Source organism: Muscardinus avellanarius, assembly GCF_963383645.1.
Source record: "Muscardinus avellanarius genome assembly, chromosome: 11".
In the NCBI taxonomy this organism is placed as follows: Eukaryota; Metazoa; Chordata; class Mammalia; order Rodentia; family Gliridae; genus Muscardinus; species Muscardinus avellanarius.
The window spans coordinates 31,193,415-31,265,503 of NC_137797.1; the positions used below are offsets into that span (position 1 = coordinate 31,193,415).

A 72,089-nucleotide genomic window follows, 5' to 3' on the forward strand; every position below is an offset into this window, starting at 1 on the left:
AGGAACAGTAAAAGGGTTCCCTTTTAATATTGTCACAGGGCTTTAGTAAGAGAGTTTTTTTTTTTTTTTGAAAATCAAAAGGTGTTCCTTCTTTAAGGAGGTGAATTAGAAGGATTGTTTTGGCAAAGGACAGATAAAAGGATGTACTGCTCTCCTGGAAATCTCTAGAGTATGGAGTCTGTGATGGGCCTGATGTATCCTTTTCTTATATTTTTTGTGAATGTTACATGCTTTAAGTTTGAACCATATTTATTAATTCACTATATATATTGTGTTCAGGACTCTGTTGATGAATTACAATGTTTGCGGTTTTGTGGCAAGTGCACAGCATGTATTTTATGAAAGAGAAAGGTCCACAAAACCTCTTAGAGCTAGGGTGGTGACTTTCTTTATTTTAAACATGTTTTCACAAGTCCTCATGGAGGAACACTCACTCATGCTAAGTCAAAAAGTAATGAAGTTGTGATTTATATATGGATCTAATTAATACAAAAGCATTTTTTCTTGTAGTAATTTATTATATTCTGCTAAAAGCAACTAGCTGCTGCTTCAAATTTTTGGCTGGAAGCCAATCATGCTTGAATTGACATGTTCCTTGGGTTCATTTACTATCTTTTAAGTTATAACCATAAAATATTACTATGAATGGGTAATGTAGGTTTCCATTTCTCCAGCTTTCTGTACTATTTTTTATTTCATTTGTTGAGCCTTTTATTTTATTTTATTTATTTTTTCTTTTTTTTATTGGTGCACTGTATTCATACATCATAGTGGGATACAAACTTTTGTAGACATACATGCACACATCGCCCAGTCAGCTCCCACCCGATCCCCACCCCATTCTTTCCCCATCCCTCCCTCCCATGCTAAGCTTAGTGGTTGACATCTAGTATTATAGCAATTAAAAATGATAGAGCCTTTTAAAAACATACATATCTTTTTATTGATAGATATTGAGGACTATTACATAATAATCACAGGAAGCCAGGGGCCCTAATAGACCAGGATGAAAATAAAAATGGAGTTGCCATTTTTGAACCTTTAAGACAGATTTCTTGTCTTTCACTTTTCAGTCTAAAATCCAAAACCCAATATTTTCATTTTTGTTATAGTAGCAGCTAAGTTCTTGGTACTAATTCAATAAAGAATTTACCTGAATAATTTCTGCCTTATCTTAAAAAACTTTTACCTATTAGCTATGTGAAACCAATGAACATAAATTTGTAATTATGAAAGTAAAAAAACAGACATAAAATCATATATAATAATCTTGAATGATTAAGAAATATTATCCTCATTAGTAATGTTAATCATGTCACACAGACTATGTAGCTGTCAACATAGCCTGCTACAGATGCAATAATGTGAGAATAATTAGGCCTTAAAAAATTGATTTCCAAAATAGTAAACTTAATTTAGTGTCTTGCAGAGCTGTTTTATGGCTACTGCAATTTCTTATGTTCATAGGCGGAGGTGCTAATAAAAGAAATGACTTCTTTCTGCATGCTTCTGTTTTTTTTTTTTTTCTTAAAAATAAAAAAAATTTAATTCTAATTTTCATCCACAGGATAAGTCAAGAAATTCTGTTTTTGTGTGTCAACCAAACGGGAGAAAAGCATCTGAGTGATATTTACGGTTATTTTCAGGGTATAATTTAATACAAATGGAAACACACAGTACTGTATCACAACACAGGCATAAATTGTGTATCTTCATTGTTCATATCTCTATTCTCCACACAAACATGAAGAATGAGTTCCTTTTAGAGAACAAATAGGTTTGGTCCATAATCATTTGCATACAATTAATAAGACTTCAAAAGCTAATCAACTAAAAAGATTTTGGCAATCTTAATTATAATTGTTAAAAAAACCATAAAATATCTCTGTTTTGAGCTATTAGAGATTGAGCTTGGGGGAATTCTACCTCTGAGAGAGATTGAACCCAGGGGAGTTCTATCTCTAAGGTACACCTCCATCCCTTTTTTATTTTTTTGTTTTGAAACGGTTTCTATCACTAAATTGCTGTGCCTTGAACCTGTAACCCTTCTGTCTCAGCCTCCCAAGTACTGAGGTTAAAGGCACATACCACCATGCCTAGCTTCATAAGATCTCTTAATCAATAAATTCGCATGTTCTTTTACTGAAAATGTAATGAATTTATAAAAATAGAAATTGTGTATGTACATGAACAAACATATTCCTTCACCTCTTTGTTTTCATATATAATAATCAAGGTAAACCATGAGGGCAAAGTGTAGTAGAAATAACTGGACTAAGATTCGACAATCCCAGTTTTTTCAAGATTTAACTTTTAACACTATTTACTAATAATCTTGTAGAAATAGTTGCCAAGATACAGTAATCAAATTTAAAAAAAAAAAACTATTGCCACACTGCTAAAGAAGTATTTCAAACCCTATTTTCTATTTTCAAACTTTTAAAATGTTAGCCTATGACATAAAATATTTATTAGTCTGTATCAGACTTTTATAGTTGATAATAATATCAACTATATTAATACGTAGTGGATTTTTTTAAAGAATAGATATTTATAAGAACATAGCCAGTTTTAAACTGCTAGTATCAGACCCAAATATCCATTTATGTATTCTTTCACTCAGTATATATTTTACTTAACATCTCCAGAGTATCTACTGTGCTAGCTCAAAAGGCAATAGTATAGTATTTTTTTTTCCTCTTGAGAAATGTACTAAATGAACTATCTTGTGAAAGAAGAGAAAACCGACAAACAAACAAGTACATGTAAATGTTATAGGTGATTTGAGAATAGTGTTTTCTAAGTACATGACAGTATGAAGACAAAAAGAAGTATTATCCACTTACAAGGGTCAGGAGAATGGAAAATATCCAGTTAGACTTTATAGAAAAGTTCTGTTTTAGATAAATAATGAAAGTTAAGAGAATTTCACTGGTTGATGGAAGAGAAAGCATAAACTTTAGCCAGAAGGTAGGAAAGAGAGTGTGAAGCATCTGGGACCATTTAGGTTGTTCACTGTGACTGCTCTTTACTTACAGCATAAAAACATAACAGATGAGGCTGGAGACATAAGCAAAAATCTATCATTAATCTCATGTCCCAGGTAGTATTATTTGTCATAATATTAACCATATATGGCTACTCTAGTTAAATTCTAATTAATTAAAATAAAATAAAATAAAATAAAATGAAACACTAAATTCATAGTCGCCCCAGGCATCTTTTTCAGGTGCTTAATCATGGTAGGAGTGGCTAGTAACTACCATTTACAACTATGGATACCTACTATGTCTATCTCTGACTTCCCCTGGGGTTGGCAGGGGCTTCTTCTGTGACAGAAACACAGGTAAGCTTCTACTGATTTCTAGTCCTGTTTTCCTTTCTTCCTTATCAGTGTTGTTTCTGAAAATTTTCTCCCATCAAATTTCTGCAAGACGAATTTTGTCTCAAGGTCTATTTTATTTTTTTTTAATTGGTGCAACGTTGTCATACATCTTAATGGGGTACAAGATGGTAGAGGCATACATGCATGCAGCACTTATTTAGCCTTTCCCCAATTCCCACTCCCTTCCTCCTTCGCATGTTTGGCTTACTGGTTGACTTTGATATGATTGTGAATGTACATCATGTACATTAGGGAATTTCCCTCTTCCCCTCCCATCCCCCTCAGTTCACTTTACTTGCTCATGGTTTTTCCTTCTTTGTCTAGAGTTCCTCCTATGACCTTTTTTTTCTCCCTCACTTCCACATATTAGGGAGAGCATCCTATCTTTTACTTTTTGTGACAGATTAATCTCACTTAGCATATTGTTTTTTTCAGTTCCATTCATTTCCCTGCAAATTTTCTAATGAACTTCTTTCTGGTGCACATTTTCAATTGTGTATACAAATAATCATCCAAATTGCCAAAAATATTAAGATGGGCAGGCAAGAAAGTAAATAAGGTCCTATATATAAAGAACTCTATCAGGAAATGTAAAATGTGGAAATTATAGACCAAGTGGATGAGACATAATATCATTATCTGGACACTAACTACCGTTTAACTTCACCTACTAAGATCATTGTGGGTAATCAAATTGGGATTCAGATAGATATAAGGAATGAAAGACTACCAAGCATTTTCTGAAGAGTAAAGTCAATACAATTGATAGCAGGCAAAGAAATCATATGTGGATTATTAGTTTATTAAAATTATGCATTTATTTTGCATATGACTACTACATGGTGATGTGATTTTTGCAAGCCTTGTTTTTATTTAGAACAATAATTGTTAAGTTAGTCCCTGAAAGTGATAAAACTTACGGCCCTGGTGATCAGTTCACTCATTGTTGAGGATCACTGAGTCTAACAGGCCTATGCCAATCTGATAGCCTGACAGACCTTTGCCAGGTAATGCAGAATCTTCTAAGTGTTTAAGGGAATATAACATGAAAACATTATGTGAGCGTTGGGCTTTGTAGAATTTCATGTCCCTAAGAGCTAATAATACTCAACAACCATTTACCTATGTTCACTATGTTCTGTGACTGTCTTAATCACAAAAGATATAGCAATGAACACAAGGGAAAATATCCTTGTTTTTCTGGAGCATCCCTTCTGGCAGCCACATCTAATACCACTAAGCATGAGTTAAATTTGAGGTGCACTGAATTATGATTTTTAAGCTGAAAATCAAAGTACCTTCACATTTTTCAAGGCAACTTTTCTCTAGTACTCTTTTTCTAAAAATCTTTACACATAATATTTAAATAATTTCTGTTGCTTAGAAATAAATATTTAAATGATTTGGGTCATTGCAATGCATTCAATTTTTCAAAATTAAAGAAAAAAACTTTATTTATTCTTTCAGAAAGGTATTAATGAGTCTTTATCATTTTGTAAAATAGTTTGTATGGAAACATTTATGACTGAGATTAAAGCTTTTGTTTGGCTATGCCAAATAGTTTAGCTGTATTTTCTAGTCACAAAATACCTCCTTGTGTGTTGCAGAACTGCTACAAGAAGACAGGTATATTATTAAGCTCTATTATCAGCACTGTGTAAAATAATTTAAAATATGTGTCTGCTAATAGTAACTCAATACTATAACTTCAAATGCATCTAGTCTTCAAATTGTATTTATAATAGATACTGTGTAAATAAACATTTGATGACATTAAAGATTCCTGGATGAATTATTTTTCACATAATTATATATTTGGTAATCACTACATTTCTTTTTGGTATTTATTTTAACAAGTAAGAATTCTAGGCATTTCAATGACTATTTTGACATGATCACAACAAGCTCCCATGCTCACCTGTCATGATTCTGACCAGGGTCAGGACTGTCTTTGTGAAAGTCCCTCCCTTAGAATCATCACAGTGTTGGCTTCTTTGCCTCTGAAAATTTATTCCTATTCCATTCTCTTGTCATTTTCAAAAAGAAAATCTAGCAAAAAAAATGCTTGTTTCCCCCGTAAATTAAAACTTTGTCTTGATTCAATTTTGCATCCTAGAATGGGCAAAAATGTGGACGCAGATAGTCACTTAAAGGTCACAAGGGTGTGAAATGGAAAGAAATGTGGAATTTTTTAACTGTGACAGTTTCTGTTTGGAATGATGAAAAAGTTCTATAAATGGACTGTGGTGATAGTTGTCTGACATTGTAAATGTACTTAATTCAACTAATGGGAACACTTAAAATGTAAAATGGTAAAATTTGTGTTATGTGTATTTTTACTGCAATAAAAATACAAAGTGAAACAAAAAACAAAGAAAAGCTTTTAGATCACAAGATTTGCAACGGTATCATTAAATACTTATTAATATATTGCGATATATTACTTGTAATGTTGGTGTGATCCTGTTTTAATTGCCAGTTAGCAACAGTTAAGATTTGCAACTACAGGGAATTAAAAACAAAGCAAAAAAGCCTTCCACAGTATTTCCTCTAATCTCTGAGCAGCTTTTTCAATGTGATTTTACTCTCCTCACACAAGCAATGATGCTCTTGTTGTTCAGAGGATAAACAAATCAACTATTTAGAGAATGCTTTGATAGCAGGAGTTTCTATGATTCTTGTCATATGGGGAGAATTAAGCACTTTGCTTCTAGTTGAACTGTGCATTGTCTTAGACCATGAGTAATGCTCAGGCAAGTTACTGAAACTGGCCTCCAGGAATGAAGATGTTTCATGAGAAGCCAATCTTTTGAAGAAGAAAGCTCCAACGAGATTTAAAACTGAAACACCAAATGTGATCATACCTCATTTTTCTTTTGTTTTCCCCATGGGCTCATAATTATAAAGTCAACTTGTCTGTTGGTGATTTTATGTCTTTATAAATTATAAACCCAGACATCATTTTATGAAAAATGGGCGCATATATTATTTCCAAGTTGTAATATATCCTCAACTATTTGAAGTGGATTTATTCAAGATATATAACTGTTTCCAAAATATTAAAGCACTCAAGATTCAAATGGAAAACAAGTTTCACTTTATTGCCCAATTAATATATACCTGCATAAAAAATAATCTCATGAATTACTAAAGAAATAGCCTGAACAAGGGATTATAGGGATGAATTATTATCATTGAAAAAAAAAAACTTGCATCGAATCAAATAACTCTCAAGGGGCTGAAAACATCTCAGAAATTCACTAAAATAAGTCATTATTTTACCGTACTGACATGAGAATTAAACTTTCATTTGTTAGTCTGCTTAATCTCTGGAAAGCTACAGTCTGTGGTGGAACATTTATTTTTCCTAGGATACAGGGAAAATTGAAAGAGAATATTTACAGATCAAATAGGTGCCCTGCAGTAAATACACACTGTGCAGACATGACCTGAATCTTAACGCTCCAAGCTAAACAGGACATAACTTTCTGGCTAGAGTATGAGTAAAAAGGAAGGAGGAGGAGGAGGAGGAGGAGGAGGAGGAGGAGGAGGAGGAGGAGGAGGAGGAGGAGGAAGAGGAGGAGGAGGAGGAGGAGGAAGAGAAGGAGGAGAGGGAGAGGAGAGGGAGAGGAAGAAGAGGGAGAAAAAGAGTATAATATCTTAAAATCCTTGATTCATTCTAAGATTTTAATTACATTTCATACACTAGAGAGTTTGTTCTTTATTATAGATTCTATTCTAGATCCTTTTTACACAGACCCATTTTATCCACATGTGAAGTAGCTACTGCCATTATAAATTACTGAAGACAATTACACAGACAATGGCAAAGTGAATATCCAGCCCCAGCAATCTTATCCCAGAGCCTGTGTGCTCAACTAGTGATGGGGAAAAGAAGAAATCTTCACTGAAGGAAATGACAAATACTCATTTTTCATAATTCAGGTGTTGCATATTATTCTGTCTTTTTTTCTGCTTAGACCCATCTTTTGTCTTCTCCCACTACACTTTCTTGTTGATTTGAAAAGGACATATAAAGTTGCAACACAGGCCTTTGTTGGCAGATTTATGGTACCAGGCCTTGTTTCCAGCAGCATATGTTCACTAAGATGCAAACAGACAGGATCAGGGCCCCGGTGGTCTTTCAGGTAATGTCTGGCCTTGTTCTTTCTCTTTTGTAGATTTCCCTCCTGATGCGCACAATTCCAGAACTGGTCCCATCCCTGAAATGTCAACATTTCTGCCAACACACAATGAGAGAAGTCTTTATTCAAGACAAAGTCCTTTCCCTTGTGAGAATCAGCCAATCAAAGAGTCCATCTTAATCCTTCCTTTTTTGTTTTCTATTATTGAGGTTCCATGATTTCTCCACTATCATTCACTTCATGGATGACCATACTGTTACAGTTTGGTCAGAGTTGAACTCATACTGAGTGGTTCATGTTTTTTATCTTTTCTGATTTTTACGTGAATCAGAGCTTTAGTCAGCTCAATCCATTTGTCTGTTGCTTTTATTCATAGTAATGTTCTCCTCGAAGATGAAAGTAAAGGCACAGCAGTCAGCTCTTTGCTGGCCATCATTTATTTGACAAGAGCAGTTGGTAGGAGTGGTATAGTGAAAAGTGTCTAGAATATATGACTTTCTCACTCTTTAACTCTGTGCTTTAAAAATTAATTATGATAGAATCTAACTAGTAGGTTTATTATGAGCCTTAACTGAGATTATACCATAGTTCCTGGTACAAGACAAGCATTCCAAACACTTCTCTCTTATCTACCTCATCAGCTTCCTGAACATAGTACTGTTTCTGCCCTGCTCATCTCCTTGTTACTAAGATACTAATGTACTGAGACTAAAATAGTAACCTCCTAACTAGTTTCCTTGACTGTGAGTTTACCACTTTGAAGATATTCCCTGGATTTGTTTTACTAAAATATAATACCTAGAATGTTATTACCTAATTTTAGTACTTTTAATAGCCAAGGTGGTGGCACACGCCTCTAATCCCAGTACTTGGAAGGCCAAGACAGAAGGCTCACAGGTTCAAAGCCAGCCTAGCAATTTGGCAAGACTCCATTTAATAAAGAAAAATAAAATTAAATAGGACGGGGGGATGGCTCAGAAGTAGAATGCCTCTGGGTTTCCTCTCTAGTATCATAGAAACAAATACCTTTGAAAACATCCAACATCTAGCACAATAACTGCCACATTTTAATCACCAAATGATTATTTGCTTAACAAATGGATAAGCTCCCCTGGGAGACTTTCAAACCCTTCACAATTGGACGGTGCACTCATGTTATTCCTTGTTTTCACAAACAGAAATTATTCATTTATTGTGTGACTTTGACACTCCACACTATACCAGTTATTAAATATTTGGGGGTTTAATAAAGAAGCTCATATTTTTTGAAAAGTTTAAAAGAAGCATCTACTTGAGTCACATTGATCTGTCTTTTGCCATTTCCTTCCCAAATTTTAATTAGTGCAGTTGTGAGTCTAAAAAGCCACTTCTCTCCTTTCATTTGATACACATTCCTCTTATCCCTCAGGATTTCACTGAAGTTGTACTTTGTTCTCCAAAAACACTTAACCTAAACAGTCGTATGTAAGGTGATCTCTCCCTTCTCTCACTAGCGAAGACAATTATTGTTAATTACATCATACTTCACTCTGCCCAAGAATTTTGTATTATAAGTTTTCTGGTATGATAATACTAAAGTTATTGTGTAAATACATAGTTTATGCTCTATCTTCTTTTGAAGTGTAAATACTTTGAATTAGGGCTCTTCATATTGTGTTTTATGTTGACTCTTCAGATCTTCCCCAAAAGCTTCATATTAGTGCTTTTTTCTATGGTAATACCTCAATCTATGTTTTTGGTTGCTTCAGGGAGAGATTACTGGACATCTTCTTATTGTTGACAGAGAGGTATGTGCCTTGAACAAGCTACTAAATGTTCAAAATATTTCCTTGCAAAGAAAGACGAGTTCAAATCTCTCTTTTTTCTTATCTTAATTCATTTTTTATATTTTCCAGTGTTTACATCATTGCTTAGAGTAGAGATTCTAAAACTGGAATCTGGGTTCTTATAAGGACTATAAATGGATTTCAGTAGGACTTGGAACCCAATAAAACATTAGGCATAAAGAAATCCAGGTCACGATTGAACAATAAAAAGTGGGAGATGAAACATAGACTTAACTTACTGTAAAATCCTCTTTCTTGCAACTCAAACTATGACTTCTGATTTGGTAGACAGAATAACTACTGGGCTATAAAAGAGATGCGGTCTGAATTTTTGTCTTCTAGTGTTCAAGGGAAGGTTTGTGACAACACCCTCAGTAATAACCTCAGCAGAAGGAAGGACAAATGCTACCAGAGATGTCTTAAGAAGTGCTCTAGTGCTTTGTGTACTACCTTCCTTAAACCACAGCACAAATTCATAGAGAAGATAGCACTATAACTATTCACATTTATGGGTCAAAAACCCTTAGAGTGAAGAAATTACTTGTGTAAAGTACAAGGACAGAACACATGAATGGTGGTGGTCAGAGACATAAAGCCTAGAGGAGAAAGCCAAGATAAAAGTTTCCTACATTTAATTTTGTTTCCAGCCATCTGGTTTACATGGGTGCCCTAAATTCCAGCCTAGGCTTCTTTATTGGCTGAAAGAGAACTATCTATGGAGACAAAATATATAGCCACACAGTGTACTCCAACCCCTGACTTAGCTTTGAAGAATCAGTCTAAGAATAGACCCATCACATCAGGTTTGTGAGGATAATCACTTGCTTCCAGACCTCCTAGAAAATAAAAGGTTGTTACAAAGAGGTCTTTCTAGGCTCTGGAATATTTCACATTCTTAATGTGTAGGTACAATGGAAATTGCTTGTATGCAATGTTTGTGAGAAAAAGTGACCAGCTTTGAAATGAACTTTGACAACATGCAGAGGACAGTTGCCCTGTTAGCGAGCGGGTTCACGGTATAAATCAGAGTTCTATCGGTTTAGCAGCAGATGTGGTATGTGTTCTCCATTGGAATATTTCATCTATCTATACGATAGCCATGTTTCAGGAATCCCAGCCCACTAACATTTCTAGTGAGGAGGAGGCTAAGCAGTTCCTGTTCAGGCACTGCTTCTAGCCTTAAAGTTGTTATAGGTTAGACTGCAAAAAACAAAACAAAACAAAACAAAACAAAACAAAAAACCCAAACCTAGATTCTGATGATAGTTTATGAACTCTTTTTTATGTAAATGCATATGACTTTGCTACAAGTTAATTTTTTGTGCCAAAGAATAGATACAGAAATATATGTAACAATATCTGATTAAAGATTCAAATTTAATTTTATATATGTATTTTTGTGGTACTAAGGATTGAACCCAGGGGCATTCTACCTCTGAGATACACTCCCAGCCCTATTTTTTTGTTCTTTATTTTAAAACAAGGCCTAAGTTATCAAGGGACTCACTAAGTAGCTGAGACAGGCGGTGAACCAGGGATCCTCCTGTCTTAGCCTCCTAAGTACTGGATTTCCAAGTGTGCACCCACACCTGGTTTATAAGATTCAAATTTTAAATGATACAATGTAAGGTAAAATGTTTGAGATGTTGCAGATGAGAGCCTAAGATAAAAATTAAAATAATTAATAATAAATGGAAATATCTGCGTATTCCTATATAACTATAAGTAAGGTTTATAAAGCATTGTAACTTAATCACAGTTTTGAAAATAGCCTGCTAAGACAATTTTGATAATGAAGTCACATCATATTATAAACTGAATTAGGTTAAGAAGACCTGGATATTATTAGTTTCTGCTTTGTTTCTGATCAGCTCTGTGAACTTGGGCAGGTCACTGGACTTGAACTTTTCATCTGTAAAATGGAAATAATAAACATCCTTTCCCTTTCTTAGTTCAAAGGATTGCTGTGGAATACACGATGAAATAATAAAAGCTAATCTTTGTGAGGAACTTACTTTATAAAGGCCATGTTTGAAGTTAAGTGCTTTTTGTATATTGCCTCCTTTCATTTTTCTTCCAACAATATGAATTAAGTAATGATTTCTACCCATTTTACAGGTATGGAAACTTAAGTTCAGAGAGAGTAAGTTTCTGAGTTTATGGTCACAGGAAAAAGCCAAGATGTGCACCATAATCAAAAAGGTCTCGCTTTTATAAAAGTAAAATGAAGTCAAGGGGATGTCATTTTTTTGTCTCCTCCTCTAGTCTTTCCTATCTCTATGTTTTCTTTACTTTCCTTCTATCATATTTTTGTATCTCTCTTTTTATTAGTTACAGACATTGCCACAAGCTCCAATATATACTTTAGTCTGGCTGGGTTTTAAAAAGCAGAAAACCAGTGATTGAGGGGGCAATAACCATCATATGGTCTATAGTCAGTAGTCTATAGTCAGTATTTGCCTGTCCTAAGTAATTCAAGTATTTCTTGATAATTTACTACATACTATGACAAGGTTGAGTTCAGGGACTCTAAGAAAATATGAGCATGACCTGCTTCTTCCCTTGGAGGAAGACATGCACATAAATAACACTCATAAGAGGAAGAGGCAATCCCATCCCATCAGAAAGAGATAAATGCCAGGCAGGGAGCGATGAGAGAAGGAAATTAATTAAACCTAGGTAAGGGAATTATGGCACTCACACAAATGTCAAAGAAAAAAGCTGTGCTTGCCTTTGTCTAAACCATCAGAATAACTGGGATATAGTTATGAAATGTCAAAGAAAGGGGGATGGAGGAAAAGTTATCAAACCTGGGATGTGGGATTGGGAGAAAGCCAAAATATAATAGAGTAACACTTCTCCCCTTCTTGTGGATACTCCCTTAAGAATTTAATTCCTCGGAGTTTCATCAAGGCAAAAGAATATTTAGTGTATAAAGGTAAACTTAAATGACTAGAGGAGGGAGGGCAGGCAAGAGGGGGAGGCAGGAGGGGAGTCTTTTAGGTGTTTCACAGATGTTGATTTCAAGTTTCCACCTGGTAACAGCCTGGGGCAACAGCATAAAGATACAAGTCAAAACATAGAGACTTACACAGAAAAAAAACTAACAGCATCCAGCGATGGAATTATAAAATCCAAAAAAAATAAAAAGTTTCCAGTGGCTAAATAAACATCTTTTCTTATATTTGAACCCCCCCTCCACACACACACAATTTACTGAAATTTGGAAAGAGCCACAGAATCTATTGCTTTTTCAAAGTTCTTGATTACATAAAAGCATTTTGTGAAAATCAAAATATTTCCTATGCAAACTAAATTATATTGTAACCAGCTTCTAGCTTTTAGGTGTTTTATTTAAAAAGCAGCATCCACGGCAATTGGTAGAAAACAAGGAAGATTCTGAGCTCTGAGTAATAAAACTAATAGATGACATACTCTTCATATAAAACCCTGGCTTTCTTCCAAGACACTGTAGAAACACATTCGAAATACACAGAAAACTCCACAGCAAAGTGCTTGGATGTGCACAAACATCCCAAGGCAAAAATCTGAACGAGGAGCTTCATATTAAGCTACTAAATTATTTTTTGCACACCACATATAAAACAACTACAAGATTCATTTCATTTCATTTTCCAGACTTACGCATCTTAAAAGCAAGAAAACGTTTCATTTCAGAAGCCTAAATGTTCTCCATAAACAAGACTAGAGAGGACAGCTAGTGAGCTGATGTTGGGGGTGGGGAAAGGAACCCTTTAGTTACAATATTTTGGGGAAAGAATCGACAATATGACAAATTTCAAAACAAGTTGCTCCACTCTCCTACAAAAGTTTAGAATCTTAAACAGATGTAAAAGAAATAGAGTGAGTGTGGGGGGAAAAAAAGGCCGATAAAGTTTCTGGCTACAATACAAAAGACATATCATTACCATATGATCTAATGTGGGTGTCAGCCGGATTGTGTTCATTGAAGGAAACCTTATTTTTTAACTGTGCTATGGAGTAGAAGCAGGAGGTTTGCAACCTAGTGACCGTCACAGAGCAGCACCTACCCCTCCTCCTTTCCACACCTGCAAACTCTTTTGCTTGGGCTGAATATTTCGTGTAATTACATCTCAGCTTTGAGGGCTTCTGTGGCAAATACCCGGATTAAAAGGTATGGTTTTCGATAATTGTCCTGAACTCTGCTACAGACTAATAAAACTTTGGTCAAATAGACAGTAAAAGGAAATCTTTTGGTGGGAAAAAAAGAAAGAAAAAATTGTTTTGAACTTTTAATAATCTTTATGTAACCTTTTAAACGAGCATTGCTTGGAAACAGAAGTGTTTGAGAAAATGATTGAAAGCCTTCTTTTATTTTGCTGCTTTCTCTTCCGTACTTTCAAAGATGCTTATTAAAAACAACAACAACAACAACAACAACTGTAACTGAACAATGGGGCTATTTATATTGATGTTTTTGTATTTGTAATGATGAAATGTTTAGCTCTTTATGAAATGTTAACAGAAGAGTATTCTAAACCAGCATGCTACTTGTGGTTAGATTATATATTTAAGGATTTATTCCCTTCCTGAATTCTTGTATACTTTACAAACTTTTAAAGCTTCAGGAAAGTGAACTTTGGTGATCAACAGTAGAAATCTAATGTATTTTTTCTACAATCCCCAAAATGGATAGAAATTATTACCAGAAGTGAAAATATTGAAAATATTCATTATTAAAGACCTAAGATATTTTTGCAGTTCATAATTCCTTAACTGTAAAAAAGGGTCTCTGTCAGTATTTTAGTGCAAATGAATTATTTTTATAAGCTGCATGCACTGCAAAATGAGGCTGTGGGTAAATTTTTTTTCTAACTTTTAAATAGGGTAACCTGATGACCACTGGTTAAGTGGGCTTTCAGTCATGTAAATGCCTGTGGTTTTTTCTTCCTCTTACTGTTTTTACCAGAAAAAAAAAATACAAATGCTTTTTATAGTAGTCTTGTTATGCTGTTATGCATAAATATTACCTTATTTTTATCTTTTAATTATGTGTATTATTGTTGAACTTTTGAATTCACCTAGGGCTGGTGGATTTTAATTTGGTTCTTTATTTACTGCTTCAGTTATCTCTCAAAAGTTAAATAATGATTTTGAAAGTCATTACAAAGATATAAATAACATTATATAAATTTTGACCCTAATCAAAAATAGTTAACTTAATGTGCTAAGGTAGTTTAATAAGCCAGAAAACATTGATTTTTGGTAAAACATTTATAATCATGTCAACTAGCGTTAGTGGAACAGTGACTTTACATACATTCTTTTTTTTTTTTTAAGCATACATTCGGACTTGGTAATGTTTCCTTGTTTTCTAAGGGCAATTACTGTTTACTAAATATTTTGGTGATTTATTAAGGAAGGAAGGAAATGGTTGAAAAAGTCATGACAATCACATTAATTGCTTTATGATGCTGGGCATTTTAGTATTAAGACACTAACTTTAAAAAAGCTATTTAATGGAAGAATTTGCATAACGTTTCTGTATGCATTACTCTTCCCTAGGACATTCTGAGACAAAATGCACTCACACAAGTATGCAAAATCAAATGAAAGTCATATAAAAATATATATTTGAAGCTATAAGCTGTCTGTCTCTATTCAGCTTCTATCATAAAGAATACTATGCAAAAAATTTACCATTTTGACAAGAGTAAACAAATATAAATAATGATATTGTTCCTTTGAGCTAATGTTCAACATTGCCTTTTTTGGGTAGTTAATGAAAGAACCAGGCATTTCTACTCTAAAAAAAGATTACATAGAGACAGCTGCATTAACTCCTGATGCTATTTGTTAAATCTGCAAGTACTTTACTTCATTTTTCTTCTAAAATTGTAAGACATTAAATATGCAAAGCTGGCAAACTTGTGGTAAACCGTAAACATTGCATTTTAATATGAAACAGATAGAGAAACTCTCCTTCAGATCAATCCAAGCAAATGTCCTGCCAAAACAATAGTCCCCTCAACAGCTGAGTTAGCATGGGCTTCCTGAGAAAACTTGATATTGAACTTGCAGTAATGGTGGGAATAGTAACTTTTAGGAACATTTTAAATGAAAATCCACAAGCTTATATTGTGTGGGGCTCCTTAGATGGATTTCACTACTAAATATAAACTAAGAACAAAGGTGTAAGAAATTGAAAGACATTTATTTTCTTATTAGTGGATCTGGAAAAACTTCCAAAAGATAATCCAGATAACACAAAGATTTTTCTTTTATTCTTTCTTTTGTGCATATGCACATTGGATAATGTGACTAAAAACAATTATTTAATTCTAATTATGAATGTGCAGCCTTAAAGCGAGTTAATATTAGTGTCCAGTTCAAAGCAAAAATGATGAAACTAAAGGTAATATCTGCAACATATTTGGGGCATACTTGGAAAAATTATAATGGGATTTTTAAAAAATATCATATCAATAATAGATTTGTTTGTTCTATATATAATCAGATCCTTTTGATTATTCATATTTATTATTGAGTTAATTCACATCAGCCAATTTAACAACATATATATAATATATAACATATATAATACATATTTATAGGTGTTTGTTAAATGAATAGAGAAATATTAGATGGATTTGTCAAAATTGTATTCATTTATAAAAATACCTTACTATTAAAAAGCAGATAATCTATAAATCATATAAACACCAGTTAGAAATTTCCCATTTGTATTTATTGGCTTATTCAAAATAATTCATTTGGAATATTAGCAAATAGATTCATTTTTAAATATGAATTTGGCTTATATAAATTGAGGTTTTTTAATTTGATAATTTTCTTACACTGAAATTTTAGAATTGAAAAAAACTATTATGTTTTATAAAGTAAAACTGATAGATGACTTGGAACAAATTGAATAAATTGTGTTGTTGATAAACCAATGGTCTATTGGAATCATTTGTGTACAAAATATTATGCAAGGCCTGGGTACAGAACAAGGAATAATAAGACACACCCTGAAGGAGCACATCGTCTAGTGGAGGGGGGCAGACCACGCACGCAAAACAAATGACAATATAATGTGATAAATTATTTAAAAGAAGTAAGTGCAATGTGTCTCCGGAGCCCAGAAGAGGCAGAGAGGGGCACCCTTCCTAGATGAGCCAGGGAATAAGGAAGGAAAGCTCTTATTTCATTTAACCTTTCCAACTTTCTGACAAGGTAGGTATTCTAAATGGCAGGTAACTGCGAGTTGTCAGGGTTGAGGTGGGGTTTGGAAGTAAAGAGAGAAAAGAGAGATAAGTGTGGCTAGAAATATCAGTTGGCACCAGATTACAAGTGGCATTCCATATAGCACAGGGAATCCGGCCATCATTGGCAAGCCATGCGAAGTAACAAAGGGTTGTCAGAAGAAATTGCTAAGATGAAGCTAAATTTTTAGAACACATCTCCAGGAGCAGAGTGGGAGATGGCCTTGGAGTAGAGGAGATGTTCAAAGCAGAAAGGAGGATATTTTTGTAGTAGTTTAGGGAGTGTTGAGAAGGCCTAGACCAAGGGAAGTACGGTAGACTGGAGAGTTGAGACTGGCTTCCAGAGAAGTTTCTGAGACAGGAATTGGAGACCTCTCATGTGTACAGACAGAAGTTTATTGGGATGTAGCATGGCTTGTGTTGGATAAAGTCCAGCACAATTGAGTATCATGAAAACTTTGAGGATGATGTGAACACAGAGTATATCATAGTAATCTAGACGCCAAATTTAAGGAAGGAAGGAAAGATTTAAATGATACTCACATTCCTCTTCACAAGTCAGTAGTGGTGCAAGTGAGACTCTCATTGTCTAATCCACCTTCACCTATACTTTTGTGTGCCTCGCTACACAGTCAACCCAGAGGCGTTTTACCTCTGAGCTACAACATCAGCCATATTTTATTTTATTTTTATTTGAAAACAGGGTCTTGTTAAGTTCTCGATTCTCCCAGGTACTGGAATTACAGGTGTGTGCTACCATGCCCACCCTCGTCTACGTTTATAATGCTCTGCTTCTTCATAATTGATACTACTTTTCATACTTTGCTCTGAGTACTTTTCATACCTTGCTTTCGGCTCTGAAACATTATATAACAAGGCCTGGCCAAGGCAAGGCTACTCTTCCTAAATCTTTCATCTGTTTCATGGGTCCACAGGTTGTGAAAATACATGCGGTAAATCATGAAGGCAACTCTCATCTTCCTTCTGCTGGCCCACGTCTCCTGGGCTGGACCCTTTCAACAGAGAGGTTTATTTGATTTTATGCTAGAAGATGAGGCTTCTGGGGTCGGCCCCGAAGAGCGTCTTCCTGACCTTCCAGAAGTGGAACCTCTGGGACCAGTGTGCCCCTTCCGCTGCCAATGCCATCTTCGAGTTGTGCAGTGTTCCGACTTGGGTGAGTGGGGTGTGGATTCTATTCAACTGCCTGGTTGGTCTCATGCCTGGGACTTGTTTTTCTGAAAGTTTAGCATTTTCAGTTTTCAATTTCTGTGATTCTCAAAGGCGAGAGACAGTGCCATCTAATGAGGATTTAAGGAAGCAGAGGATAGAAATAGTGGTAGCTTTCAGATTTAGACTTCCTTCCTTCCTTCCTTCCTTCCTTCCTTCCTTCCTTCCTTCCTTCCTTCCTTCTCTCTGTTTCTCTCTCTCTCTCCCTCCATCTCATTTTAAGTCAGGATGACATCACTTTACAATCTCAGATAAATGTCTTTTTAAAAAGTCTTTCTGAGCATCCTAGCCTCCTTTTGCAGAATAAAGTTTGGCACAAAAACATAGATTCTGAGATTACAGTGGGTGGTTTACTTTACCTCAGTGATTTTTTTTAATGAAATTTTAGGTATTGAGAAAACCTGGACAATCTCTCTACTCTTTACTCAACCCACACAACATCTTGGTCATTACTAAATCTTCAAGTATGAGGTTCTCAGAAGGAAAACAGGATACATTTTCCAAACAAAATCTTATCTCCCAAGTATCAAGATTCTTCCTTAATCTCCAGGCTTCAGTTTTGCCTTTACCTTTGACATTTTGTAATCCATATATTTATATTCCTTAGACATCTTCAAAAGAAATACTTATAACTGAAGTATACATATTCAATATAATCTTGGAACATATATCTTTAGCCTACCCCAGATAGTTTGGTTTATCTTGTTTTAAGAAAAATTTGGCCTGGAAATTCCAAGATCAGTGTTCTTAAGAGATAAGTCTCCAGAAACTTTGAAGACACGGTGGATGGGCCGAAGAGGAATGAGTTTAGTTTACATGGCAGGGGGTTCACATTTTTTCTTTATCTTCCTTTTCTTTTTTGATGATGTGAACAGAGTATAACATAGTAATCCAGACATAAAATTTAAGAAAGGAAGGAAATGATATTCATTTCATAAGACAGTAGTGAAAAAATAGTAATAAGAAAAGTAGTAAAAAGAAAATAACATATTTTCTTATTGAAAAGAAAAAAAAGCATGCAGTGGCACATGCTTGTAATCCCAGCATTCTGGAGGCGGAGACAGGAGGATCACACATTCAGAGAGAGCCTCTGCTACTTATTGAAGCCTTTTGTAACTCAGTGAGACCCTGTTTCAAAAATAAAAAGACTAAGCAATAGGGCTGGGGTTGTAGCTCAGAGGTAGAATGCCCCAGGGTTCAATCCCCAGTACCACAAAAAAAAAAGAAAGAAAAAATTCTCATAGGATGATTATGATTCTGCATTCTGTATTTCTTATGAAAGTACGCTTGTAATCCCAGCATTTAAGAGACTGAAACCAGAGGATCATGGTTCGTGGATAGCCTCAGCTACTTAGTGAGGTCCTCTGCAATTTAGTAAGATCCTGTTTCAAAATAAAGAATAAAAATAGGGCAGGGAGTGTAGCTAGGAGGTCCAATGCCCCTGACTTCCACCCCAACCCCCCCAAAATAACAACAAGAAAAATCAAATGTATATAATAGATTTCAAAAAGTTAAAAGGAAGCCGGGCATAATGGCATATGCTTGCAATTCCAGCATTTGGAAGGGTGAAACAGGAGGATTGTGGTTCATGGTCAGCCTTAGCTACTTGGTGAGGTTCTTTGCAATTCAGTGAGACCCTGTTTCAAAATAAAGAATAAAAAAGAGGGCTGGGGTGCCGCTCGGAGGTAGAATGCCCCCGGGTTCCATCCGCAATACCACACACACAAAAAAAGTTAAGTGAGATTGTCCAGTCTGAGAAAGTGAATAGATGTGTTTTCTCTCATATATGAAAGCTAGAGAGAAATTGAGTAGCAAAATCGACTTAAAAATAAAGAAGATGAGACTCCAATAAAGTGGTAGAGAGAGCCGGGCGTGGTGGCACACGCTTGTAATCCCAGCATTTGGGAGGCTGAGACCTGGAGGATTGTGGTTCACGGACAGCCTTAGCTACTTAGTGAGGCCCTCTGCAACTCAGTGAGACCCTGTTTCAAAATAAAGAATAAAAAATAGGGCAGGGGTTGGAGCTTGGAGGTCAAATGTCCCTGGATTTCATCCCCAGACCTGCAAAAAAAAAAAAAAAAAGTGGTAGAGAGGGTTTAGGGGGAGACTGGACTGGAGATGTTCTAGAAATATAATGGAAGTAATGCTATGTACACATATGAAATAAGCAATAACAATCTCAAATACATGTACTGGGAATGGAAGGAAGTGAGGTGGGATGTGGAGAGAAATGCAACAAGTGATGTCTGCATGAGTATTTCTATCACCCTATGCCTCATTATGATGCATAATTACAATGCACCAATAAAAATAAATAAAAAAGAAATCCTACTACATAGGTGAGGTACCAGGCCCACAGTGGTAGCTTCATAAATTTCTTGATTATATAATATCTATGTCATGTAAAAGATGAAATAAAAGTAAAAAATAAAAAAAGAATGATGAAATGGCTCCAGACATAGTGGTACACAGAATGATTGTAGGTTCAAGAATAGCCTCAGCAAGTAGTGAGACTCTCATCAATCTGATCAGACACTGTTTAAAAACAAAAATAAAAATAAATTGGGATAGGGGAGTAGCTCAGAAGTAGAATAGCCCTGGATTCAGTTCCCAATACAAAAAAATGCTAACCCTTTTATATTAAAGGCAGTATAGTTTGTTTTATGTCTCCTACTAATCTGAACATGAAGCATGAATTATTATTATTATTATTATTACTACTATTATTATATATTTTTTGGTGGTACTGGGGTTCCTGTAAACACGTCTACCTCCGGGCTACACTCCCATACACCTATTTTTATACTTTTTTATTTGGAAACAGGGTCTCTTAAGTCGAACCTGCGCTATCCTCCTGTCTCTGCCTCCCAAGCGAGGATTACAAGCATGTGCCACCATGCCCGGCCGAAGCATGAATTATAATAAAGAAAAAATGCTATCCAATTTGGGATGCAAATGCTGCTTATTATCTTCATCACTAGCTGATGTTGTCTTCAGGATTACTCTTGCCATCATTGCATTTAATGAACAGAGAGGAGCTATTATATTGAATGACAATAATACTTTGTTCTCTTATTTTCGAAACAATGCTACATATAAACATTTTTATTACTTTGTTGTACTTTTTTATTCCACAAAGAAGTGTTTCTGGTAATTTTCAACATCATCAAATTTTAAACAAATCTTCCAAAGCTAAGAAATGAAAACTATGAAACTAAATAGAGGCATTAGTCCATGGGAAAATTTAATATCACCCGGAAGATGCATTGAATGTCTTTGTCCCTAATTCTCACTCATCAGAGTAGTGTTATAATATGCTTTTGTAGACCATGGGAGACTGAAAAAGAAGACATGAATTTTCCACAGGTATTAGCCAGATTTTTTTTTTTGCAGAAAATGTTGAAATTTAGCTTTCAATTTGATCCAGAATTTTATGAGATCCATTTATTTTTTCTTTATTTATCATTTTCAGACATAAAATAATGAACGCTTAAAAAAGTAAACAACATTTGCAAATTTAGAAACCAATGGGTTGTCTTAAAATAATGAAGCTAAAATATAATTCATTCTTTATTTTAATTCACTTTTTATTCACAAAAATGTAAGAATTGTACATACTCATGGGGTGCTTTGTGATAATTTGGTGCACATATATAGTGTGTAATGTTTGAGTCAGGTTAAACATATCTCTTCAAACATGTATTTTTTGGTATAAACTTTCCAAATATTTTCTTCCAGCATTTTGAAATATACAATATATTATGATTATTTATATTCACTCTACTATAGAACATCACACCAAAACTTCTTTTTTTGGTCTGACTTAATACCCATGGATAACTTTTTCCCATTCCCCTTCCCACTCTCTCCAGCTTTTGATTACAGCTATTCTACTCTCAGCTTTAGTGATATTCCACATATGAGTGAAATCATGTATTATTTGTCTTACTTTACCTGGTTTATTTCACTTAGCACAATGATCTCCAGTTCCACACATGTTGCTGCAAAGGACAATATTTTATTCTTTTTATGGCTGAATAGTATTTCATTGTACATGCATAGCACATTTTCTTCTTCCAGGCATAAATTGATAGATAATAGACACATGGAATTACATCAAATTAATAAAGTTGAGGCAAAGTTTTTCACAGCATGAGAAACAAAAGAGCGAAGAAACAACCTATAGAATAGAAGGAAATATTTGCAAGCTATTCATTTAACAGGGGTATGACATCGAGAATATAATAGGAACTCTAAAACTCAAGAGCAAAAATATATGACTCAATTTCAAAAGATGAGAAACGAATATAAATAGATTTTTCTCAAAAGAAGCTATACAAATCACCAAAAGCTACATAAAAATTGCTGAACATAACTACGTAGGAAAGTCCAAACAAAGCCACAGTATCACCTTACCCCAGAAGGAATGGAATAATAATGGCTATATAAAAATGATTAAAAACAAAGAGTGATAGAGAGAATGTGGAGAGATGGGAACATTTGTACACTCCTACTGGCAATGTACATTAGTACAGACATTATGGAAAACAGTATGAAGGGTCCTTACCAAAATAGAAACAGAACTACCACATGATCCAGCAATCCCACTGCTGGGCATATTTACACAGGAAATAAAATTAATGGGCTGGAGTCCAAATGTCCATGTTCATTCATCGCAGCCCTATTCACAAAAGCCAAGAAATGGAAACAACCTAAGTGTGCATTAACTGATCAGTGCACCTCGTTTTTTTTTATAATCTTTCAAGTCTGTCCTAATATTGAAATTGAGTGTTCTGTTGTGGTGCTTATTTCTGTGGAGGAATATAGTTTTTCTTGTGTACTCCTCAGTTTAGCCACTTATCTTTGAATCAAGTGTGACCAGAAAACATAATTTGGTAATGACTTTCATCTTATGAGTGAAATGCAAAATCAGCTCTAAAAAGGAAAAAAATAAGTATAAGTCCTGTCTTTTGTCTATTCTCCAAAATTAAAGTAATACTGTTATATTTTCTCCTCCTCCTCCTCCTCCTCCTCCTCCTCCTCCTCCTCCTCCTCCTCCTCCTCCTCCTTCTCCTCCTCCTCTTTTTTGTGGTAGTGAGGATTTAACCCGGGCATTCTGCCCCTGAACTGTATCCCCAGCCATATTTTATTTTTTATTTTTGAAATAGTCTCATCAAGACTTGGAAAGCCTCAGAATGTTGCTGAGGCTGGCCACAAACCTGAGACACCCCTCCACCACCTCAGCGCCCTAAGTACTAGGATTACATACATGTGCCACCAAACCTGGCTGATATATTTCTTATAATCAAGCACCAGGATAACTATATTACCTTCAAACTTAATTTAATACTGAAATAAGCACTTGGGTCATATAAACAACTAAACTCAAATCCTGCTTACCATTTTAGCTTCAACTTTAAAGCTTCCAAAATCCAGTTTCCTTATTTGAGTCTTACTTCTTACACCTTTTTATTACTTTCCACTTTTTATTCCTTACTTGATTCTGATTTAATTAGGTAAAGATAGAAAATATATGTAAAGAATGTTTATTGTAGTAACTTTTATATTTGAAGTCAGTCAAGAGACAGAGGTTATTTCTGGCTTGTCTTTTTTTTAAAGTTGACAATCTCTCATGATTATATAGCTTGTCAAGTTGGACACAAAATAGTACCTTCTTTCCCCTCTGTCCTAAAGAGTGACATGGTTTATCTATAAATAGATAAGAATAGAAATGCTGCACAATTATCAAGCAGTTCGATCTTTGTCAATCCAATATTCCTTTGAAGAAAACTAGTTTGGTGAACTTGAGACTGATGAAGTATTTGTGTATTTTATAATAATAAATGATTCAACATTTATATTTTAACCATCTACAAATGGCACCCAAAGATGGAACACATTTATTTTTTCATGTAAAGGCATTACAAATAACTTCTGGTGCCTAAAATGTGTCTCTTAATGCATAAGATATTGTTATTAAGAAATAAAAAAAAACCTCAGGAAAAAAAGTACAACTGCTGAAATTGCATGAAATTAGCTTCATTTCTTTTAAATTACTTTGCTTGGACTCGTAAAAGTGGTGTCAGTGTTTAGCACCTGGCACATATGGTGTATGGCTTGTTTCTTGTCTGGAGAACCTGGTTTGCAAAAACAGCCCTTATACAGAAGGCAAGGAACCCTCTGACTTTGTCCATGAAATCAATACAGAAAAACAAATCAGGGCTATTTTGAGGAGGGGTAGATAGAATGCTAGAAACTGAGTTGCCTTCATTACTTATGTCTGGCTCTGCAACAGCTGGGATATAGGATGACCTTACTCAGAGTTCCATATGCACTGAAGGGGTTTATTCAAAGCACGCTGCAGGAAAGAGGCTGTACCCGGAGTAAGCTCCTTAGGTTACCTAAATTAGCCCTGGACAAAGGTAGTATCTGAAAAACTCTCAGATGTAACCTAAATAACCAAGACACCTGACTTCAGGGGTTAAAGATGGGGAGGAGAAAGAGAGGATTTTGAGGAGGCCAAATGAAGTGTTTGCCTTCTTGACCTGACTAATAACTAACATATCCCTGGTTTCTCTCTTGGCCCCAGGGGGGAGGGCTAGGCAGCTGTGTGGGCTCAAGGCATTTCATCACATTGCAGCTGTGATACATTCTCCTTTGGAAGAACATCCTGGTTCCAGGGGACAGGATGGAAATGGATTAGCTGGAATAGCAATATCCTGGGTAGAAGAGAAAAACTCTGAGGCCCTATCGTCTTAACTCTCTTCCTTGACAATAATAGTAAGAAGATTATATATTTTCTTGGAAATTAGGATAAGAAAATTAAACCAGTTTGCAATCCAGTCTTAATAAAAGGAGAAAGTACATTGCATTATAAAACTCAAGATTTAGTTATCCTCAGTTTAGTCTGCAGATTTGTGTCCTTCTGTGCTTTCACTGTAATTTACATTTGCCTTAATTCTTTTAAAACAATTATTTATGCATGTATGTAATTATGTAATAATATATATAGATATAGATATATACCTTCTCGACCAGAAGGGATATGTGTTGATACCCCTTATTTTTGCAGCATCCTCTACTGAACAAAGTGTCTTATACAAAGTGGCCTCTTAAAATTCAATAAATAATTGGTGGATGAATTAATGAACATATGTGTGACTTTGGCTTGGATGAATAATCTACAGTTTCCTCGAGGCCACCAAACTGGAAACTGAGGCAACATAGTGCATGGGAGCTGATGCATGTACCTGCAGTACACCCAGCTTCTTCCTCTTGAGGATGGGGAGAAAACCTGGAAGCTTAAACCTTCCTGGTTTTATGTAACCTAAATAACCAAGATACCTGACTTCAGGGGCTAAAGATGGGGAGGAGAAAGAGAGCTGGTTTGGATTGAGAGAATAGAAATAAAGCAGGAAGTCTATTTCTGAAGTCCTGTTTCACGATATCACAGTCCAATTGCCATTTTTATAAAATTATACTTTTGTTGGTACATTGTAATTATATATCATAAGAAGGGTCAGAGAGGCCATTTTTTTTTAAGAAGGAAAAGGGGAAAAATGTTTGCCTGTGGCAGGAAGGATTCTGTTGAGGCTGGGGAACCTAAATGACATTTTGATGATTTGCCAAAAAATTAAATTAAATGTATCACCACTATCTTGATTACTAATTTGAAGACAGAATTATGAAAATATTTTTTTTAGAAATCAAGAAGAAAATTCCTGGACTTTGGACCCCTGCCACATAGCAGGGTAGAAAAAAAACAATATTTTAGGGTAAACTGGTCTTTGTCCTACATGATGTTTACCAGATTGCTGACATTACTAGCAGAACAATGTTATTCATCACTGTGAAAACCAGAAAGAAAAGGAAAGAGTCCATTTCTTGCCAGTCGTTATTCAGAAAAGATTTTCTGGTAATATCTTAAGAATAGTTTTATTTAATTTGATAACAATATCTTAAATAGATAAAGCTCCTTTACAAGATTTGAGAGAGCAAATAAATACAGGGTACCTTGAAAATGTTGTATTTAATGGAGAATTTAGCAAGATATTAAAGATGTTTGTTGAAAAGTAATCCTACAAAATCACTTTATTCCTGTAACTTTGACTTGGTTATTTTACTCCAAACCTTGGCAATTTAAAAAATAGTTTTGTTTTGCTCGCATATTGAGGTACAGAAAAATTGGGAAGAGAGCAACAGGGCTGTTTTTACATGTAGTCTCTTGTGTTTTTGTAGTCAAATATATTAGCGGGGGCAAGAGCCATAGCAGAGCCAGCTTGGGCTGGTCACCCACACAGTGGCCTTGGCTCTACCATCACCTGAACACTGTACTGTTTTCTCTGAAGGGCCTCAGGTGCTCTTTCCAAGTGGTGGTCTCAGTGTGGAAGTATTTCTTCCATGACTCCTGGCTGTCCCAAGCAAGCATCACAGAAGAAATCAGGTAGCAGCTGTACCACCTTTTCTGACTGAGGCCCAAATGCCATGATATTTCAATTCTACTACCTCCAGCTGGTTCATAGAAGCATCCTAAGCCCATCCTGGTTCTGAAGGAAAGAGAAAGGAGTTAAAGTGCATGTCATGAGAGGATGAGGCATGTTCTTATAAAATGAGGAGAATAAAGGACAGTAAACTTATTTAATGCCATCTTTGACAAACATAATTATCTACACATTTACTTAGATTTTTTTTAATTGTGAAAAGCATGAACGTAAATTTTGTACTTCATAGAGAAGATCCTCTGATATGTTCCTATGAAGGTCATTGTGAACAATTATAAATTGATTAAGAAGTAAATAAATCATTTTCAGATTAAATTCAAGATCCTTCATAGTTGCTTAGGTTTTCTACTTAAGATTGTAAGAAGCCAGATGTGGTACATGCCTGTAATCTCAGTACTTGAGAGGCTGAGGCAGAAGGATCAAAGGTTTGCAGCCAGCCTTCTCAACATAGTGAGACCTTATTTCATAATTAAAAGTAATATAGGGCTTGAGGTATAATTCAGAGGTAGAATGTCCCTAAATTCAACCATCAGAACCATAAAAAAATAAAAAAACACTAAGGCAGGATAACTATATGCATACAATACCACTTCCTTTTATATTATCTGAAGATTAATTTTAGTTCATACTTTTTATTATCAAAGATAAATCTTAACACAAATGTATTTATGCCTCAATTTACTTCAGGCTTGCTATTTTCAGATGAGGATAGAAAGGCTCAGAGATGCTAACTTGGGTTCTAATAATCTGTAAGTGGTTGGATAAGTTAGTTTTCACGCAATTTTTCCTGACTCCAGAGATAAATAAAATCTGTTATTTTAGAGATTTTTAAGAGTGTATTATTGGTTACCATCATAAAGGGCTAACTTGACCAAGAAAATGTTTGCGGGATCCTAATTATTGGTTGGGAAGCTTGGACTAATCTGAAGGCTTCTTATCTAAAGGTGTAGCTTTCTAGACAAATTCTCCAAAAATCCTGGGCTTCCTGGGATAATGGTGATGCAGGACCAGGAAATGACTCACAAGAAAAATCAAATCAGGATGAAGTTCTTTCCATGAAAATCTGTGTTTGACATACCTTCAGAACAGATTTAAGTCTCCAGGAAAATATGCCTTATAATTATAATGTACAGGAAACAAAAAGGATTTACAGAGTAATGATTGGTATGACAATTAGTGCTGCAAGGCTTTCCTTTCCTTGTTGATAATTATTATGGGTAGCAGTAATTGACACCTCACTGTGCCTTACAGTAGGTGATTACTTTGCAGGATAGCTTATTGATTTATCACAGCAATTTGGTGAAAGATGTAGAAAAACTGGTGAACAGAGAACTTGAGCATATACAAAATTACTAATACCACTCTCAATAATGTGGTCAAGAAGGAGAAAGGATGGGGTGGGATTCACGGGGAAGCACACCAAGTACTATGTAAATTATGTTCCTATCACCCTGAGCATCACCATAATGTAAAATTACAATGTATAATAAAAGCATATCCAAAAAAATGATAATCTTATGGAAAAAATATTAAAAACACTTAATATGCAAATTGTGCAAAACAAATTGAGATCTTTGTGTACCTATCACAGAACTTCGACAATTATAAACTGTAATTATTTTCATATATATATCTGTATCTACTTTTTTCCATATAATTTTGAAAGAAATTCTAGATATTATATTATTTTATCTAATGCCATATCACCACATTTTCTGAAAGTATAAAACTCTTAAAATAATAACTAGTTGATACCTCAAACTAATAGCTTCCTAATATGAAACCATCACTCAAGGTGCACATCTCCAAACATTTTATTAAGTATTATGTGTTCATGTTATAGTTTTTATCAGATCCAAATACAGTGAACATTTTGCATTTTGATTGTTTTGGGATTGAAACCAATTATTTGGCCACACTGCACTTTTGAAAGGTTGAGGGGTACTGGGGATTGAATGCAAAGGTGTTCTACCACTGACCTAAAACTCCAGACTTATTTTATTTTTTTATTTTTAAATAGAATCTCCATGGACTCTATTTAAAAATAGAGTTGCTGAGGACCTCTCTAAGTTGTTGAGACTGGCCTTGAATCTGTCTCCAAAGTACTGGGATTATAGGCATTCACCATTACACACAACTCCCACACTGCATTTTATTTATTTATTTATTTATTTATTTATTTATTTATTTATTTATTTTGAGGTACTGGGGATGGAACCCAGGTGCATTCTATCTCCAAACTGCATCCCCAGCCCTAGTTTTTATTCTTTACTTTGAAACAGGGTCTCACTGAGTTGCAAAGGTCCTCACTAAGTAGCTGAGGTTGTCCATTAACCACGATCCTCTGGTCTCAGCCTCCCGAATGCTGGGATTACAACTATGCACCACCACGCCCAGCTCCACATTACATTTCTAAAAAGAGCTCTTAGCCCAACGTGGTGGTGCATGTTTATAATCCCAGCATTTGGGAGGCTGAGATAGGAAGGTTGTGCTTTGAAGACAGTCTCAGCTACTACTTAGTGAGGCCCTTTTCTACTCAATGAGTTTCTGTTTCAAAATAAAGAATAAAAAATAGGGCTGGGGGTGTTGCTCAGAGGTAGAATGCCCCTGGGTTCCTTCACCAATACGCAAAAAAAAAGAGCTCTTAAATATATTTTAAACTATATTCTCATAAACATTTCTTCATTTTCCATTGCAATTTTGTTAAGAAAACTTGAAATTTCTTGGCGGATCCATCTCTTCGTCTCTTTATTGAACTCCATCATGTTCCTTTAACTTATTTCCTGTCAGGCAGAAGTTGGATCTTGAGGCTTAATGGGATCCGGGATTAATAGTCTTTTCTTGACAATAGGAATCCATAAATGGAGATTTTGTTTCTTTATCTAGAGACTTACACTTGATCCTTCCCTAGGAAAAAGGATGCACCATGCATAGAAAGAAATCATTGCCCTGGGTCAGGTGATATGTGGGACACAAAAGAAAGTGAGAATGATTTTCACGTGCAGATAATGTGAATGCCGTATTTGATGGTAACATTCATTTAAGAATTGAGAACAAGAAACAAAATTATAATCATTAAAGCCAGTTGTATTCTCATACTTCTGAGGGGAAAGCTCCAATAAAGGCAGGATGTGCAAAGATTTTATAACAAAACATGGCCAAAAGGATCTCAAAGCAAGGGTCATGAACTCCCAACATAGCACCTTATGGCATCCTGATTTTAAAATTAACGCATCAGAAAGACACTTTTGTTCAAAGTACACAAAGTGATGCTTTCTCTGCTGACCCTGAACTTGCAGAAACAAATAAACACAACCCAGAAATATAGACCGCGTATTATAAAATTATAAGTCATGAGACTATACTGAGTCTAAAGCCAGGAGATAACTATTCTCAGAGGTGGTGGGATGAGGATGTTTAGAGGAGGGGATAAAGGAGAAGCTGTAATGCATTGTTAGAAAGAAGTGGGAGGAAATGACTAGAGTTTTCCATAAAATATACATTATATGAATAAAATGAGTGGCTGGAAATGAGCACAGAGTGGTGAATGGGTAGTTTAAAATAAGCAGTTATCTAAAATGTCCACAATGATCACTTATCCAAGTGACAAACCAGGTCTTCCTGGACTGAGGGCCCAAACCATCTTGGTACTTGATCTATTTTAGCCAAGAGGCACCTTAGATAAACCAGTAGTTTCTCTGGGTTTCTGTTTCTTTAACCTTAGAAAAACAGCATTGAGTTAGCTTAGAAATTCTCTAATTGGAGAAGAATAAATATCTTTGAATGTTGAAAATTTTATGTTTAAGAAAATAACAGCAACCTGCCATCTGCTATCATAATCATTTATTTATTATTTATTTCCATTTGTACACTATAATTATACAAAATAGTGGGGTTTGTTATTACATATTTGTGCATGCACATAACATAATTTGGTCAATTTTATTTCCCAAGATTAAAATTGTATTTTAGAATGTTATTGGTTCAATGTAATTATATATTGTACTTATACTCAAAGCGATGTATTAATTTATGTACACATCTCTTGGTATGTTTCCCTCCACAGAGTCCCTCCACTCCCATTAGAATCATTTTTTTAAAGAAGTATATTTAAAAATAGAAAAGGAAGTCAATGCAGAAAAATCATCTGTTTTCAATGTAGAGAGGGACACTTTATACTAAAACTAACCAGAATGTCCTCATCTCTTTTTTCCTGACACAGCCTTATTAAAACCTCATTAGAGTCTAGAGCATTTGAGAAGCATAGACTACCTAACATGTAAGAGTTCCTTTTCTTGTGACATTCTAAGATCTCATAACTGCGGTCATTTTCCCATTACACTTGGCTATAGTCTTTGAACATGGTAGCCAACAGCACAACACCTTGTGTAGTGTTTAAATGTATATTGTGGTTCATGGGGTCTGATGTCAGGAAAATCCCTGTTTGGAGATTCAGTTAGATTTGACAGGAGAAAAACTCACACTGGAGGCCAGGAGAGCTTTCTTCTATACATATTTTCTCACTTCTACCTAGATAAGGGTATTCATGTCATTAAGGTTTTTCTGAAAATAATCTGGAAATAGGAAATTTTTATACTGCCTTACCTGTCACATTAAATTGTTGTGAATAAGACAGCATTGCAATTTTAAAAATCATCTCTATGTAAATATAAATTATTATTAATAAAAAATAGAAAGTCTTTTAAAGAAATATGAATTTATTAGTAATTTAAACCAGATTATAGAATTGATCATAAAAGTAGCTCTCCAAGAAATAATATATCCAAATCACAAGCCTGATGATAGTATTTTTATGCTGAATCTTCAGAAATAGTGTATTTAATTTGTCTTAATCAGTTTCCATTGTTATAAAATCCTAGGATGACATCATAAACAAAATTGTCAGCTGTCCAGAGACATCATCTCTCCCTCCACATCTTAAATTATGTTTACAATTTCAATTTGACCAAATGTAAGGGAGTCACTAGAATTCAAGTTCACCAAATGTGCAAAAGTAAGCATAAATGGAAATTAAAACTTTGACAAAAAAGCCCACAATGTAATAATGAGATGTAGGTTGTAACTATATTCCAAATGAAAGGAAATTGTGTCTTTTCTTGGTTGGATAACAACTAATTATCAAAGATTTGGCAGAAGTCTACCACCTCTAATTGCATGAAATTAGTAAATTGACATTTCTGAAAATGGCAGTGATTACAACTGCACAGTGCCATTAAATATCCTCCTACAAGGCAGCTATTCTGGTGGTTTAGTGTTTAGCATGGAAAACACTTCACTCTTGCTATTTCTATGGGAACAGTTTCTATAGTGAGTTCATATTTATATAGCATATTGATGTATGTTCAGAATCATCTGTACTTTGATTTTGAAACTTATGAATGTAGTGGTCTCTGAAAAAAATGTTTTTTTTTCTCTTCTCACTATTAACAGAGCAGTGATATTGGGAACAAAAAGCATTTGAAAAAAATCTCAAGTTATTTTAGATAAAATCTAGGTAATTTTAATGAAAGAAGATACTTGAAGTATGTCTACTTTGATGGTTTATGAGTATATGTTAATAAAGATTCACAATTAGAAAGGCATATTCCTGACATAGTAGTTATTATATGTTGTTATAATTTTATTTTTATTTCAAAAGTGTTTATCTATGTGACATAGGTAATTCTTACTTGTTCCTACTGTGTTCCCAGAAGCTAAAAATTTGATGATGCTTAAGAGAGTCTCAAAAAATCATTGTGGAATGATTAAAAAACTATTCTTCAATATGTCAAGTTTCAGATGTGAAGAGGTTTCTTCTACCATAGGTTGAAGTATATTCAGACTTGTGTCATGCAATTTTAAAGTATATGAATAATTGCGCTGAGTTAACAGAATATCAAATTTGTCTTAATATCACATATCAATAAGAAAAAAGATAATGAAAAACAAAAAGCCTCCTTTAATATTTTTCCCACTTCATTCACTTTTTTCAAATTGGCATTTAAATATAACTGGCTAAGTGACTAATGAAATGTTTCTAATACCATAAACAATTTGGTTATTCAGTGTTTATAAACTTAAAAAAGTAATTCATTTAATCCTAAATCTTAAGGTATAAAAGTAGAACTTCATACAATTAATTTTAGAGAAGTCTTACTTTCAAATTTATTTTATTTTATTCTAATTACCACATATAATGCTTATAAAATATTATTTAAGATTGATATTCTGAAATTCCAATTAAAATTAAAAATAGTCTCTCAGATATTTGGACAAATTTCCAACTTATTGGCAAAACAGTTTTTATTTAGTTGACAGACATTGGTTACAGGTCCATATATTTAAGTTAAAATATAGCTTTGTGACAATGTAATATTTATTTAAACAGTTTTGCAAATGATGACTTGACCATGGCAATCTCTATTGATGGGGCATGAATACAGAGATATATAGATGTACTCATCACATACTAAACACTTATCACTTAAACAGCAACCAATGTGGTAAATACTTACGTGCTGAGATGTTTGAGCTACACTCTACGGAAATACAAAATTGTCCTTATTCAGAAGAGTAGTTTCATAGGGAAAAATAATTTTCAGTTTATGACTAAGAAAAAGTATCAATTGGCTTGGTTGGAAGATAGATATAGGAAATATTTTCAATTACAAAAATTCATGTAATTCTTAGAAATGAAATAGGTTATTGATAAGCCTACCATCACAGTGTTGGTTTCTCTCTGAACTCGACCTCTATGTTTCTATAGCCATGTATTCCTTTTTATTAACCATATACTCTTATTACTCTTCTGATAGGTCTAGACAAAGTCCCCCGGGACCTTCCTCCTGACACAACACTGCTGGACCTGCAAAACAACAAAATAACTGAGATCAAAGATGGGGACTTTAAGGACCTGAAGAACCTTCATGTAAGAACAATTCTATTTTTAATAATAACAATATATGTTTCTCTTGCTTACCTTGAAAATATTTTATACCTTAATCCACTCTCATGTTTTTATAAATAACTATATCTGTCTTCTCAGTTAGATTGTAGTTCAATAGTAGAAAAAAAACACAAAAATAGATTGATCTTGGTATTTCATTTCTTTGTTGCCTTTTTTTTTTTTTTTTGGTGGGGAGGAACTGGGGATTGAACCCCTGGGGTTTCTACCTCCATGCTACAACCCCAGCCCTATTTTTATACTTTTTTTTTTTTTTTTTAGTTTTGAAACAGTGTCTCACTATGTTGTGGAGGGCCTCACTAAGTAGCTGAGGCTGAGGCTGGCTGCAAACCTTAGATCTTCCTATCTCAGCCTCCCAAAGTACCAGGGTTACAAGCATGTGCCACCACGTCCGGTCTTTTGTTTATTTTCTGACCTTCTAAATTCTCAAAGATGGGCACCAAGAGAAAAACAAATAATCATGTATATTTTGTTTAGTAAATATAGGTCTACATATAGGCAAACACATACAAACAATTGTGTTCAGAATTATTCATTCTATATTTTTAGCTGTTGTTTTCTACTTTGATTTTCTCTTACCTCTATTATGATGCCCAGTCTACTGGTCCATATTTTATCAGCACAGATGGTACTTTCAGATGGATTTCATGGAGGAAACAAGTCATTGTGAAGCCTTTAGACCCACTAGACTTGGAGGAATTTGAGGGTCCTAGAACCATGGTATAAATGAGAATCTGTAGCTCTGCCTCCTAATTTCCTTCCAGTGTATTATCTGGCTGAACTGAGTTGGAGGCAAAGAGAGGGCATTGAGTTCACTTCCAAAGACACAGATGAGCACCAGAAAGGACAACACATGAGCAGACACAGATCTCTAACCTAAATTTGAAAGGACTCCCGTGACATTTTTAAGTGCTATGACAAAGAAGAGTCATATTTTCTTGCTTCTACTACAAGATAATAGAATTATCCTAGTGAGTGGAAATTCCAGAGAAACAAATTTTCATTCAGCACTAAAAATGGAAAGTAAAGACTTGGAAAATATAGATTACATAGTGATGTGATATCTATCTATGTTTGTTATAATGAATATTTTAGAAATAAATTCTTATGTTTAGAAGTAAAAATATGATAAACTCTAATTTCACATCTACACACCTTTTCTAGTCATCATAGAAGATAACTGAGGGGATATATAATAAGAATAGATAATATATAGTAAAATATAAACATTACCTGATTATTATATATTAGGATAAGAAACATATGGTTGAGATAATGAAACAGAATAAATAATAATATAATAGATAGTTAACATAATTAAAATAAGATTTAGTTATAAATGTTCTGATGGCTCCGATAAAATAAGCAATACACATTTTCCCATTAGTAGAAAACATAGCAGTGTTTTTAATGTAAGCAACTATTTTTTCTAAAAGTATTTACAACTTTACATGGAATAGTTGAAATACAATCACATGTGATAAAAAGTCATGGATAATTTGATGCATCCAACACTATAAGCATAACATGATATAATTAGTGAGTACTAAAGGCACAAAATAAGGAAAATAGCAGAATCTATTCTATATGAGATTGCCAATTAGTGTTTGGAGATATTTTGGGATAAAAGGGACTTATGAGATTAGCAGATTTTTGAATGGCAGAGAGAAGAAAAGGGTGCATTTGGTGCGAGAGAAAAGCAAAGGCAGAAAGAAGTGAGCAGCAGACAGTAAAATACAAGCTGATAGGAGTAGAAGATGCAGGCTCTGAAACGCTGGGGGTCAGGTCTGAGCTGGAGTTCCCAAATCTTGGACCAGTGGGGCCTATTTCCATTGGTAGGAATGGAGGCACCTGCACAGTGCTCCCTATCCATCTGCTCTCTTTTTGTTTATTTTGTTTTGTCTTTAATATATATCTAAGAATGAGCACGATTTGTCAGGACTATTTATTTATTTATTTATTTATTTATTTATTTATTTATTTAGCGGTACTAGAGATTGAACCCAAGGGCATCAAGGGCCAAGGGCATTTTACCTCTGAGCTACACACAGCCGGTTCTATTTTTGTTTTCTTTATTTATTTCGTGGTACTGGGAATTGAACCCAGGGCCTTTTACCTCTCAGCTACACCCACAGCCTTATTTTTCATTCATTCTTTCTTTTTGAAGCATGGTCTCACTAAGTTGTGGACGGCCTCAGTAAGTAGCTGGCCAAGAACCTGTGATCCTTCTATCTCAACCTCCCAAGTCCTGGGATTACGAGCATGTGCCACCATTCCTGGCTCTGACTATTAAATCTAGCATTGAGATAAGTTCAAAGAGGCTATAACCAAGAATCAGTGTCATTAACTTCAGTAAACTAAAAAATTCTCAAAATTTTCAAAAATTTTGCATATATTTAACTTAAAGCTACTCACCTACCCTATTCCTGTGGTTCTGGGGATGGAACCCAGGGGCATTTTACCACTGAACTACACCCCCAGCTTTTTTGGTTTTTATTTTTTAACAGGGTCTTGCTAAGTGTCCACACACAAAATTTCTTTATTTTCTTTTTAAGAAAGAAAATTTTTCTTATTTGAATCTCTAGTTCCTATTTGGTTAAACATACTCTGAATATTTTGGGGATACCAGAAGGACTCGAGATAATGGAGGGGAAACCTCAGCAAAGCCAGAAAGGAGGGGAGGCTGAGGTTAAATAGAGGAAAAGCTACATTCGAATATGAATATACATGTGAACCTAACATTGTCAACCTGGACACTCAGTGTTGGGAAGGAGGGAAAAGGGGAAACTAGGGGGGGGGCACCAAGGAGTCAACACCAAGCCATTGTCAACATGATCCACAGTATGACGTGAGACTATAGTGCACAAATAAAATTAAATTAAAAAGAAACATTACATTTCTGTAATATTCTCCTTAAATTGAGTATTAGTAACAAAGTGTTCTTTCTTTTCTCAAGTACCTTTTAAGTGTATTTTTAGGCAGCTATTATCTTAGTGATCCTTTTTCTTTCTTCTTCAAAGTATACACCAGGAGAGAGAGAGAGAGGGTTTATTAGAGCTTCCAACCATCCAGACGATTTTAAGCAGCTGGTTTTCTCTTACTCTTTCATTCCTGATCTTTTCCATCCTTGTTATTATGCAAACGAACATAATAATTTCAGATACTAATGGTGCATTTGAAAAAGAAGGAAGGAGAAAAAATAAAAGTTAGCAAGGATTAAAATAGAAGAGGTTTAACAGAAAAGAGGATTCCTTTATTTTCCCATAACTATATTCACTTACAATGTTGTGCTTTGTTATGAGTGGTATGTTTTGCTTATAAATAGTTCTATACCTATATAAAATGGCAACACTACATAATCATTCCATAAAGTAATGGAAAATGAAGCAGGCTAATGCTAATATTTAATAAATTTCTTTTGAATGAAAGTTTAGTAAATCTAGTAAGGATATTTTTAATTAAAACTTAATAAAAATTGCCAAAATCTGAAAAATAGCAAACAATTGATAGCAATTAGTATATACTATGTGTTTTTCTTCATATCTTCAATTTGTCAAAATGTTTAATCCACGTAACAATTCTTTCTTTGCAACTGAGAACTTGAATTGAGTTTTGAATTCCAGGGGCAGTCTTGTGGGCATGCACACTAATAGCATGTAAGTAAGTTTAGAACAATACCTGGTATAGTGTAAGCTCAACATTACATGCTTAGGAGAAAAACATACATGATGTTAAAAGTCAGGTTTCAACATTTAAAATAATAGAAACCAGACTTTCAGACCATTCTTTATGCCTTTAATCACATGAAGCTCCAGGGATTTTTACTGAGGATGGCAACTGAAAGTCTTCTTTACATTTTTCTTTAAGCTCATGACTTTGTGTGTTTGGTAATGTTGCTAGTTGTCTCGTTTTGCTTCTCTTCCTGTGTCCTTTAATGATTTTTCTTTTTTTCTTGTCTATTAATATAAATTTTCTATGACATAGTCCCCATCAGTATTTGAAGTTTCTGTAACATTCATTGGGATCCCTTATATTTCTGTACTATTCAACCATTACATCTTTTAGGATTGATTAAAAGATTATGCTACTCATAATAAAATGTTTTATTTTTATCAAATAATGTGAAAAGCATGAGAATGCACGGGAATTAACTAAATACCTTTCACTTTCAGAAAACATTTCTGAGACTAAAATTTCTCACTGTTTTATTACTCTAATTCCCTATTTGACACTGCGTTGTTATATACAAAAAATTGTACTACAATTAAAACTACATGGTTCTTAGACCTTTGAAAAATAATCGTAAACTTCTCAGAATATTAAGACTAAGCCGTGCTTGTAATCCCAGCATTTGGAAGGCTGAGATAGGATCACGGTTCATGGACAGCCTCAGCTACTTAGTGAGGCCCTTTCCAACTTAGTGAGACCCTGTTTCAAAATAAATAATAAAAAATAGGGCTGGTGGTATAGCTCAGAGGTAGAATGCCACTGAGTTCCATTCGCAGTACCACAAAAAGAAAGAAAGAAAGAAAGAAAGAAAGAAAGAAAGAAAGAAAGAAAGAAAGAAAGAAAGAAAGAAAGAAGAAAGAAAGAAAGAAAGAAGAAAGAAAGAAAGAAAGAGAAAGAATAAGCTGGTCATGGTGACCCACGCTTATAATCCCAGCATTTGGGAGGCTGAGACTGGAGAATCTTGGCTCCCAGACAGCCTCAGCTGTCCCTGTTTCAAAATAAAGAATAAAAAATTAGGGCTGAGGGTGTAGCTCGGAGGTAGAATGCCCCTGGGTTCCATCTCCAGTACCCTCCCCCAAAATAATGTTAAAAATAAAATTTAAAATAACAAACAGTGTGGCTTTGTTACAACATATAGATCATGGGAACAGAATAAAATAGTGCAGAATGTAGCAATAGTTATAGGTAAAAAAAATAAGTCAGAGTTTTTTTTTTTTTAGAAGAACTCAGAAGAAAAATCAAAATACCAGCAAAAATATTAACGTATTTTTCATGTGGAAGGTTTTGGCTTTGAGGAAATGATTTTTTGTTTTCTTTGTTTTCTTTATTTTTTTCTATAGACACTGATCCTTGTCAACAACAAAATCAGCAAAATAAGCCCTGGAGCATTTACTCCTTTGGCAAAATTAGAACGACTTTATCTGTCCAAGAATCAGCTGAAGGAATTGCCGGAGAAAATGCCCAAAACTCTTCAGGAGCTGCGTGCCCATGAGAACGAGATCACCAAAGTGCGCAAAGCTGTGTTCAATGGATTGAACCAGATGATTGTCATAGGTACAGATATCCTTATACCTTGAGGACCAAGACTGCAGGAGAACCTTAGGAGAGGTCAAGTAAGCTGTAGGAAGGAAACTGAGCTAGAGGCTGTGTGCCCGAAGCCTGTATGAAATAGAGTAGTAGGACCAAAAGAAATGGAATGTACGCCTTCCAGTGACCATTCTCTTCTTTGCCCTTGAGGATCTTAGCACTTGGAGGAGGCTTTGAACTGAAGTTATCCTACCACACACTCTGTCTGAATTAAGTAGTGCTTAATTGATGATATTCTGGGATACTTTTTCATAGGGAAAATTTGTTGTGTTCAGAACATCTGTAAATCCATACATCATCTACTTTAAATAATGTGTTTTGCTACGGGTGTATATAACTACATGCGTATATAATTTTATAACTGGTTTGCAAAATGTTATATTCAAATTCTTTAGCAACATTCTCAAATATCTCAGGCAAGTAATAGCATAAGGTATGATTTATAAATACTTGCTTGCTTTATATATTTATTTGTTTGCTTGTTTATTTTTCTGGTACTGGGACTTGAACCCAGAGGCGTTCTACCTCTGAGCTATACCACCAACCCTATTTTATTTTTATTTTGAAACAAGGTCTTGCTAGGTTGATGAGAATCTCAGTACTTGCTGAAGCTCTTCTCAAACCTGTGATCTCCCTGTCCCAGTGACCCAAGTACTGGTATTACAAGTGTGTGTCACCATGGCTGGCTAGACACTTGCTTTAGTGTTAAGTGTTTTCTGAGCAAACCCTAGATAATGTCGATGTTATTGAATTTATATGCATATTTGCTTTTTATTATTTGTTTAGTAATTTTTTTGTTTGTTCTAATAATGGAAAGTTACATTGCATTATGTTATTTGTCTGAGGAGCACCCTCTTTAATTTCTCTTCTGTTTTTCAGCCGTGGTGTGATTGGCACTAATTTCTTTCTAGATTCCTGGCTGAAATAGATACTACTCTGTCTTATAACACTGAAAAACTTCTCTAAATGCCTTACACTTGTATTTGCAGAACTGGGTACCAACCCACTGAAGAGCTCAGGAATTGAAAATGGAGCCTTCCAGGGAATGAAGAAGCTCTCCTACATCCGCATCGCTGATACCAACATAACCACCATCCCTCAAGGTGACAGAAAATGCTCTGAAATGTTTTGAAACACCAAGTCCAAAGGTTTTGATATTTGTCAGAAGTGATTATGGAAATTTACCTTGTGGCTAAAATACAACCTTATTTCTAGTAAAGTTCTGTCCAAGGCAGTGTTTCTGATGATCCTGAGTGACCCATAAGGCATCCAAACTTATTGTAACAATACAGAGACTCCTGATAAAATTTCTGCTAAGATGGAAGAATGCACAGTGAGTGAATACTATGCACTGTTATATCACAAGGAAGAAATAGTTTTTAAAATACAAAGTTTTTTGGTAGTTTCTTTTTTAAAAAAAAAAAGTATACATAAAGTACCTCTGGAATTGAATCAATTTAATTTGAATTTCCAGTTTCTTAGGGAAATCTTTTTTTTTTTTTTTTTTTGGTGGTGGTGGTACTGGGGTTCCTGGAAGCCCTTCTACCTCGGGGCTACACTCCCAGACCTATTTTTACATTTTCATTTTGGAAACAGGGTCTCCTAAGCCAGTGCGCGGCTGGCTTCGAACCTGCGCGATCCTCCTGTCTCCGCCTCCCAAGCGCGGGGATTACAAGCGTGCGCCACCACGCCCGGCGAAATCTTTTTATTGTAGGAATTTATGATCATTAATATTTGAACATGGGGATATTTACTTAATATCTGAATAAAGATATCATTATTAAGACAAGGGATCTTTATTTAGGTAGTGATATTACTCTTTAATACTGCTGGTTCTAAGGAGAATAGGTAGATTTTGGAGTCCATTTTCTTGAGTTCAAGTTGTCATTACTTAAGAGCTCTCAATTTCTTCTTCTGTAAACCTGGAGTAAGATTTACATCCTCCTCACATGATTGTTTAAAATTAAACAATCAAAAATATCTTTTATGTAAATAAGTAGGGGACTACTATTTGCCTCCTATCAGTTTTTGAAAATGTTTTGAACAGTGATTAGGCTTAGACAATGTACCAAGCACTGGGGACAGGCCAGTGGAGAGGAGATGCTACCGACCTTGAGGAGTTTACTATCAAAAGAAAGCTGAGACAGTGTGAAGTAGTGATCACCAGTAATGAAGTAAGCTCATCTTGCTGCTAGATATGTAGGAAAGGCACATAAGCCAGTCTTTGTCAATCAGAAATGACAACAAACCATCAAAATTAAACTCCTCTTATTTATATATATTCCCTACTCCAGAGTTTTCAATCTTACAAAAGCCCCTATATATTCTCATTTTTTTGTCCCCAGTCTGCCCCTTTCTGAACTGACATGCCTTTTTCTTAGAGGATGTAACCTCTAAGAAAATGTAACCAAGTACAAGATATAGAGGAAACAATTTTTCTTCATCCTGTGCTTTCACAGAAACTAACTCCTAAAAGTGCATATTCGAGCTGGGCATGGCTGTGTATACTTTTAATCTCAGTACTTGGGAGGCTGAGACAGGAGAATTGCATGATCAAGGACAGCCTCAGCAAGTAGTGAGACTCATCAACTTAGTGAAATCCTGTTTCCAAATAAAAATAAAATAGGACTGGAGCACTCAAAGGGTAAAACACCTCTGGGTTTAACCTACAGCAACACACACACACACACACACACACACACACACACACACACACACACGTACATATTCCATTTAATGTTATCTTATTAGTCTTTATTTGCTACCCAATTTTTTGATACAGAGCATAATTTTGTTGCCCTTCAAAGTAACTTCTGGAATAGACAGATAGATGACAGATGAATGGATAGATAAATATTAGATGTCATGTTGATCTTATCTCTAATTTGCTGCAACTAACAATTTTTCCCTCCATATTCACAGATTGGAGGAAAAATATCTTAACAAACTGCATCTGTACCAAATACATACAACAATATAGTATAATGACTATTTGCATAGTATTTACATTGTATTAATTGTTACAGGTAATCCAGAGAGGATTTAAAATATATGAAAGAGTGCATGTAGGCTATATTCAAATACTACATCTTTTATAGAAAAGACATGAGCACCAGTAGATTTTGGTTCATGGGGGGGTGGAGAAACAATTTTCTACATATACAGAAAAACAACTCTATACATACATACTCAGAAGGATATATATACATATATATATACACATATACATATACATATACATATTTATAGCCTAAAGCTTATTGCACATATATATGCCTAAAGTCATATATATAATATGCATATCTATACATGTATGTGTGTGTGTGTGTGTGTGTGTGTGTGTATATATATATATATATATATATATATATATATATATATATATGTGTGTGTGTAATGCCCTATGTATATATGTAAATGACCTAAATTGGTAGGAGGTGAAACAGTTAAAGTTTTTTCTCATACTTTGTGTTGTCACGACTCTCATTAAACATAATCATTGACTCTGTTTTTCCTCCTAATGCATCCTTCAAATATCCCCCAGTGATGCACTTTATCATTTCATGAACATTTTTTCTTTCCTTTCTTATGTCTTTTTTCGAACTTGGGCCCTCTTCTTTCATTGTTTCTTGCTTTTTTTTTTTTTTTTACTTACTACACTTAATGATATAAAAGTTATAGTAACTACAATTTATAACATATTTATTTACTGTCAGGTAAATAAATGCTCATCTTCAGATAAAAACATCACTATATAGTATTATTATTCTTACTTTAGAAATGAAGCAAATGAGGCTTAAGAGATAAGTAAGTTATAACCCAAGGTCATGGAGCTAGAAGGTGGCAGAGTTGAGATTCTGCTGAGCTGATAGATGAGCTCTTATGATTAACTATTTATCTTTCCTGTCATTCATCCCAAGAACTTCCTCACATTTATGCCTATCTAAAACATAAATCTACTCTTCTTAGACTGTGGCTTTTATTTATGCACATCACCAATTTCCTAGTTATCTCTTCCATAATTCATAAAAATTGAAATACAGTATACTACGGAAATTATAAACGGAGAGTTTTGAGTTAGAAGAACCTAGTACGAGGTGTAATTCAGCCACTTGGTTATTTTTTTTATGTTAGGCTAACTATTCATATGTCTAAAATATCAGTTTTGTTAACTACAAAAGGAAAATATATAAAAAAAATTATCTTCTTGGATAATTGTGAGAATTACTAGATGCAAGTAAGATTTATATCCATACAGTACATGTACCATTGTAATCTTTACTCATTATATCTTACAAAAAGAAAAAGAAGGAAAAAAGTAAATAAATAAAAGTAACTAGAGAATCAGTTATTTAGCCAAATGCTACAGTGGCTGGAGGTAATAAAACTTTATAAATTTGCCTGTCTCTGTCCCATTGCAAAGTTTTCTTCCATAGTCGAACTTCCTTTTGGCTCTTTGGAAATTGACAGTACAAAAGATAAATCACTAAAATCTAGAAAACAGCGATAAATATCATGATAACCAGTATACTAGAAACATTTTATTTTATATTTTAAAAACATCTTTTCATGCTGTTTAAGAAGAAGGGATGTAGATTCAATTGACTTTGTTGTATAGTACTATTTTTACATAGTTGTGTATTTAAAATTTATATGTGTTTATTCTAAGAAGAATCTAGTGGTTAAAATTTCTTATTCCCAAAGTGGTTGTGATTTCCTATTATTTATTCATATAAAAATGAAATTTATATTTTATTTCCTTCAGCTAAGAACACGCTGTTTTAACTTTTATTGGCTATTTGGGAGCATAGTATATTCCCTAACTGATGAATAATATACACAATTTATCATTTTGAGTCAAAATCATTTCCTATTTACTAATAATTTTCAAATTGAGAAAATTAATGAAATTGAATTAGGAAAAGAAGCAATGGTAATGATCCGTATATAACATACGAATAATAAATAAAGCTTAATTCCTTAGCATACCCTACATAAAACTTAATTCCACAGAGAAACTTGATTTTCAATAAAATATATACAAAATTTACAAAATTATTACATTAAATAAGAATACTGGTATGAGTCAGTGAAATATATTAAAATTTTCACACGAAATACAGCCTGTGATTTTCCAAGCAAGACTTTCTGCCAATCAAATGTTAGTTCTATATGTAACCAATTCTCTATTTTCTTTATAGTTGCTATTAAGTGGAACAATATGCTATTTAAAAAGTTGTGTTAAAACATTCTCTATCTTCAGATAGCAGGAGGAAATGAAAATAAATGGTTTAAACAGCTATATTTACATAACTAAATCTTTGGAATCATATCCATTCATAGAGTACTATCCCAATGTTTCGTGGCACAGCAGATATTAAATTATTTTCCCAGGTGGTTTACATATGGCAGATCACATGATGACAGGCCTCTGCTTTTCTCTCATATAAACAGTCTTGTTTTAATGAGTACAAGTAAGTTTTAGCTCTTTCTGCATAGCTGTATTACAGAGGCATTTAGTATTACAGAAAAGTACAGTGACTCTAAGGTCAGCACAGCATATAGTGTTGCTAATTATTCTCACTAATGAAATGCCTGATTACATTTGCACATAGGTTTAACCGACACATAATCGCTTCATCACAGTTCAGATGCTCATTCCCCTCTAGGATAGCTTATTTCTTTTAAGAATTACAGTGTTAGCCCATTAAAAAGGTGAAAGAGGATTAATGAGATTCAAAGTTTGATTTTAGTTCTATAATTAATAAGGACAAGAATCTATCATGATGAAAACAGTTCATGATTTTATGAAAGTCCATTTTATTAAAGTAGAAAAGGCTTATACTACTTTTAAAAGCATGCGTTATTATAAAAATAATGTAGGACAAAAGATGAAAAGAAAAACTAATTTATCAAAACTCTAGGATTTTTAGAAAACCTATGGCATAAGACTGCATGAATCTCTATATTCTCTATTTATGTTTATTTGCTAATTCAGCATCTTATGTTTCCATATTCCAGGTCTTCCTCCTTCCCTTACTGAATTACATCTCGATGGCAACAAAATTGGCAAAATCGATGCATCTAGCCTGAAGGGACTGAATAATTTGGCTAAGTAATATATTCTCTCATCATTTTTAATCAGAAATTGATTGATCATATTAATGCCCACATCTTCAGAAACATGGTGATTTATTTTTTTAAAAATTTTTCCATATTTTATTGTTTTTGTGTCTAATAAGCTCAAACTCAATCACTATAATTATTTGTTGAAAAGCAAGTCAATGGAATAGTATAGCTTCTGTCAACACCAAGACTGTCTTCATATTTTCTTTCTTTTTTTTTTTTTTTTTTGGTCTTTTTGGACTGGGGATCGAACCCAGGGCAGTGCACTTGGCAGGCAAATGCTTTGCCAATGAGCTACATCCCAGCCTGACTGTCTTCATATTTTATAAATGTCATATTGATTTTAGCTCTTATATGCAAAGTTTATTTTAATTAGGCAAGATTTTAATTAAAGGTACTCATGTATGTAAATGTACTCAATATATTCTGACAGTGGCATCAAACAGATTAATGAAGTTATGTTATTCCAATATTGAAAATTATAAAATGCAGGCTATCAAGATATAGAAATATCAGGTATGCCACTGGTTACTATTATAATCATTATAACGAAATTATTTAATCCCCATTCTCTGAAGAGCTTAAAATAAAATATTTACACATTTAATGTAGACCATCAAGAAAATAATTTGGAGAAGCTCTCAACTTTATTTATTTATTTATTGTAAATGACCACCAGTGTCTGCATTCTAACTTAACTTTAATCTCTCTATATCAGCAATCTGGCTAAGTAATAAAAAGAGAAATGTACTGGTAAGCTTTGTCAGTTGTCTCCCTGGAATACCCTGCTCATGATGTGCAAAGATCGCTAAGTGTTCTTGCAGAGAGCATTCCCCCCGCGGCACTGTGTCAAATCGACTCACTTCTTCTTCTTGTGTATAAACATCATGGTAGATAAATAAATATAAAGTGCATTCTTGTATTTTTTTGAAAACTACCTATGCCTGAATGGATGTATAAAATAGCTTTTCCCATTTCTGTGGATAGTTCTCAGTGTGTAGTGAGCACATTTTTGTGAATATGTCTACTCTCTATTACACTGGTGTCTCAAATAATAACTGCATTATGTAGCTATTTTAACTTCAATCTACAATCTCCAAGGTAGAAAACACTCTTCAGAATAGTATTATGCATCATTATGTATCACCTGCCTTTTCATTTTTGATTAGGTTCCTCTAGCTACAGAAAAATGTAGGCAGAAAAGTTGCATTATTTATTTCATTAATCTGTCTTTAAAATGGTTATTATTGATGTACTATTAGTAGTAGTAGCAGAAATAGTATTAGTGGTAGGGATAAAAATATTTTCAAGTTCTAAATATAACAAATTATTCATAATATATGTGTTTTGTATAGAAATAGCATAACTTCATCTAGTACTGAAAGTGGAATGGAGATTTAACTCAAAATTCTGCTTTAGAGGAATTTTCCCATTCACCCTAAGAAATAGGTTGCAAGAAAATAGTGCAAGTCTTTTTTTTTTATGTTTTATACCCAAAACATGCCAACTTCTCTGGGCTCTAAAGTCCCATCTACTCTGAGGGGACATCACAGAACAGAACCCTCATATATAATGCATTTAATTTAAAAATATGAACCAAAACTTTGAGTGAGTTAAACTAGAAGGACATGTAGTGGAATGGCAAAGGGGACAAGAAATAGGCACCTGGGTCAGAAGCAGGATTGTTGGAACCAAGGTGAATTGTGAGACTAATAGATTTTCATTGAGGAACATTTTTTAAACTAATGCAGGTTCTGTGAACCTTTCTAGAATGCAGGTATATTGATTTTTTAAAATACAGTAACTTTTATTTTCTATGAGTAAATTTATATGATAAATATACAATAGCTCCATTTCCAAAGTGATCTGTAATATTACTTTTAATTAGCTCTCAAACAAATTCACTATATTGTTTATATATTGAAATCAATCCAACAGCTGTTTATTGAGCCTGCCAAACACAATGTTAGAACTGGATAAACCATAAGACAGTCACTATTCCAAAGAAGAGACATATAAGTTTGCAGATCTTTGAAACATAGCACCTTATGTTTTACAAAAGGTTGACCATAGGATGCTCTAGCATTTACAAGAGGTACCTCAGAGTCATCTCAAGGGAGGTACCACTGAGTTGAGGTCTTAAAGACAAGTGGGCTTTGTCTAAAGTCAGGGAGGTTGGAAGTCACTGTTAACAGAGGAAATCGTAGAAGCTAAACCAAACTGCCCTTTTCCATCCATGTGTCTAAACACACAGTGCCTGCAGAAAGAGAAGGTACATATGTTTCCTCTAATATGCCCAAACTAGGGAACATAGAGGATACCAGTGGGACTCCAGATAATGGAGGGGAAATATCAGAAAAGTTTGAATGGAAAGATAGGCGAGGAGGAAGGCTGAACTTGATTAATGAGGGTCTACATCCGAATATGTGTAAAATTATGAATATGGCATGGTTACCCTGGACAACCATTGGTGGGAGGGGAAAAGGGAAAATGGGAGCGGGATGGAGAGGGCACCAAGTATAGTTTAAATATATACCATTTATGTTCAATAAAAATTTGTTTAAAAATGTAAATATATATATATATATATATATATATATATATAGAGAGAGAGAGAGAGAGAGAGAGAGAGAGAGTCCAGAGCTTTTTTTTTTTTTTTTTTTTTTTTTTTTTGCAGTACTGGGGTTCCTGGAAGCCCTTCTACCTCCGGGCTACACTCCCAGACCTCTTTTTACATTTTATATTTGGAAACAGGGTCTCCTAAGCCAGCACGCGCAGCTGGCTTCGAACCTGCGCGATCCTCCTGTCTCTGCCTCCCAAGCGCGGGGATTACAAGCGTGCGCCACCACGCCCGGCCTGGGCTTTTAAAAGCTCATAGAATCACCAGGCAAAGTGGCACATGCTTGTAATTCCAGTACTTGGGAGGCTAAGACACGAGGATCACAGGTTCTCAGCCACCAGCCTCAGCTACTTAGTGAGGTCCTCTGGAAGAAAAAAAACAAAAACAAAAACAAAACAGTGCCTGTGTAAAAATTATCTGTGTGTGGTACTTTCATTCATTTATGTCTTCTGTTGCAGGTTGGGACTGAGTTTCAATAGCATCTCTGCTGTGGACAATGGTTCTCTGGCTAATGCTCCTCATCTGCGGGAACTTCACTTGGACAATAACAAGCTTATCAGAGTACCAGCTGGGCTGGCTGAACACAAGTACATCCAGGTAATGCAAAGCCTATCCTTACCAAGAAGTCTAGAAAGCAAACTATCTCTACTGAGCTTTTGGGAGGCAGGAAGCTCTGCCTAGAAAAGAGTTTCTACAGTGTCATAGTCAACTAGGTTACTATTATAAATTCCCTTAAACTGGGCAGATTCAACATATATTCCTCAAAGTTCTAGAGGTTGAAATCTGAGATCAGGCTGCTAGCATGGTGGGGTTCAGATGAGGACCCATTTACAGGTTGCAGGATGTCAGTATAAAGTTTTGTCTTCATGTGGAGATAGAGAGCTGGCTATTTATGTGTGTGTGTGTGTGTGTGTGTGTGTGTGTGTGTGTGTGTGTGTGTCTGGTATTTGAACCCAGAAGTCCTTTATCACTGAGCTACATCCCACACATTTATTTATTTATTTATTTTTAATTTTGAGGGGATCTCACTGAATTGACAAGGATAGCTTCCAATTTGTGCTCCTCCTGCCTCAGCCTCCAGAATTGCTGGTTTATAGGTGTGGCTCATTATGTCCCACTCTGACCTCCTGTGATAAGAGCAGTAATCCCATTCATAAAGTCCCCTCCTTCAGATCCTAATCATCTCCCAAAGGCCCTACCCTCTAATGCTGCCTTACTGGAATTAGAATATCAATACATGAATTGGGAAGAGGGTAGTAGAAAATGTCACCCATTGTTTAGAAAGATCTTTTTGATGTTTTCACATAAATATTCATTCTAGTTTTATAAAAAAAAAACCCAAGTATGATTACTGTGTTTTAAATTTTGTGCTATTTCTTTGAACATACTATAATGCTTGCTGCCAAATAAAATATATTTTAGGAAGTATAGTAATTTCTGAGCACAGAGTAGTGTAACAAATAAATACTTGTTGCACAAGATGACATAATACATAATTTATTGGCATAAAACAAAATAATAGTTTTAATTTTTTTTTTTTTCGGGACTGGGGATGGAACCCAGGGGCATTTGACCTATGTGCTACACCCTCTGCCCTATTTTTTATTCTTTATTTTTGAAACAGGGTCTCACTGAGTTGCAGAGGCCCTCACTAAGTAGCTGAGGCTATCCATGAACCGTGATCCTCTGGTCTCAGCCTCCTGAATGCTGGGATTACAAGTGTGAGCTACCACGCCTGGCTTAACTTTTGCTTTTGCAGATATCATATAGCTCAAAAGAGATATGAAGTAGTAATGTGCTGAATCAATCTCATATGGATTATCAAATTACAGTGCTTAATAAGGATAAGAGGACTTGTGTCAATGTTCTTCTGTGGTGATAATGTTTTACATTTTGCATATCTATATATAAAAGGCATGTTTACTAGTTTAAGTGGTGATAATAATTTCATATACAGTATGACTTCCATCATGACTTTAAGATAATAAAATTTTTTTTATTCAAATGGCTTGTTTTAAAATACTCAATAAAAATTATTCCTAGATCTTAAAGATAGCCTTTATTTATATTTTCAGCTTTTTAAAATATGTTTCTCACGCCTGGCATGGTGGCGCACGCTAGTAATCCTCGCGCTTGGGAGGCGGAGACAGGAGGATCACGCAGGTTCGAAGCCAGCCGCGCTGGCTTAAGAGACCCTGTTTCAAAAATACAAAATAGGTCTGGGAGTGTAGCCCGGAGGTAGAAGAGCTTCCAGGAACCCCAGTACCACTAAAAAAACAAAAAAAGAAAATATGTTTTTTTCAGGAAATTACAAAGCTAATTAATTCTAAAATTATGATTCAGAGAAAATATATTAACACTTTTTTAGGTAAAAATCATATTATATAAGTTACCTATTTGGTAATCTACATAAATTTTGCTTGACTAGGGTTATCTTTTATTCTGCGAGAAACAATGACAATCAATCACTAACCTATTTTGACTATTGTTGAGTTGTGACAGAAATTAAAAATTAAATTGACATAGAAAAATTTATACCAACTAGATTTAAATCAAGTGTATGATTTATAAGGCTGAAACAAACTTTTTCTTGAAGATGGATTCTTTTACAATGGAATCTTTGGCAGTGATGGTGGATTACAATGGAATCTTTGGCATTATCTTAATGGTTGATCATAAAATACATTTCAAATAAAGAAATTACAATGAATTATAGTTCAATATTCTTCAGAGTAGAATTTTTAGCATAGAAGATTAAGAAAAAGTAACTTTGGAAAGGAAGAGAGAAATCAGAAGTTTCTTTTAGGAATGTTGAAGCATTCAGGCTAAAAGACGAAAACACTGAGATGAATATTTGCACGAAGGGCCTCAGTACAGTTAGAAGAAAATAATTCTTCTCCATTGCCTCTTGCTGCAGGTTGTGTATCTTCATAACAACAATATCGCTGCAGTTGGACCAAACGACTTCTGCCCACCAGGATACAGCACCAAAAAAGCTACTTATTCTGGTGTGAGTCTTTTCAGCAACCCGGTCCGGTACTGGGAGATCCAGCCCTCCACCTTCCGATGCGTGTACGTGCGCTCTGCCATTCAGCTCGGAAACTACAAGTAACTGCCAAGAAGGGCCTCACTTTTATAACCTGGCAAAATCCTGTTAATGTCATTGCTAAAGATAAAAAAGGAATGAAAGCTAAATATTGGGAACTTACTGTATTGTGGATGTTTTTTCCACATGACTTATTATGCATAAAGTCAGATATGCAGTTTAAATAATTGCCTACAATAAAAAAAATTTTGCCTGCCATTTTCAGAATCATTTTTTGAAGTTAACGAGGTTAAGGGAGATACTACAGATATTCTTATTTTACCATGTGTAAAATTCAGAGTCACTATATATGTCAATGGTGTAATGAGGCTTTTCTCATTTAATTTTCAGAAGGAATTAAATACAAAGAATGTTGTATTTATAGGGCAATTTTCCTCTTTGATATAAAGTTTGCTGCCAAATGCTAGTTATGTATTAATCTGTATTATTGATGGTAAAGCCTCATTTGAGTATGAGCATTCAACATAGGCTATGTACAATTTTTCCTAATGTCATTATTTTGAAAAAATAAATTAAAAATGCTTTAAAATTGTTATTGCATAAAAAGTTAATTGCAAATTCCCCTAGACTCAGTTTTCTGAAGACAGTTGTCAATAATAGCACGGATTTTCAAGTACTCGGTCATTTCTTCCACCCATTTTTGATATTTGGGTCTAGTTACTTACATTATATATGTTCGATATTAAGCTAATAATGCATAAAGCCGACCCTCTCTAACTAGACTATATAATTTATATTTCCAGTTCCTGATTTACCAAATCAATGTAAAACCATACTGTATATAATCAGGTTGCTTGCTTGAGCATTTCTAGGATTATTAGATATGTTCAAAATATTTATCACCTTCAGTTTATCACCGAATCTAGAAAGTTATTTTATTTCAGTAGGATGTGGAAACAGCTGGCAAAAGCAGACAATTAAGCAAGTGCGGAGGATGAACTGATTTACTTAGAGTATTTATCAATTAGTACATTTATACCATCAACATCAAAGAAGCAAAGATGCAAAGATAGATTTTTTTTCCCAATAAGTTGGATGTTTTGAGGTCGCAAAATAAAAATAAATATTCCAAACTCACATAAACTACCAGGAAGAATACAAAAGAGGCCTGCTCTCAGATAAGCGTCCAGGGACAGTTTGACCAGAGCTCTCGCCAGTTTTCTCTGTAGCTCCTTCAGCCTCCCTCCCGCACTATGTCTTCAGTCTCAGGATTGCAGGATACGAATTCCACTTTTATTTACCCTGCTCTAAGCACCATCCTAAGATTTCTAAGAGTAGTCATGACTTTCTCTCATTGCATACCACCTCACAAACCTGGGGAGTAAATACAGTTTAACACTCTTTTGCAGAAAAGCAAACTGAGGTTAGAAATTCAATAACTTTCCTATAGTCAAATATCCTGGAAGGGTCCTGTACCACTGCTTTCCTCTTGCACAAGGTGGGGACTGGAGGAAAACAGAATTTATTCTGGATGGCTAAAATGAAGGTAATTATATGAAAAGAACATGGTAGAATGTGGACAAAATTTACCGTATCAAAGGATAGTGGGACACTCAGAGATGGGCCAGAGTGGAAGCTGTTTCCACTCCTATGGCCGAATGTTCTGCACAGAAAACTAAGTTTCTGGAACAAGTGAAAGATGTCAGCTGTGGTCATCTGTGGAGGATTTCCATCTCTGGAGGATAGCCATGGTCCTGGAAAGGACTCAGCTCCTGCCACAGGTGTCATACAGAAGCAGGGCATCTGCTTTCTATCACTTCAGATCATCTTCTCCCTCCTCCACTGATCAAATCCAAAGGAAAAAAAAGAAAGAAAACCAGAGAGAGAGATTCGGGGCAGGGCAGAAGAGGGAGGTGTGCTTGTGCAGGTTTATCTTTGACAGGGTTTATTCAGTTTTCTTACCTTCTTCTAAAGTAGAGGTACTGATTTACATTGTGTGTGTGTGTGTGTGTGTGTGTGTGTGTGTGTGTGTGTGTGTGTGGAGAGAGAGAGAGAGAGAGAGAGAGATTGTATGTGACTGTGTGATAATATTAAAAGCCTAAATTCATTCTTCTTTAAATTCCCCAGTTTGTTCAAGAGGAAACGTCTATTTCTTCTCTCCCTCATTTCCTGAGATATTCCATCCTCTTAACTGCAGATGAAGAAGTGGTTTTCATTGGACACATTGGGCACTGGAGTGAACACAGTTCATGTCAACCACTAGACAAATATTTCTTTCTCCTTCTCTTCCTTCCTCTCTTCCTCCCTTCCTTCCTTCCTTCCTTTCTTCCTTCCTTCCTTCCTTCTTCCTACCCTCCCTCCACCCCTACTTCCCTTCTTCCCTTCTTTCCATTTTTTTTTGGGGGGGTGTGGTACTAGGGGTGGAACCCAGGGGCTTTCTACCTCCAGGCTACACTCCCAGATCTATTTTATTTTTTATTTGGAAACAGGGTCTCACTAAGTTGCTGAGAGCCTCACTAAGTAGCTGAGGCTGGCTTTGAACCTGCACGATCCTCCTGTCTCAGCCTCCCAAGTACTGGGATTACAAGCGTGCACCACCATGCCTGGCTCCACTATTTTTTTATTGCAGAGATATTCATGGAATGATGTGCCTTTCTATCTGTTGCAACATTGAAAAATAAACTTTTCATGTTGTAGCCTGCCTCCTGAGGGGAAATCCTGCTGTTACCCTGCTGCTTAAATTATGTCCCATAGTCCTAGATTCAACTAAAAATTTTGGACTCAATGGGTTAATTACAACTAGGTGAAAGATGAGTAGAAATAGGGGAGGGGGGGACTGCCCAATTCCTCCTTTGAAACTAGTATCTGCAAGGTGGATTTTTAACACATCTTTTTTCTTTTTCTTTCTTTTTTTTTTTTTTTTTTTTTTTTTTTTGGTGGTACTAGGAATGAAACCCAGGGGCCTTCTATCTCCGGGCTACATTCCCAGACCTATTTTATATTTTTTATTTGGAAACAGGGTCTCTTAAACCAGCTGAGACTGGCTTCGAACCTGCACGATCCTCCTGTCTCAGCTTCTCAAGCGTGGGGATTACAAGCGTATACTACCATGCCTGGCTACACATCTTTTTAATCAGTAAAGATGTTTCTATTTGTTTTCATAATAAGGGAAGAGGCCTAATTCTTTAGCAGCCCTCTGTTAGGCATCAGCACAACCTCCCTTTTTTCTGCATCTTTCCTATGAAATAAACATAAATACAGTTTACCATCAACACTTACTTTATGCATGGCTAAAGGAAGTTATCCAATCACCCTCTACCTCATTTTCTTGTCTAAAAATGGGAATAACAATAATTCATACCTTATAGGTTGGTGTGTGCAATCCTCAGATCAGAGCCCATACATGGAAAGGGCTCAGATACATTTGCGATTGTGGCTGTTGGTATTTCCCAGACACATAGTTTGGACATCAGTTATCTCAAGGGGAATTTTTAGGTCTCAGACAAATTTCCGAGATTCTGCATTTCAAATGAGCTCAGGGATGCTACTAATCCTTGGCCCATATATTAAGGAGCAAATAAACAAGCAGTCTTTTCCTTTTCTGTTGGACTGCATTTTTCTTCTCTCTCCTATTCATTAACCCGTGTGAAAAACTTCCACTCTATGAGCTTCCTGGGGCTGCTATAACAAAGTATCACCAATGGAGTAGCTCAAAACAATAGAAATATGTTTTCATTTCAATCATTGGTGGGAGGGAGGAAGGGAAAAGAGGGATGGGAGGGGGGAGAGGGCATCAAGTATAGTTTAAATGTATACCATTTGTGTTCAATAAAAATTTAAAAAAAAGAAATATGTTTTCCTACTATTGTGGAGGCCACAAGTGCAAAATCAAGGTATTGATTTAACATATGCTAAAGTATAGTAAAAGATAGGTCCTCAGTTTACCTAAGATTGATACTACTATTGGGGAGTGTTAAAAAACTGTGTGTGTGTGTGTGTGTGTGTGTGTGTGTGTGTGTGTGTGTGTGTTACTAGGGATTGAACTCAAGGTCATTCTACTTCTAAGCTACACACTCAGCTCTTTTATTTTTTATTTTAAAACGAGATCCCACTAAGTTGCTGAGGTCCTCCCAAAGTTGGTAAGGTTGGCCTTGACCCTGTAAACCTCCAGTCCCAGACTCTCAAGTATTGGGATTAGAGATGTGTGCCAGGAGCCTGGCTTAACAGACAGTTTTAAGATATAGGGCCTAATGGGAGGTTTTAGTTTTGAGGCTGTTCCCTCACAGTGGATTGTGGAATCAGCCCCTTCTTATTCTTCTCATTCTAATTTCAACCATAACCCAAGTGGTTTTGGTATGCCACCTGCTCAGTCCATGATGTGCTGCCCCCACCTCCGGAATTAAAAGCATGGGTCTCCCAGACCTTGGAATGAAAGCTCCCAAATTGTGAGCCAAAATAACCCTTTTCTCTTAATAAGTAGATTATTTTAGGTATTTAGGTTTTCACATGAAAACCTTACTCTCATAGACTTGCTCTTTCCAAAGCCTCTAGAAGAGGACCCATCCTTACTTCTTCTAGGCCTGCTTAGCTCTGGATGTTTCTGGGTTTGAGGCAACAGGGCTTAAATATTTGTCTCCATCTTCCCAAGGCTTTTTCTTGCCTGTTTTCCTCCTCTGATAGAGACAGCAGCTCTGTTGAATTAGGGCTCACTAATTCAGTATGAACTAATGAGTTTGGTTCCATCCAGATAGATCTTATTGATATCCTAATGAGGTCACAGTCATAAGTACTAGGGGATAGATCTTGAACACCAATTTATAGGGAGAAAAAAATAAACTATTAACACTTATTATAACCCATTTTATTTTCTCTTTATAAAAGTTTTTGTTTGTTTATAGTTTCATTGAAATTTTTGTTTGGTTATGTGTGATTTACATAAAATTTTGGTGTGGATTTTGTGGATGGGAAAAGGTCCTTTAAATATATGCTAGATTAGGTGGTACCACTTTCTATTTTAAGAGCAGTCTATTTATTTTATTTTATTTTATTTTATTTTATTTTATTTTATTTTATTTTATTTTATTGTGGTACTGGGGATGGAACCCAGGGACATTCTACCTCCTAGCTACGCCCCTCGCCCTATTTTATTTATTCTTTATTTTTGAAACAGGATCTCATTAAGTTGCAGAGGGTCTCACTAAGTAGCTGAGGCTGGCCACGAACCAGATCCTCCTGTCTGAGCCTCCCAAGTACAAGCATTACAAGTATATGTGATCATACTGGGCTAAGAGCAGTCATCTTAATTAATTTAAATAACCCAAAATTTTCAGTACAGAGTACTTATGATCTTTCAGTGCATTTTTCATCAGTGACCTTGTTCTGGTGATGCATGTTACCATGTCATTCTTATCACATAAATTAGGCATAACCTGGGCCTCTTTTTATTTTTCAGTTTATTCATTCTGCTGAGCCATCACAGTTATTTTTCTTTTTAATTTTATCCTCTCCCTTCTCCATTGTACTATGCCAAGGAACTCCTTCATTCCCCAGTTTTATTGCTGCTACAGATGCAGGATGTCCTCATCTTGTCTTCATGCAAAGAGAGAAACGCCTAATCCCTCAAGTAAACTTAAAATGTCTGATCCAGACTTTTTTCATTCTCCCAGTGTTCCAGCCGGGTCTGGTCCAAGACTCTTCCCCAACCCCTCCACACAAAGAGCTTTTTACAAGACCTCTTTGTCCTTCAGATACGAATCTCCTGCAGCACAGGAATTATGGGTTTCTAGTTTATGTCAAATGGTCATTCCTCTCTCTGCTTCTCAGTTTTTAAATTCCCACACTTCTTGCTAAAACATTTTTTTTTTTGTAGATTTGTTTATACTTTCAGGCAAAATTTCAGTCAAAAATACAACAGTCACTTTTGTACTACAAAGTGTACAAATGAAAATGAAGTAAAATAAGAGAGGAAAAACACTGAACTTACTAGAATTATAAATATAAAGTAAAACCGCATTCAAGGGAAGGGTAAATAATCTTGACGCAAAGGAACAAGTACATGTCCCCAGTGTAAGATAAACAAAAAGGTCTGAGTGAGATGCTTCCTATGTGACACCCAATGGTATGTTAGGGTTTGATGATCCAGAGACTTTGGTCTCAGGCCACTTGTTACTGCAGGAACTGTGAAGTTTGAATGAATGGAGTCAATCTATCAGAATCAAGCATGGGAACACCAGTTAATTTTAAACTATACCCAAAATGTTAAAATATCTCAACTCACCTGTCCAGGTTTGATATTTCTAATAGCACATCTGAGTTCACTTCATCCATAAGTATTTACTAGTGATCTACTACATGTCCATCACTGTTCTAATAGCTGAGATCTAGCAAGGAATAATGTCTTGTCTTCATCCATTCTAAGGCATACTAAGTATTTTAGTAAGTAAATTAAGGCCAAAGAATAAGGAAGGAGAGGAGGTGGGACCTGCCATTTTGCTAAAGTGAGTGGAGAAAGACCTTCCAATCAGAAATGACATTTGAGCCAGATAATAAAGGATGAAAGTAAGCAAGTCAAGAGATGGAGCTCTCGGTATGGTGGCACACACTTGTAATCCCAGCCTTCGGGAGGCTGAGGCAGGGGGGATCATGGTTTGCAGACAGCCTCAGCTACTTATTGAGGTCCTTTGCAACTCAGTGAGACCCTGTTTCAAAATAAAGAATAAAACAAAATATAGGGGTGGGGGTGTAGCTCAGAGGTAGAATATTCCTGGGTTCCATCTGCAGTACCTCAAGGAGAGGGAGAGAGAGAGAGAGAGAGAGAGAGAGAGAGAGAGAGAGAGAGAGAGAGAGAGAGAGAAATAGAAATATGGGGATTCTTCTCTCAACCAGGAATTAGCAGAGAGGGAAGACAGGGAAGGTGAAGTGACTAAGGAGAGACAAGAGATGAAAGAGGGCAGAGAAGTAATGGAAACAGAATCCTACAGGGCTTCTTAAGCAGATTTAAAGACTAGATTTTACTCTGAGGAAGATGGCAAGCTTTTGAACAGGTCTCAGCAGAGGAATGGCTTGAATCGACTGTGTCTGAAAGGATTTTCTGCCTGCATAGACTGTAGAGGAACAGGTCTGGGCCAAGGAGATGTGTTTAGAATGCCACTGAATATGCAAGGGAGGAGATGGCAATGGCTTAGACCTGAAAGAGCAGTGATAATACACTGCCGAGAAGGGGCGAGTATATAGATTATTTCTGAAGATAGAATAGGAATGGCTGAGAGAAGGAAAAGAGACAGAGGTGACCAAGGGTTTTGGCCTGAGCCACTGAAAGCATGAGGTCACCATGGACTGAGACGGAAAAGACTGAGGACAGTGAGTTGGAAGGAGTGGAAATCGAAAGCTGAGTTTTGGATCTGTTCATTTTGAGATCCGTATCTAAGTTCGCTGTGGAGCTATTAAAGAGAACTTAGAGCTAGAACTCCAGGGTTCAGGCACAGGACTTTGCTGCAGACACTAATTCTGGAGATGCCAGAAGAGAGCCTGTGGTCCTCCTTTATCAACACAGAAATGACTTTTGAGTTTATCCAAGCTAAGCAATCATACTGTACATGTTCAGAACACATTTCACAGGGCCAGTGCTGGCCTTTCACAATGTTCTTGTGGTTTCTAAGATAAATAAGCCCAGTAAATATTTCCCCCTGGATGCCTTTGCTATGATTCTGTCAACATTTCCAAAACAGACCTTGCTTGGATGATATTAAGAAAGAAAAAACCCTGGAGAGGGAATTTTATTGTTTTTAAACAGCCCTTTGTTTTCTCTTCTGAGTTTAAAATTGTATAAAAATGCTGTAGTTTCTATTGTCCTCAAGAATGCACATTAAAAGCCGGGCGTAGTGGCGCAAGCTTGTAATCCCAGCATTCCGGAGGCTGAGACTGGAGGATGGCGGTTCTTGGACAGCCTCAGCTACTTAATGAGGCCCTCTGCAACTCAGTGAGACCCGGGTTCAAAATAAAGAATAAAAATTAGGGCAGCAGGTGTAGCTTGGAGGTAGAATGCCCCTGGGTTCCATCTCCAGACCTGCAAAAAAAAAAAAAAAAAATCACATTAACAAGTTGTTAATGTTGCTGGGTGCCTGCCTTGAATATGGGTTGATAAATTGTTGGTGGTTTGACAATTATTAACAGTCCAAAATGATTAAAAAAAGCATTTACTGAAACTGCAGGTGGTCAAAGTGGGCCTCAGACACTCCACCAACACACTACAGTACAAAGCCATGTAAACATCTAAAAATTTCAAAGCTCAGGACATTTTACATGAAACTCTAACATAAAATAGTTTCAGACAATTCTTTAATAACTTACATTGATCACCGGTTTAAGATCACTTGATTTGGCATTAATCTGAGAAAAAATATTGAAAAATTCTTCAGATAATCTACTTTTCTCTTCTTTTCACAAACCAGACATATATGTATTTGTATGTGTATGTGTGGAGGGTATGATCTTACAATCTTGATATGTTTATAGAAAATAAAATGAAGTTTTAATTAATTTGACCTATCAGTCCAATGTCAATCTCAGTACCCTTTTTGGGGAAGGAGGAGTTGGGGAGAGAGCCGAGGGAAATCTTATCAAGTGCTCTCTGAATATATGTCACTATCATCAACAGCATCTATACTATGATGTGACTTATAATGCACCAGTAAAAGTATTATAAAAATCACACATTTATTGAGGACTTAGAAAATGACAGTAACTATGCTAAGTGTAGGGAAAAAAAAGAAATATGTATACTTTCTTATCTCTAGCATATAAATTTGGAATGTGAAAGTGAAATGTCCTTTCACTGAGCTTTAAAAAGAGGGCACCAAGCAGTCTGAACGTATGCCATTTTCAATATGTTCCACATAAAAAATAAAAAAATAAAAATTAATAAAAAGACAAAAAATCTAAGAAGGTTCTGAGAGGAAATGAAAATCAAAAGCAGTATGTGCCAGTTTCCTGATTAAAAATTATAATGCTAAATAAATTTCCTGTTGCTAGGTTGACTTCAGGAAAAAAACATCTGGAACACTGTAACAAAGACCAGGCCACCTACTAATCTCAGGCCAAAGCTTTTACTGAGGGCCAGGAAATGATAAACAAGGCTTATGCTACCAGATGTTTCTATATACTTTTACTTTGAACAAGATTTTTCTCACACTCTCTAGATACTTCAATTTTTAAAACTTAGTTTCTCAGCTTTATCAACTCTTATTGATGGATAGACTCAAGTTGGATTTTTTTTTTAAGGTGAAGACTGATTGAGTTTGTAGCTTTCTGAAATGAAAAATTAATGTAGAGAACGCTCCTTGTTAGCTGGCTGTAGGATGCAATCCAAGCTGAAGATACATTCATAGGACCTTACATTCTTATAGATAACTAGTTTCTTCTTCTACATTCCTTTCCAAAAAAGCGTGTCTTAGTGTTAGCTGTCAAAAGGTGGAAATCAGTAAATAGTGTGAAAAAAAATGGTTTTGTAGACTGCAAATGCTTATACGTTAAATTCTGGTTCATTATTTAATGCATTTTAAACTGATACATAAAAACAAAAATCGATTAAGCTTCCTTTTAACTTTATCTGCCAAGATAAATGACCAGGTGATGAAATCAGAAATTTTTTTCATTAGTTTAGTAGATCCATATTTAAAAATACTTTGTGGAAGAAAACAAAGTATTACACACACTTTGTTTTCCTCCTTAATATTTAAAACCATTATTTTCTAAAAGCCAAATGAAAGAAAAGGATGCCAAGAAGAATGTAAAAATTTTGTTTATGAGCCAGATGTCTGCCTAGAAAAAAATTATGTAAAGGTGAGAAAACATTTAAAAAATAGCTAAAACCTTTTCACAAAATGTTTTGCAACAGGAAAATACTGAAGTTGTGAAAAGCAAACATTGTTTTGAAAATCACTTTTCTAGCAAATATAAATTTTGAAAGCTCTACTTTCTACTCTAAGTACTAAATAACTAGAAGTAAAAAAAATAGTGAAATAGAAGAAAATAGAAAACTGGAAAATAGGCAAACAAAAATAGTTTAAAGGCAAACAAATTTGAGAAGAAAAAGAAAAAGGAAACAGTTTCAAAAATAGTAGAGAAGTAAAGCCACAAAAATTCCAATCAGTAAAATTCTAATTTTGATTGTCCACTAGGAGGCAGAAAGCAAAAGAGTAATGAATGATGTGATGTGGTGACAAATAAAAATAATAAAAAAAAAACTGTCCCATGAAGATGTAGTGGTCTTTAAAAGGACAGTATTTCAAACAGTGTGGGAAAACAAACAAAATAAAAGAATATAAACAATCTTTGAGTTGAAATTTTAAATCTTTAACCTGAAAGTAATCTAAAGAATTATCCAAACATTAATAAAATCTGGCAAACACTTGATTTGCAAAAACAAATGTCATTAAAAAATCACACAAGCATATGTAGGGAAAACAATAAATAAAACAGCCTCTCTATAAAGAAAAAGCAATTATTCCTGCTTCTGATTTCTCCTCTTTAGCATTAAATCTCAAAAGAAAATGGAGCAAATTAACCTAATTTTAATGAAAAAACAACAACATGTCTATGTGCATTCTGTATTATTTTCCCAGAATCTAGATTATAGTAGAAAATAAATATTTTTTTCTTGAGTGAAAGAATGAATAACCGTATGTGAATAGAGCACATTTTAAAAACTCACTATAGGACTTGATGATTTACTACTAATAAACTCCTTGAATTTTAAATAAGAGAAGAGAAGTGAATTTATCTTTATTCATTAATTTTAAGAAATAATGATGAAAGCTTTTAAACTATATTTTCTTATAATCCTTACTAATATCCTTAGTTTTGTTTTCTCAAAATAACATATGATGTTATTGTTTTACAGTATTAGAAATAATCATGTTACTACGATCTATGCAATACAATTTATTCATTAAAGTCTAGGATGCTTTTCTGGTAATTAATATAGTTAGTAAAATTGACATAACATACAGAACATCTCTTCATGTTTTTCTTGTTAGTCCTCTCTACCACTACCACCTGATCCAACACCATGATCTCTCACCTAGTCTGTGATATAATCCAAGTAATTTTTGTGTGTCTAACCCTCTCTACCTACCCCACTTGTCCAACCAAGAGTTTTAATTCCTTTATAAAATGTGGGTTGGATCATATCACTACATTTTTTTTTATCAGAGACAAGGACAAAGGCTTATTTGGAGAAAGGGAAAAATACACATTCAATAGAAAATGTAGGCCACCTCAAGATAAGAAAAACATATTGGGGAGTTCAGGTTTCTTTTCTTAGAGGGGACTTTCATGAGGGGTGAGCTAGAAGGAGGTATGTGAGGATGATCTCAGTCTGGTAGTCTCTGAAACAGTTTATAGTGATCTGGTAGTCTGGTCAACTTCAGGGTTGATGATTTTAGTTCTACCAGAAGGACTTTGCTTCTGGGTGGTCTGATGGTCTGGTCAAGCTTAGGGTCCTAAGACTGATTGGAATCCTCATTAGCTGACTGATAGATAAGCTGGAGTCTTTCTAAATTATAGGTTTCTTGAAATATCAGATCTGTCTTGTTATCAAAGCACAGGGCAATTATAGTTTCTTTTAGTTAACTCACTGCATTCTTAAACCATTCAAGCAACTCCCATTGTGTTAAGGCAACAGTATAAATGATGAGACTGTAAAGGATGTTAGCCCAGCTCTTTGAATTTACCTCTTACCACTCTCATGCAGAGTTAGACCTATCTCCTGAATATATATATATATATATATATATATATATATATATATATATATATATATTCTTCTCTCTGCCAGGGACACCTTCAGATCTAGGCTCACATGTGATTTCCCTGACAACCATTTATAAAACAAAATTTAGTTTTATCACTTTCCATTTTTTTAATTCTATTCTATTTAATTTCTTTGTACTTACTATTTTCAGAAGTTATATTGCTTACTGGATAATTGACTTTCTTCTTCCAAAAAATATAAGCTTCTTTAGAACAGAGTTCCTTCTGCGTCTTCTTAGTTGTATTCCAAAAACAGTGATTCAAGACACACAGTGGGTCATTCCATAATCATTAAATGAATGCATGAATGAATGGTAAATAAAACAAACAAAGAAGATTATTTGACTAGTCAACCTCACAGCAATTATTCAGAAGATTTGGAATTGCTGTCCAAAACTGTGCAAACCATTTGCTGTCTTTTTCCTCTTTTTCCATACTTTGGAATGATGGGGAAGTTGAGTTACAGAGATGATTTGTTATTTGGGTTCCAAGACAGAAAATTGAGGTAGTTATTTGGATTCTAAAGAAGAAATATGTTCAATGTGACAATACTTAGAACATTTATCATAGTCCTTATCAAAGCTTGTAAATATCACACATAGATGCTCTATGAAGCCAGTGTGCTACTAGCACTTTGGGTAATGACAACCCTTTCTTTCAGTAAGATTGTTTTCAATTTTTCACGAATGTCCAAAGAGTAATTAAAGAAAGAAGAGAAAGGCGTGGAGGGTGAAGGGAGGAAAGAAGAATGAAAGAAAGCAAAGAAGGGAAAAGGGAACAATGGAAGGAAGACAGAGAAAAAGAAGCTACCTATTCAGTTCAAGAGCTGGGCCAAATTAGTCATACAAATGAGATTCTATGGTTTGGTTCTGGACTCAAAAAATGCAGTTGCGGCGAGACAGGATCTTATTTTCAGCAAACAACATGAAGGAAAGTCACATTGGCATTTCTGCGTGGCGTGAGTGCTAGTGGGTTCAGCAGATTCCTAGGAAGTGGCCCTCAGAAATGGTGTCATTTCTTGTATGAAAAAAAAAAGAAAAGTTAGGGCTAATGACATTTAAAAACAATCACCTCAAAGATTTCTTTTTGTAAACTGAGTCACATCTTGACTGAGGTTTGCCGATGTTCACCCTAGATATAATGTGTGAAAAGCCTTCTTTGGTCATTAGACTGTACATTCATTTAAACAGTTGTGTTTTTTTTCTTGAGGTGAGATAGTAAATTCTAAGTAACTGGATTATTTTCTTAAAAACAAAATTGGTATAAAAACAAGGGGAGAAGTGCTTGACAGATGTCACAATAGGTATCACATTACATGGCAATGTGATGGCATTTGAGGAATACATAATTTAAATTTTTAATTTATCTTTCTTCAAATTTGAATCATAGAGTATAATTTCATTTCATAAAAAAAGCATAGACGTCAACAAATAAATATTATGAAAGGTTTTTGAGGAGTTATTAAAATGCCCAAATTAGTTTAACAGGTACATGTTTCTACTTGGAGTAAAAATATAGAAATAAGATTACAAAATCATAATTTTAAAAAGGGTTCATAAAATGAGTCCTGCATCTATGTTTAGGAAGTTTTTCTTGCTAGACCTCTGGAAGGCTTAGTTTGGCATCTAGTTGTACAAAATTATGATGTTAAAGCTGAAACAAAATTTTTTTAAGGAAATAATTACTTTTATGATTTTATTTTATTTTGCTTCATTATTTAAGGTTTATGCCCTTGCAAGTGCATATTGTAATAGAAATGCAAATATACATTATCAACTTTTATATTACATATTTATCTATTTATATTTTTTGAATCTATATGTTTCTATTTTATTATATAATACAAGTAAAATTGTAATAACATACATTTCATTATGTGAATAAACCTATAATCACACCTTTTCTCTCATTTCTCTATTTTAGAATATATCTTAAGTTTTAATTTTTATCATGTTGAAGTACTCTCTTAATCATAGCTTACTTAAAATTTTGATATATAGATATTGGGATAATTAGATCAAAGGGAATGATCTTCTTGGTACATAATGCAAATTAAAACCTCACTTAAGTTAGCTTTGTTATAAAATAAAGTAAATATATTTAATTTTGTTATTTATTTCCATAGGTTCAAAATTGTTTCTTATTTAAACAAGCATTTTCTATTCTTGTTATTATTTTTGTTGTTTATTGCCTAGTTATATTTTATTAACTTCATTAAAGTGGTGAAGATTGTAAAGATAAAAAAGGTTAAATAACGGCTCAGAAAAAGTCAAAACAAAACAGCAAATTAGTGGAAAAAAAACCTACTACTACCACCTGCACATGAAACCTTAATGTTAATAGTATATATTAAATTGACAAAGAGAGATGGTTAAATTTGTGAGACTTAAGACCATGACTATTTTTCAAATGCAAATTGGTTAAAAAGTAGAAGTTTTAAGACTATTGTGATTCAAAAGACTCAGATTTAAATACTTCCTTGGTACAGCTCTAGATGCTGGGGAAATTTGCATGGCTCCAAACCTCTTCAAAGACAGCATCATTGTTGAAATGTCCCCATTGTGGTTTAATTCTTAAAAGGTTCTTGAAAAGATTCCTAATGAAATTTAGAAGCCTTTCATGCATATAATATTTTGATACATAACTAGATAAAGACATGATTTTTATTTCTGTGTTTATTTGTTTAATGAATATTTGAACTTCTACCTTGTGCAGAGCATTATGTTAGTTACTGGAGAAACCACACTGAAAACAACTATGGAGAAGCAAGTGTGGTGCCACACTGATGAGGAATGCAGGAACACACACACCTAGGCATAAGGAAAGTAGGTGCTATGTCAGAAACAAAAGAGTGACCAAGACAAGCAGTCAACAGGCTGAGGGCAAAATTAAAGGCTTGAATGTATGACACATGGCAGAAGCGTCTGTCTGGAGCTGGGCGTGGTGAAGAGGGTTCTAAAAAGCAGTATCCAAAGATATATGGAAACCATGAAAGATGAAGAATACGCTGTAGCTCAAGGATATAAGACCTGGAATTTGGAGGCAGAAGTCCTATTCTTTTTTTTTTAATTTTTATTGATGCATTGTAGTCATACATCTTAATGGATTACAAGATGGTGGAGACATACATTCACATATCATCCAATTAGCCCTTAAACAATTCTCTCCCCATTTCCTCCCCTCCCTCCTTCTCATGTTTGGCTTAGTAATTGACTAATATGTATTGTATGTACATCATGAACATTAGAGAATTTCCCTCTTTCCCCCTTTCATCCCTTCAGGTCACCTTTTTGCTCATCTATAGTATCCCTGTCTTTGTATAGAGTTCCTCCTATGACCCATTTTCTCCTTAGCTTTTGCATATTAGGGAGAGCATCCAATTTCTTATTTTTTTTGTCATTGACTAATGATCTTAGCATAATGTCCTCCAGTTTCATCCATTTCCCTGTAATCGTGTTTTCCTTTATGGCTGAGTAAAAATATGTTGTGTACATACCCCATAATTTTGTAATCCATTCATCTGTTGATGGACACCTTGGCTGGTCCCATAGTTTGGCAATTACGAATTGTGCAGCTATGAACATAGATACATAGGCATTAGTTTGGTAGTTTGATTTCTATTCTTTTGGGTAGATACCCAGAAGTGGTATTGCTGGATCATATGGCACATGAACATTTCAGTAGATGTTGTAAAAGCATTTGACAAAATCTAGCATCCATTTATGTTAAAAGCACTGCAGAGAATTGGAATAGAAGGAACATACTTCAACATCAAAAAGGTAATCAACAATAGGCCCATAGCCAACAAAGTATTAAATGGGGAAACCTGCAACAATTTCCCCTAAAAACAGGAACAAAAGAAAGATATCCATTATCACCACTTCTTTTTAATATAGTACTTGAAACTCTAGCCGGAGCAATAAGGCAAGAAAAGGAAATCAAAGGAATACAAATAGAAAAAGAAGAACTAAGCTGGGTGTGGTGGCACACTCTTGTAATCCCTGGGCTTGGGAGGCGGAGACAGGAGGATCGCACAGGTTCGAAGCCAGCTGCGCTGGCTTAAGTGACCCTGTTTCCAAAAGTAAAAAAGTATAAAATAGGTCTGGGAGGGTAGCCCGGAGGTAGAGGGGCTTCCAGGAACCCCAGTACCACCAAAAAAAAAAAAAAAAAAAGGAAAGAAAGAGAAAAGGAAGAACTAAAACTTTTACTATTTTCAGGTGACATGATACTACACTTAGAAGATCCAAGAAACTCAACCAAAAGGCTTATTGAACTGATCAATAAATTCAGCAAAGTGTCTAAATACAAAATTAATCTTTCAAAATCAGAAGCTCTTCTGTATAGCAACTATAAGTTGACTGAGAAAGAAATCCAGAAAACACGTTCACTCAGGATAACCCCCCAAAAATAAAATAATTAGAAATAAACTTAAGCAAGGAGGTAAAAGACCTTTACAAAAAATCCTAAAACATTGAAAAAAGAAATTGGAGAACTTAGAAAATAGAATGATCTTCCATGTTCATGGAGAGGCAGAATAAATATCATCAAAATAGCCATACTTCCAAAAGTGATCTACAAATTCAAAACAATACCCATTAAATTACCAAAATCATTCCTTAAAGACATAGAAAAATAAGTCCCTAAATTCATTTGGAACAACAAAAAAATCCAGAATAACCAAAATAGTTATGAGCAACAAAAACCATGCAGGAAGACTCACAATACCTGACCTTGAACTATTCTACAAAGCCATAGTAATAAAAATAGCATGGTACTGGCACAAAAACAGATACATTGACCAATAGAACAGAATAAAAGACTCAGAAACAAATCCACACTCTTACAGCCAATTGATTTTTGACAGAGTCAAAAAATATACACATGAAAAAATATAGCCTGTTCAACAAACGGTGTTGGCAAAACTGGTTAACCATATGCAGAAAAATGGAAATAAATAAATCCCACTTTCTCACCATGCACAGGGATCAATTCAAGATGAATCAAAGACTTGGAATTTTTTTTTTTTTTTTTGTGTGTGTGTGTGTGGTACTGGGGTTCCTGGAAGCCCTTCTACCTCCAGGCTACACTCCCAGACCTATTTTATATTTTTTAATTTGGAAACAGGGTCTCTTAAGCCAGCAATGCTGGCTCCCCAGTGCAATCTTCCTGTCTCTGCCTCCCAAGCACGGGGATTAAAAGTGTGTGCCGCCATGCCCGACAAGACTTGGAAATTTGACCAGAGACCTAAAGGCTCCTTGATGAGGGCATAGCTCCAAAACTGCAACACATAGGCACAGATAAATACTTTCTCAACGAGACCTGAAAGGCACATGAAACTATAAGGTGAATCAGTACATGGGATTGCATGAAACTAAAGGGCTTCTGTACAGCAAAGGAAACTATCAAGAACCACAACCAATTACATCATTTTCAGGGAAATGGATCAAACTGGAGGACATTATGCTAAGCGAGATTAGTCAGTCACAAAAAAGAAGAAATTGGATGCTTTCCCTAATATGTGAAAGGTAAGGAGAAATGGGTATCAGGAGGAACTCTAGATGAAAAAGGAAATCCTATAGAGGAGCAAACAAGACAAGCTAAACGAGGGGATGGGAGGAGGAAAGAAGGAAATTCTCTACAGTACACAATGTACTTAAACCTATCGAAATCAACCACTAAGCCAAGCATGAAAAGGAGGGATGGAGAGGGAATGGGGTGAGAATTGGGTTGGGGCTAAAAGGGCGATGTGTACATGTAAGTCCACATAAGTGTTTTACCCCATTGATGAAAGAAAAGGGGAAAAAAAGAACCTCAACCAAAAGCTAACAGAATGGGAAAATTGTTTTGCCTCCTACTCCTCCAATAGGGGACCAATATCTAGATTATACAGAAAACTCAAGAAACTCAGCACTAAGAAAACAACCTATCCCCGCGCGGCGCACAAAAGCCGGGGCCTGGGTCGCGGGACCCTGGGCCCCGGGCCGAACTGCGCGTAGCACGCCAGACCCCTGGAGAAACCAGACCCAGTAAGACGCTGGGTTCTGGACGGGGGTCGCGGGCTGGGCACGCCAGATGGGGCCCGGGTCGCGGGACTCTGGGCCCCTGCCAAACTGCGCGTAGCACGCCAGACCCCTGGAGAAACCAGACCCAGTAAGACGCTGGGTTCTGGGCGGGGGTCGCGGGCTGGGCACGCCAGATGGGGCCCGGGTCGCGGGACTCTGGGCCCCAGACCGAATTGCGCATAGCACGCCAGACCCCTGGAGAAACCAGGCCAAGTAAGACGCTGGGTTCTGGGCTGGGGTCGCGGGCTGGGCACGCCAGATGGGGCCCGGGTCGCGGGACTCTGGGCCCCAGGCAGAACTGCGAGCAGCACGCCAGATCCCTGGAGAAACCAGGCCCAGTAAGACGCTGGGTTCTGGGCAGGGGTCGCGCGCGGCGCACAAAAGCCGGGGCCTGGGTCGCGGGACCCTGGGCCCCAGGCCGAACTGCGCGTAGCACGCCAGACCCCTGGAGAAACCAGACCCAGTAAGACGCTGGGTTCTGGGCAGGGGTCGCGGGCTGGGCACGCCAGATGGGGCCCGGGTCGCGGGACTCTGGGCCCCAGGCCGAACTGCAAGTAGCACGCCAGACCCCTGGAGAAACAAGGCCCAGTAAGATGCTGGGTTCTGGGCGGGGGTCGAGTACAGGGCACGCCAGCCGGGGCCTGGATCGCGGGACTCTGGGTCCCGGCCGAACTGCGAGTAGCACGCCAGACCCCTGGAGAAACCGGGCCCAGAACAGAAAAAGATAAAGAAAAATATCGGAGAGGTGGTAAGAAAGCCGTTATGGATGCCAGGACACTGGAGATGCAGACAAAACTTATCTAAATGCACTGGAACTTATGGAAAAATTCGCCGTGAAAGAGGACTGCTATTTCTCTATATTGTTAAGAATCTCAGACATCACATATAAGGAGAGAGTTTAGCGGAGACCAAGGAGAAATGCGGTGTTGAAAGAGTTCTTCGCGATGGTGGTAGAGACTTGTATTCAGGAGAAGCAGAAACCGGATCTTACCAACTTTATTTTTTTGGAGAAATTACACCAAATGTCGAATGCTACCATCACGCATGCTTAGGAACACTGGACAACATTCAGAGTGGAAAAAGAGCCTGGGAAGGATTTGAAACGGTGGAGGCAGTGGCAATGCCAGTGGCCAATATTCGGGGGAGGCAGAGATCTGATACATTACAACTGGAACCTTTGAAATACTAACCACAGAGACAGTGATCGGAACCTGCTGAGGGGTTAGGCGGGCGCCGGGGCCAGTGGCCGACATCGGAGCTTGCTGTGAGGCAGGGCCACTACTGAGGCCTCCGTGGCCGGGATTGGAACCTGCAGAGGGGTTAGACTGATGCTGGGGCCAGCGAGGCCGGCATTGGAGCCTGCCATGATGCAAGGCTTGTGCTAGGGCCTCCGAGGTCGGGTCCGGAACTCGCTGAGGGGTTAGGCCGGTGCTGGGGTCAGCGAGGCCGGCATCGGAGCCTGCCGTGAGGCAAGGCCAGTGTTGGGGCCCCCGAGGATGGGACCGGAGCCTGCTGAGGGGTTAGGCCGGTGCTGGGGCCAGCGAGGCTGGCATCAGAGTCTGCCATGAGGCAAGGCCGGTACTTGGGCCTCCGAGGCCAGGATAAGAGCCTGCCGAGGGGTTAGGCCGGTGCTGGGGCCTCCGAGGCCAGGATAAGAGCCTGCTGAGGGGTTAGGCCGGTGCTGGGGCCAGCGAGGCCAGCATCGGAGCCTGCCTTGAGGCAAGGCCGGTACTGGGGCCTCCGAGGCCAGGACAAGAGCCTGCCGAGGGGTTAGGCCGGTGCTGGGGCCAGCGAGGCCGGCATCGGAGCCTGCCTTGAGGCATGACCAGTGCTGGGGCCTCCGAGGCCGGGATCGGAGCCTGCCGAGGGGTTAGGCCGCTGCTGGGGCCAGCGAGGCCGGCATCGGAGCCTGCCTTGAGGCAAGGCCGGTACTGGGGCCTCTGAGGCCGGGATCGGAGCCTGCCGAGGGGTTAGGCTGCTGCTGGGGCCAGTGAGGCCGGCATCGGAGCCTGCCTTGAGGCAAGGCCGGTACTGGGGCCTCGAGGCCAGGATAAGAGCCTGCCGAGGGGTTAGGCCAGTGCTGGGGCCAGCGAGGCCGGCATCGGAGCCTGCCGTGAGGCAAGGCCGGTACTGGGGCCTCCGAGGCCAGGATAAGAGCTTGCCGAGGGGTTAGGCCGGTGCTGGGGCCAGCGAGGCCGGCATCGGAGCCTGCCTTGAGGCATGACCAGTGCTGGGGCCTCCGAGGTCGGGATCGGAGCCTGCTGAGGGGTTAGGCCGGTGCTGGGGCCAGCGAGGCCGGCATCGGAGCCTGCCGTGAGGCAAGGCCGGTACTGGGGCCTCCGAGGCCAGGATAAGAGCCTTCCAAGGGGCTAGGCCGGTGCTGGGGCCAGCGAGGCCGGCATCGGAGCCTGCCTTGAGGCATGACCAGTGCTGGGGCCTCCAAGGCCGGGATCGGAGCCTGCCGAGGGGTTAGGCCGCTGCTGGGGCCAGCGAGGCCGGCATCGTAGCCTGCCGTGAGGCAAGGCCAGTACTGGGGCCTCCGAGGCCAGGACAAGAGCCTGCCAAGGGGTTAGGCCGGTTCTGGGGCCAGCGAGGCCGGCATCGGAGCCTGCCTCGAGGCATGACCAGTGCTGGGGCCTCCGAGGCTGGGATCGGAGCCTGCCGAGGGGTTAGGCCGCTGCTGGGGCCAGCGAGGCCGGCATCGGAGCCTGCCGTGAGGCAAGGCTGGTACTGGGGCCTCCGAGGCCAGGATAAGAGCCTGCCGAGGGGTTAGGCCAGTGCTGGGGCCAGTGAGGCCGGCATCGGAGCCTGACTTGAGGCAAGGCCGGTACTGGGGCCTCTAGGCCAGGATAAGAGCCTGCCGAGGGGTTAGGCCGGTGCTGGGGCCAGTGAGGCCGGCATCGGAGCCTGCCGTGAGGCAAGGCCAGTACTGGGGCCTCCGAGGCCAGGATAAGAGCTTGCCGAGGGGTTAGGCCGGTGCTGGGGCCAGCGAGGCCGGTATCGGAGCCTGCCGTAAGGCAAGGCCAGTACTGGGGCCTCCGAGGCCAGGATAAGAGCCTGCCAAGGGGTTAGGCCGGTGCTGGGGCCAGCGAGGCCGGCATCGGAGCCTGCCTTGAGGCATGACCAGTGCTGGGGCCTCCGAGGCCGGGATCGGAGCCTGCCGAGGGGTTAGGCCGCTGCTGGGGCCAGCGAGGCCGGCATCGGAGCCTGCCATGAGGCAAGGCCAGTACTGGGGCCTCCGAGGCCAGGACAAGAGCCTGCCGAGGGGTTAGGCCGGTGCTGGGGCCAGCGAGGCCGGCATCGGAGCCTGCCGTGAGGCAAGGCCGGTACTGGGGCCTCCGAGGCCAGGATAAGAGCTTGCCGAGGGGTTAGGCCGGTGCTGGAGCCAACGAGGCCGGCAGCGGAGCCTCCCGTGAGGCATGACCAGTGCTGGGGCCTCCGAGGCCGGGATCGGAGCATGCCGAGGGGTTAGGCCGGTGCTGGGGCCAGCGAGGCCGGCATCGGAGCCTGCCGTGAGGCAAGGCCAGTACTGGGGCCTCCGAGGCCAGGATAAGAGCCTGCCAAGGGGTTAGGCCGGTGCTGGGGCCAGCGAGGCCGGCATCGGAGCCTGCCGTGAGGCAAGGCCGGTACTGGGGCCTCCGAGGCCAGGACAAGAGCCTGCCGAGGGTTTAGGCCGGTGCTGGGGCCAGCGAGGCCGGCATCGGAGCCTGCCTTGAGGCAAGGCCGGTACTGGGGCCTCTGAGGCCGGGATCGGAGCCTGCCGAGGGGTTAGGCCGCTGCTGGGGCCAGCAAGGCCGGCATCGGAGCCTGCCG

General features: G+C 36.7%; 1 protein-coding gene across 4 annotated transcripts; it reads left to right on the forward strand.

The window, feature by feature from the left end:
• Positions 1–17,563: 17,563 nt before the first annotated feature.
• On the forward strand, positions 17,564–50,553 carry DCN (decorin; the record flags this gene model as incomplete). 4 transcript variants are annotated; one of them, XM_080705385.1, is made up of 7 exons in its annotated part: positions 17,564–17,777; positions 33,147–33,259; positions 38,365–38,578; positions 39,601–39,714; positions 44,633–44,726; positions 47,816–47,954; positions 50,275–50,553. In XM_080705385.1, 7 exons carry the CDS (start codon positions 17,564–17,566, stop codon positions 50,467–50,469), a joined length of 1,083 nt encoding a protein of 360 aa, XP_080561511.1. In that variant the 3' UTR covers positions 50,470–50,553. The 4 variants fall into 4 exon arrangements, with proteins under 4 accessions (XP_080561511.1, XP_080561512.1, XP_080561513.1 ...); XM_080705386.1 differs by lacking the exons at positions 33,147–33,259; positions 38,365–38,578; XM_080705387.1 differs by lacking the exons at positions 33,147–33,259; positions 38,365–38,578; positions 39,601–39,714.
• Between the last annotated feature and the right edge of the window lie 21,536 nt (positions 50,554–72,089).